The 72089-nt window shown below is 45.3% G+C and overlaps 2 protein-coding genes across 5 annotated transcripts; one reads left to right on the top strand and one right to left on the bottom strand.

Annotated features, from left to right (window-relative positions):
• Nucleotides 1-11657: 11657 nt before the first annotated feature.
• Nucleotides 11658-26049, top strand: ostf1 (osteoclast stimulating factor 1). Its single transcript, XM_037531666.1, has 10 exons — nt 11658-11852; nt 12743-12789; nt 16738-16788; nt 16872-16935; nt 18673-18726; nt 19051-19158; nt 20109-20158; nt 25026-25104; nt 25528-25626; nt 25878-26049. The coding sequence occupies exons 1-10, from the start codon at nt 11819-11821 to the stop codon at nt 25934-25936; spliced, it is 645 nt and encodes a 214-aa protein (XP_037387563.1). The 5' UTR covers nt 11658-11818; the 3' UTR covers nt 25937-26049.
• A 5889-nt stretch (nt 26050-31938) lies between these two features.
• On the bottom strand, nt 31939-35896 carry LOC108415914 (gastrula zinc finger protein XlCGF49.1-like). 4 transcript variants are annotated; one of them, XR_005129221.1, is made up of 3 exons: nt 35707-35896; nt 32342-33714; nt 31939-32174 (listed from the first exon to the last, which is right to left on the bottom strand). XR_005129221.1 is itself a non-coding variant. In XM_037531664.1 (2 exons), exon 2 carries the CDS (start codon nt 33602-33604, stop codon nt 32906-32908), a length of 699 nt encoding a protein of 232 aa, XP_037387561.1. In that variant the 5' UTR covers nt 33605-33714; nt 35707-35896; the 3' UTR covers nt 31939-32905. The 4 variants fall into 4 exon arrangements, 3 of the variants coding, with proteins under 3 accessions (XP_037387561.1, XP_037387562.1, XP_017544452.1); XM_037531664.1 differs by having other exon boundaries at nt 31939-33714; XM_037531665.1 differs by having other exon boundaries at nt 31939-33714; nt 35780-35894.
• Nucleotides 35897-72089: the final 36193 nt, after the last annotated feature.

Raw genomic sequence — 72089 nt, 5'->3', positions numbered from 1 at the left:
CACTCTGGAACTCTGGAAACGTGGAGTTCTCCTTTAAAGTTAAGGTATAGTGTCACTTCAGTGGTACAGAATCAATAGTGTGTAAGTGTGTGTGAGGGTGTGTGTGAGCTGTACTTACTCAGGTAGATCAGAGAGCGGAACAGGACCATCTCACGGCTGAATCTCTCACACTCACACACACTGAACACCACACCTGCACCTTTTATACACCTGCCCGCCTCCTCGGAGGCCAAGTGGGGGGAGTGAGCCAGCTGGAGTGAGATAATGATTAACCCCTGCGTGCTCAGAGCTCATTACAGCTGTTTAATGACTCAGTACCTCCACACTCGGCCCATAAAGTGCTCTGAGCCGTGGAGCAGCTCAGCTCTTGCTCTGCATTCACTAAACCCTCAGCGGACACCTGCACACAGCGCTCAGGCTCAGATACATACCACAACCTGCTCACTTCCTGCTTCACACCAGACGCAGGACTGTCAAACTCCAGGGGGCACCAGACACACTCCTCAGTGGAACTCAACGGCTGAAACATTAAAGTATGTAAACAGGAACTTCATTTCAGAAATGAGTGAAAATCAAAGAGAGCATCTCTTCTAGTTCTACAGCAAACAGGTTAGCATTACTGCTACTGCTGTATGACAGTGTACAGTATTACTGTAGTGCTGCTCATAGTGAAGACAGGCTGACTATTACAGAGAACAGTGTTACTGTAGCGCTGCTCATAGTGAACACAGTCTGACTATTAGAGTGAACAGCGTTACTGTAGCGCTGCTCATAGTGAACACAGTCTGACTATTACAGAGAACAGCGTTACTGTAGCGCTGCTCATAGTGAAGACAGTCTGACTGTATTAGAGTGAACAGCGTTACTGTAGCGCTGCTCATAGTGAACACAGTCTGACTATTACAGAGAACAGCATTACTGTAGCGCTGCTCATAGTGAAGACAGTCTGACTGTATTAGAGTGAACAGCGTTACTGTAGCGCTGCTCATAGTGAACACAGTCTGACTATTACAGAGAACAGCGTTACTGTAGCGCTGCTCATAGTGAAGACAGGCTGACTATTACAGAGAACAGTGTTACTGTAGCGCTGCTCATAGTGAAGACAGTCTAACTGTATTACAGAGAACAGCGTTACTGTAGCGCTGCTCATAGTGAAGACAGTCTGACTGTATTACAGAGAACAGTGTTACTGTAGCGCTGCTCATAGTGAACACAGTCTGACTGTATTACAGTGAACATTACTGTAGCACTGCTCATAGTGAACACAGTCTGACTGTATTACAGTGAACAGCGTTACTGTAGCGCTGCTCATAGTGAACACAGTCTGACTGTATTAGAGTGAACAGCATTACTGTCGCGCTACTCATAGTGAACACAGTCTGACTGTATTAGCGTGAACAGCGTTACTGTAGCGCTGCTCATAGTGAACACAGTCTAACTGTATTACAGTGAACAGCGTTACTGTAGCGCTGCTCATAGTGAAGACAGTCTGACTGTATTAGAGTGAACAGCGTTACTGTAGCGCTGCTCATAGTGAAGACAGGCTGACTATTACAGAGAACAGTGTTACTGTAGCGCTGCTCATAGTGAAGACAGTCTAACTGTATTACAGAGAACAGCGTTACTGTAGCGCTGCTCATAGTGAAGACAGTCTGACTGTATTACAGAGAACAGTGTTACTGTAGCGCTGCTCATAGTGAACACAGTCCTGACTGTATTACAGTGAACATTACTGTAGCACTGCTCATAGTGAACACAGTCTGACTGTATTACAGTGAACAGCGTTACTGTAGCGCTGCTCATAGTGAACACAGTCTGACTGTATTAGAGTGAACAGCATTACTGTAGCGCTACTCATAGTGAACACAGTCTGACTGTATTAGCGTGAACAGCGTTACTGTAGCGCTGCTCATAGTGAACACAGTCTAACTGTATTACAGTGAACAGCGTTACTGTAGCGCTGCTCATAGTGAACACAGTCTGACTGTATTAGAGTGAACAGCGTTACTGTAGCGCTGCTCATAGTGAAGACAGGCTGACTATTACAGAGAACAGTGTTACTGTAGCGCTGCTCATAGTGAAGACAGTCTAACTGTATTACAGAGAACAGCGTTACTGTAGCGCTGCTCATAGTGAAGACAGTCTGACTGTATTACAGAGAACAGTGTTACTGTAGCGCTGCTCATAGTGAACACAGTCTGACTGTATTAGAGTGAACAGCGTTACTGTAGCACTGCTCATAGTGAACACAGTGTGACTGTATTACAGTGAATAGCATTACTGTAGCGCTGCTCATAGTGAACACAGTCTGACTGTATTACAGTGAACATTACTGTAGCACTGCTCATAGTGAAGACAGTCTGACTGTATTACAGTGAACAGCGTTACTGTAGCGCTGCTCATAGTGAACACAGTCTGACTGTATTAGAGTGAACAGCATTACTGTAGCGCTACTCATAGTGAACACAGTCTGACTGTATTAGCGTGAACAGCGTTACTGTAGCGCTGCTCATAGTGAACACAGTCTAACTGTATTACAGTGAACAGCGTTACTGTAGCGCTGCTCATAGTGAACACAGTCTGACTGTATTAGAGTGAACAGCGTTACTGTAGCACTGCTCATAGTGAACACAGTCTAACTGTATTACAGTGAACAGCGTTACTGTAGCGCTGCTCATAGTGAACACAGTCTAACTGTATTACAGTGAACAGCATTACTGTAGCGCTACTCATAGTGAAGACAGTCTGACTGTATTACAGTGAACCGTATTACTGTAGTGCTGCTCATAGTGAAGACAGGCTGACTATTACAGAGAACAGTGTTACTGTAGCGCTGCTCATAGTGAAGACAGGCTGACTATTACAGAGAACAGTGTTACTGTAGCGCTGCTCATAGTGAAGACAGTCTGACTGTATTAGAGTGAACAGCGTTACTGTAGCGCTGCTCATAGTGAAGACAGTCTGACTGTATTACAGTGAACAGCGTTACTGTAGCGCTGCTCATAGTGAACACAGTCTGACTGTATTACAGAGAACAGCGTTACTGTAGCGCTGCTCATAGTGAAGACAGTCTGACTGTATTACAGTGAACAGCGTTACTGTAGCACTGCTCATAGTGAACACAGTCTGACTGTATTAGAGTGAACAGCGTTACTGTAGCGCTGCTCATAGTGAACACAGTCTGACTGTATTACAGTGAACAGCGTTACTGTAGCGCTGCTCATAGTGAACACAGTCTGACTGTATTAGCGTGAACAGCGTTACTGTAGCGCTGCTCTTAGTGAACACAGTCTAACTGTATTACAGTGAACAGCGTTACTGTAGCGCTGCTCATAGTGAACACAGTCTGACTGTATTAGCGTGAACAGTGTTACTGTAGCGCTGCTCATAGTGAACACAGTCTGGCTGTATTACAGTGAATAGCATTACTGTAGCACTGCTCATAGTGAACACAGTCTGACTGTATTACAGTAAACAGCATTACTGTAGCGCTGCTCATAGTGAACACAGTCTGACTGTATTACAGTGAACATTACTGTAGCACTGCTCATAGTGAACACAGTCTGACTGTATTACAGTGAACAGCGTTACTGTAGCGCTGCTCATAGTGAACACAGTCTGACTGTATTAGAGTGAACAGCGTTACTGTAGCGCTGCTCATAGTGAACACAGTCTGACTGTATTACAGTGAACAGCGTTACTGTAGCGCTGCTCATAGTGAACACAGTCTAACTGTATTACAGTGAACAGCGTTACTGTAGCACTGCTCATAGTGAAGACAGTCTGACTGTATTAGAGTGAACAGCGTTACTGTAGCGCTGCTCATAGTGAACACAGTCTGACTATTACAGTGAACAGCGTTACTGTAGCGCTGCTCATAGTGAACACAGTCTGACTATTAGAGTGAACAGTGTTACTGTAGCGCTGCTCATAGTGAACACAGTCTGACTGTATTAGCGTGAACAGCATTACTGTAGCGCTGCTCATAGTGAACACAGTCTGACTGTATTACAGTGAACAGCATTACTGTAGCACTGCTCATAGTGAACACAGTCTGACTGTATTACAGTGAACAGCGTTACTGTAGCGCTGCTCATAGTGAAGACAGGCTGACTGTATTACAGTGAACAGCGTTACTGTAGCACTGCTCATAGTGAACACAGTGTGACTGTATTAGCGTGAACAGCGTTACTGTAGCGCTGCTCATAGTGAACACAGTCTGACTGTATTACAGTGAACAGCGTTACTGTAGCGCTGCTCATAGTGAACACAGTCTGACTGTATTAGAGTGAACAGCGTTACTGTAGCACTGCTCATAGTGAAGACAGTCTGACTGTATTACAGTGAACAGCGTTACTTTAGCGCTGCTCATAGTGAAGACAGTCTGACTGTATTAGAGTGAACAGCGTTACTGTAGCGCTGCTCATAGTGAACACAGTCTGACTGTATTACAGTGAACAGCGTTACTGTAGCGCTGCTCATAGTGAACACAGTCTGACTGTATTACAGTGAACAGCGTTACTGTAGCGCTGCTCATAGTGAACACAGTCTGACTGTATTACAGAGAACAGCGTTACTGTAGCACTGCTCATAGTGAAGACAGTCTGACTTTATTACAGTGAACAGCGTTACTGTAGCACTGCTCATAGTGAACACAGTCTGACTGTATTACAGTGAACAGCGTTACTGTAGCGCTGCTCATAGTGAAGACAGTCTGACTGTATTAGAGTGAACAGCATTACTGTAGCGCTGCTCATAGTGAACACAGTCTGACTGTATTAGAGTGAACAGTGTTACTGTAGCGCTGCTCATTGTGAAGACAGTCTGACTGTATTAGAGTGAACAGCGTTACTGTAGCGCTGCTCATAGTGAAGACAGGCTGACTATTACAGAGAACAGTGTTACTGTAGCGCTGCTCATAGTGAACACAGTGTGACTATATTACAGTGAACAGCGTTACTGTAGCGCTGCTCATCATGAACACAGTCTGACTGTATTACAGCGAGTAATGTTAACACAGACACTCTGTGAGTTTCAGAATTTCTGGATGATCTTCACAGAGTCACTGCACTTCGACATATTCTGAAGATACGGAGAGAAACGTCACGTCTGACTGAGAGAATGAAAACTATGATATTTCTGAAGAATGTGAGAGAGATTACCAGGGAACTCAAAACACACACACACACACACACACACACACTGAGACCATCACATAGACACTCACACACACACACACACACACACTGAGACACACAGACATATACACACACACTGAGACCCTCACACAGACACACACACACACACACACAGTGAACATGGTCCTAAATGAGCTGCCAAAACTTGAAACATTATTCTATTTTCACGATAGTTCAGAGTGCAGTCAATAATAATAATAATAACAATAAAAATAATAATAATTAACAACAAATCATATTGAAGCACAACACATATAAGACAGATAGTCTGTGTGATTGTGCTAATCTGTTTAATTCTTTAAAAAGCAAAATCATGTTTAAAATGAAGATGATGATGATGATGATGATAGTGATGATGGTGATGATAATGATGGTGGTGATGATGACTGATGATGGTGGTGGTGGTGGTGGTGATGATGATTGTGATGATGGTGGTGGTGATGATGACAGTGATGATTGTGGTGATGATGATGGTTATGATGGTGGTGATGATGATTGTGATGGTGATGATGGTGGTGATGATGATAGTGTTGATTGTCGTGATGGTGATGATGATGAATGTAATGATGGTGTGGTGGTGATGATGATTATAATTTCTCTCCAGCAGTAAAGAACGTTCATCACAGAAATCATGTCATTTATCTAACTACATATTTTTGCTCTTTTACATCACACGATGTTGATATGTGAGGTTGCAGGTTCTGCTGTTTCCTGATCAACCTGAGAGTCTATAGTTTATAGAGTCTGTAACTTTCCACACCAGCAGTTTCCTCTCAGAGACGTAATAAACAGTCAGACAGGCACTTAACTATGGCTCATTAGGCTTAACTACAGGACAATGAGGAGAGAGAGAGAGACAGAGAGGGAGTGAGGGGGAGAGAGAGAGACAGAGAGAGAGAGTGAGAGAGAGATAGAAAGACAGAGCGAGAAACAGAGAGAGAGAGAGAGTGAGAGAGATAGAAAGACAGAGAGAGTGAGAGAGAGAGAGAGATAGAAAGAATGAGAGAGAAACAGAGAGAGAGAGAGGGAGACAGAGAGAGATAGAAAGACAGAGAGAGGGAGACAGAGAGAGACAGAAAGACAGAGAGAGAGAGTGAGAGAGGGAGAGAGATAGAGGGAGAGAGAGACTCTGCTGTACTGAGCTGTGTATGCGTGATCATGCTTCGTTCTCTCACTGTTTGAACTCAGACTGATATGTAGGTGTCTTTACTTGCTAATGCTAAACACTGTACTTGCTAATGACACATGCTCTGCATGCTAATCAGTGTCCTGAGAGGAGGAGAACTAATGATCCTGAACACAAACCTTCCATAAATAATCTCCAACCACAGAAATGAATAAACAACACAAACAAATCCCAACATTACAGATCGGCCGGCTAACCGGCCACGCTGACTCCAGCTCTACGGCCGTTCCTGACGAGACAGAGCGGAGAGATCCTCCAGATCGGCCGGCTAACCGGCCACGCTGACGTCAGCTCTACAGCTCTAAACCGACCTGTAATATCATTAATGTAGAAGGAAGCTTTGTATTTTATTTTGCTCTTCATTTCCACTTCTTATTCTTCTTCTTTCGGCTGCTCCCTTTAGGGGTCGCCACAGCGGATCATCTGCCTCCATCTTGCCCTATCCATTGCCTCCTCTACTTTTACACCAACCATCTCCATGTCCACCTTCAGTACATCCATAAACCTTCTCTGAGGTCTACCTCTTCTCCTTCTACCCGGCAGCTCCAACATTCTTTGACCAATATATCCACTATTCCTCCAAACCATCTCAACCTGGCCTCTCTTGCTTTATCTCCAAACAGCTCCACCTTCACTGTCCCTCCCTCTGATCTGCTCATTTCTAATCTTGTCCATCCTGGTCACTCCCAAAGAAAATCTCAGCATCTTCATCTCCGCCACCTCCAGCTCAGCCTCCTGTCTTTTAGACAGAGCCACAGTCTCCAAACCACACATCATAGCAGGACGCACTACTGTCTTGTAAACCTTCCCTTTCACTCTTGCTGCTATACTTCTGTCACACATCAGCCCTGAGTTCCGCCTCCACCCACTCCATCCAGCCTGCACCCTCTTCTTCACCTCTTTTCTACACTGTCCATTGCTCTGGATGGTTGACCCAAGATATTTGAAGTCATCCACCTTTACGACCTCTACTCCTTGCATCTTCACCTTTCCACCTGCCTCCCTCTCATTCACACACATGTATTCTGTCTTGTCTCTACTGACCTTCATTCCTCTCCTCTCCAGTGCAAACCTCCACCTCTCCAGATTCTCTTCCACCTGCTCTCTACTCTCACCACAGATTACAATGTCATCTGCAAACATCATGGTCCATGGAGCCTCCTGCCTGACCTCATGTGTCAACCTGTCCATCACCATTGCAAACAAGAAGGGGCTCAAAGCTGATCCCTGATGTAACCCCACCTTCACCTTGAAACCATTTGTCACTCCAACTGCACACCTCACCACTGTCTCACTATCCTCATACATGTCCTGCACCACCCTAACATACTTTTCAGCTACACCTGACTCCTCATACAGTACCACAGTTCCTCTCTTGGCACCCTATCATCTGCCTTCTCTAGATCCACAAAGACACAATGCAGCTCCTTCCTACCTTCTCTGTACTTCTCTACCAACACTCTCAATGCAAACATTGCATCTGTGGTGCTCTTTCTGGGCATGAAACCAAACTGCTGCTCACTGATCTGAACCTCTCGCCTTAGCCTTGCTTCAACAACTCTTTCCCATACCTTCATGGTGTGGCTCATCAACTTTATACCTCTGTAGTTACTGCAGCTCTGCACATCACCCTTGTTCTTAAAAATGGGGACCAGTGCACTGCTTCTCCACTCATCAGGCATCCTCTCACTCTCCAGGATTTTGTTAAACAACCTGGTTAAAAAGTCAACTGCCTTCTCTAAACATCTCCATACCTCCACAGGTCTGTCATCTGGACCAACTGCCTTTCCATTCTTCATCCTTTTTAAAGCTGCCCTCACTTCCACCTTACTAATTCTCTGCACTTCCTGATCCACTATCTCTCTCCCCGTTGTCCTCCTCTCTCTCTTGTTTTCCTCATTCATTAGTTCTTCAAAGTCCTCCTTCCATCTACTCATCACTCTCTGTTCACTCACTAGTACATTTCCCTCTCTATCCTTTATCAGCCTAACCTGCTGTACATACTTCTTTACTGTCCAGCCTCTCATACAGCTCATCATAGGCCTGAGCCTTTGCCTTTGCCACCATTCTCTTCGCTATGCGACTAGCCTCACAGAACTCCTGCCTACTTCCTTCATCTCTCTGGTTATCCCACCTTTTCTTAGCTGCCTTCTTCTTCTGAATACTCTCCTGGACTTCCTCATTCCACCACCAACTTTCCTTGTCTTCTTTCCTCTGACCAGACGAAACACCCAACACATTCTTGCCAGTTTCTCTCACCACCTTAGCTGTAGTTTCCCCGTCCTCAGGTAGCTCCTCACTGCCCCCAAGGGCCTGATGCAATTTTTCCCTGAACTGCCTGCAACCATCCTCCTCCTTCAGCTTCCACCATCTAATCTTTGGCTCTGTCTTCACTCTCTTCCTCTTCTTTGTTTCTAATCTCATTCTACAGACAACCACCCTATGCTGCCTTGCTACACTTTCCCCTGGCACCACTTTACAATCTCCAATCTCCTTTAGGTGGCATCTCCTGCTAAGGATATAATCCACCTGTGTGCACCTCCCTCCACTCTTGTATGTCACCCTGTGTTCTTCCCTCCTCTGAAAATACGTGTTTGTTCTTCATTTCCACTGAATGTTTGAAATTTTAATGACCAAATCTGCCTAATTAATTTCTATACAAACCTTTTCCAGCCTTTCTTCTCCTCTTTTTTCTGCAACTTTAAGAATTGTAGATGTAAATGAGCTGTGATAGGCCCTTTTCATGGTTCTGCAAGTTTTCTGTTGGAAGTGCTCATTGCAGCTCACGCTGTTTCTGCTAGAGCAGCAGCAGCAGTGGTGCTGAGCAGCGGGGGCTCAGCACACTCCAGCTGAGCTGGAACACCGCCTCCTCTGGACGCTGAACACCTGAGAACCAGGCTCAGTGCTGCTAGTTAAACTCCACTTTATTATTCTTGGTTTATTTTGAACTGGATGATTCTTCTCTTTAAACTCTACTGACTTAATGAGGCCTCAATCACGCTTTTCATTTATTTCCTCCTTTAAGTTGTTATCTTTGTGCTTCATCATTTGTGAGGCTGTTCGACTGACTGCAGTGAGTATAAATAAACTGCCCCGCCTTGTCTCAGTTTCAGTGGTTTGTCAGCTGAGGACGAGCAGAGAAGAGCAGGTTTGTGAGCTGATGAAGGAATAAGCTTTAATAAGCCGTCTGTGTCAGTGTTTCAGCACTGCTGACGTTACGCTGAGTGCAGTCTGTGGTTTAAAGTTGCTGCTACAGGCGCTTTCATTTCTCCCTCAAAGCCTTCAGCGAGCAAGAGCTCAGCAGGCGGACGGTCTTCTCTGGAGCCGGCGCTTGTGTGGAACATCTACAGTGGCTCTACAGACAGAACGCCTGTAGAGAGGAGAATTCCCGCTCTGCAGTGTCTTCTGGGTTTCTCAGACGCTAGGGGGCGCTCCCGAGTGAGTCCAGAGTGAATGGGTTGATATGGAGTATCTGAGTAAAATCACAGTTTATAAACGCTGAAACATTTTAATGTAAAAGAATTCCTTCATTCCCTGAGCAGCTTAAAACACTTTAACACTGCTGTTAAATGTAAGGGCTTTTAAACTCGAGTTATGGGAGTTTAAAACGGGGCCTCGTGTACGTTCATGACGTCAGAGAGCGCGAACAGCCAGTGAGCTGCTGCGCTCGCCCGTCAATCATCCCGCTGTAGCAGTAAAGCCCGCCCCCTGCTGGCCGAACCCGTTTACTGTAGAATGAAGGAAACCCAGCGGTGAGGTTTCTCTGCTGTTTTACTGAAGCTCCTCCTCCTGCTGTCTGAGAATAAAGGAAAGTTCTGGTTCTGTGATTTGAGGCCATTTTAACTTCTAGATTTTAGCCGTTGAGCTCCATTCACTCCCATTCATTGAGGACTGGCTCGTGGGCGCCCTCTGCTGTTCAGCAGCCCTGTTTTTGATATAACGAGGGAAATCGGAAGCGGCCAGACTCCTCATAAACCCTAACGACCCAGCACCCCCTGATGACGTGTGCGTGTTTAGCTTCCTGCCAACTGGTTCATCGTCAGCGAGCCGTTTCAGCATCTCCAGCTAACGTGGCTAATCCAGCGGTTTGGTCTTAGCTATTTTACTCTCCACCGATTTATCGCTCTGGAACCACCAGCTGATGTTACGGTGCTCTGACAGCAAGCAGACCAGGAAGAAACACTCCTTATAACTTCAGCACTAATGGGCGGGGCTAACCTGCTGTAGGCCACACTGATACATGTGTGTAACCATATGTTGTGTATTAGTGTTGTTTTTGTTATTAAACTATAAGCATTATACATACGATTAACGATAATAACGCCAATAATTAAAATAAAATTCACAAAAAATAAATAATAAATGTTTAAGTTTAAATAAGAGTTTATCTAGGACGTCGTCATTTGTTTTAGTTTATTTATTTGCTCGTGTTTACAAACCAGTGTGGTATGAATATTTATATTATTTAAATTAGAATCTGGAGAGGTGGAGGTTTGCACTGGAGAGGAGAGGAATGAAGGTCAGTAGAGACAAGACGGAATACATGTGTGTGAATGAAAGGGAGGCAGGTGGAAAGGTGAAGATGCAAGGAGTAGAGGTCGTAAAGGTGGATGACTTCAAATATCTTGGGTCAACCATCCAGAGCAATGGATAGTGCAGAAAAGAGGTGAAGAAGAGGGTGCAGGCTGGATGGAGTGGGTGGAGACGGGTGTCAGGGCTGATGTGTGACAGAAGGACAGCAGCAAGAGTGAAAGGGAAGGTCTACAAGACAGTAGTGCGTCCTGCTATGATGTTTGGTTTGGAGACTGTGGCTCGGTCTAAAAGACAGGAGGCTGAGCTGGAGGTGGCGGAGATGAAGATGCTGAGATTTTCGTTGGGAGTGACCAGGATGGACAAGATTAGAAATGAGCAGGTCAGAGGGACGGTGAAGGTGGAGCAGTTTGGAGATAAAGCAAGAGAGGCCAGGTTGAGATGGTTTGGACATGTGTTGAGGAGGAATAGTGGATATATTGGGCAAAGAATGTTGGAGATGGAGCTGCCGGGTAGAAGGAGAAGAGGTAGACCTCAGAGAAGGTTTATGGGTGTAGTGAAGGTGGACATGGAGATGGTTGGTGTGAAAGTAGAGGAGGCAGTGGACAGGGCAAGATGGAGGCAGATGATCCGCTGTGGCGACCCCTAAAGGGAGCAGCCGAAAGAAGAAGAAGAAGAAGAAGAAGATATAAATACATAAAGGCAGTGCTCACGCCGTGGATCCTCCTGCGCGCATGCGCACTGCCGCTCTTCCGTGTTTCCGCCCCACTTCCTTCTCCGAGTATCGACGAACTTCTTATTTTCAGCTTTTCAGCTTTTCTCAGCGGCTGTTTGTGGTTAATCGCAGCTCGTCGGCGGGCAGAGAGCGTTTTGTGTCGCTGCTGTGAGTTTCGGAAGGTGTGAAATGTCTAAGCCGCCGCCTAAACCAGCCAAACCAGGTAAAACAGCTGAAACTCGACTAAACTCCGTTTTAAGGCTTAAAGTTCAGGAGACCCGCGCAGCTCGCTGGGGTCCCGGCTCTGCTCCGACGGCCTGAGCTCATAAAGCTCAACACTGCTGGCGATGTGCTGAAATTAGCCTCATATTTGGAATTTTCCGTTCCACCTTAAATGGCACAGTAGTTACAATGCGGCGCCCTAGGCGCATTGCTGTGACTCCTGTACCATTTAAGGTGGAACGGAAAATTCCAACGAGAGGCTGGTGAATACACACCCAAAATCACACTAGAGTTAACAGAACAGCCGCTGTTGGTGTTTTAGAAGTATATTTGCAGTAATGATCACCAAAATGAAACAAAGAAAGTTGTTATAGTAGAACTGTAAGGTTTATTTAGTGCTGTAATGACCTCTAAGGACTGTGTGATGTTCCTGTAGTGCCCCTCTTAGAGTTACATGTCTTATGTTATAGTATGTCTGTCTTGTCTCTGTAGTGCTTGTTCAGTGTTTTCAGTGTCCACCCTTCACTCTCCACTGCATGCCCATTTTCGGAGTGTGAGTGTGAGTGTCGGCTCTACTTCCCCAATTACAGCACTAAACCGTCGGCTCAGGCTGACTGTAGACCTGCTGGCTTGGGTGGGCATGGAGGCTCTGAGCCTGTGGTAGTGTGGTGTGTTTTGCCTGTAAAGGAGGGGTTGTTTAGGGACTGTAGAGTGGCAGGTGGGGGTATAGGTGGGGTTGAGGAGGGGTTGGCTGAGGATAGAGCAGGTTTGGGCATGTTTAAAGAACTTTCTCTCTCACAGACGTGCAGCGAGTCAATAACTTCACCCATTCAGGCCTTTCACTGTGTGTGTGTGTGTGTGTGTGTGTGTGTGCACGCTCTGCTCTAACAGGTCAGGTGAAAGTGTTCAGGGCTTTATTCACGTTTGACCCACGGACGGTGAGTTACCTGTTTGAACCTCCATATCTGACTGATTTACAGCCTAACTGAGGCTAGCTGAGCATAACTGACCTTAAATGACCTCCAACTGAAATTACATTTAATTTGTTCTAACTGACCATTACAAACCGTAAATGACCCTAACTGACCATAGTGGACCGTATCAGACACTAACTGATGTTAAATTACTTTTAACTGATCATAATTGACCTTAAATTATCTTTAAGCTGAGTTCATGTTTGAGTGACTGAAGTATGGTGTACAGGGATGGTGATACAGTATACGGTGCCGGTGATACGACGTACAGAGATGGTGATATGGTGTACAGTGATACGGAGTACAGGGATGGTGATACGGTATATGGTGACGGTGATATGACACAGTGATGGTGATGCGGAGTACAGTGATACGGAGTACAGGGATGGTAATACGGTATATGGTGACGGTGATATGACACAGTGATGGTGATGCGGAGTACAGTGATACGGAGTACAGGGATGGTAATACGGAGTACAGTGATACGGAGTACAGGGACGGTGATACGGTATATGGTGACGGTGATATGACACAGTGACGGTGATATGACACAGTGACAGTGATACGACGTACAGGGATGGTGATACGACGTACAGGGATGGTGATACGACGTACAGGGACGGTGATACGGAGTACAGGGACGGTGATACGGTATATGGTGATGGTGATATGACACAGTGACGGTGATGTGACGGTGATACAACGTACGGGGATGGTGATACGGAGTACAGTGATACGGAGTACAGTGATACGGAGTACAGGGATGGTGATACGGAGTACAGTGATACGGAGTACAGTGATACGGCGTACAGGGATGGTGATATGGCGTACAGGGATGGTGATATGGCGTACAGGGATGGTGATACGGAGTACAGGGATGGTGATACGGTGTACAGTGATACGGAGTACAGGGATGGTGATACGGTATATGGTGACGGTGATATGACACAGTGACGGTGATGTGACGGTGATACAACGTACAGGGATGGTGATACGGAGTACAGTGATACGGAGTACAGGGATGGTGATACGGAGTACAGTGATACGGAGTACAGTGATACGGAGTACAGTGACACGGAGTACAGGGATGGTGATACGGAGTACAGTGATACGGAGTACAGTGATACGGAGTACAGTGACACGGAGTACAGGGATGGTGATACGGAGTACAGTGATACGGAGTACAGTGATACGGAGTACAGGGATGGTGATATGGAGTACAGGGATGGTGATATGGAGTACAGGGATGGTGATACGGTGTACAGTGATACGGAGTACAGGGACGGTGATACGGTATGTGGTGACGGTGATATGACACAGTGACGGTGATGTGACGGTGATACAACGTACAGGGATGGTGATACGGAGTACAGTGATACGGAGTACAGTGATACGGAGTACAGTGACACGGAGTACAGGGATGGTGATACGGAGTACAGTGATACGGAGTACAGGGATGGTGATACGGAGTACAGTGATACGGAGTACAGTGACGGTGATACGGAGTACAGTGACACGGAGTACAGTGACACGGAGTACAGGGATGGTGATACGGAGTACAGTGATACGGAGTACAGTGATATGGAGTACAGGGATGGTGATATGGAGTACAGGGATGGTGATATGGAGTACAGGGATGGTGATACGGTGTACAGTGATACGGATTACAGGGACGGTGATACGGTATATGGTGACGGTGATATGACACAGTGACGGTGATGTGACGGTGATACAACGTACAGGGATGGTGATACGGAGTACAGTGACACGGAGTACAGTGACACGGAGTACAGGGATGGTGATACGGAGTACAGTGATACGGAGTACAGTGATATGGAGTACAGGGATGGTGATATGGAGTACAGGGATGGTGATATGGAGTACAGGGATGGTGATACGGTGTACAGTGATACGGATTACAGGGACGGTGATACGGTATATGGTGACGGTGATATGACACAGTGACGGTGATGTGACGGTGATACAACGTACAGGGATGGTGATACGGAGTACAGTGATACGGAGTACAGTGACACGGAGTACAGGGATGGTGATACGGAGTACAGTGATACGGAGTACAGGGATGGTGATACGGAGTACAGGGATGGTGATACGGAGTACAGGGGTGGTGATACGGTGTACAGGGATGGTGATACGGAGTACAGGGATGGTGATACGGTGTACAGTGATACGGAGTACAGGGATGGTGATACGGTGTACAGTAAGACGACGTACAGGGATGGTGATACGGTGTACAGTGATACGGCGTACAGGGATGGTGATACGGCGTACAGGGATGGTGATACGGTGTACAGGGATGGTGATACGGCGTACAAGGATGGTGATACGGTGTACAGTGATACGGCGTACAGGGATGGTGATACGGTGTACAGTGATACGGCGTACAAGGATGGTGATACGGAGTACAGGGATGGTGATACGGTGTACAGTGATACGGAGTACAAGGATGGTGATACGACGTAAAGGGATGGTGATACGGCGTACAGGGATAGTGATACTACGTACAGGGATGGTGATACAGCGTACAGGAATGGTGATACAGTGTACAGTGATATGGAGTACAGGGATGGTGATACGGAGTACAGGGATACGGCGTTCAGGGATGGTGATACGGCGTACAGGGATGGTGATATGGAGTACAGGGATGGTGATGCGGAGTACAGGGATAGTGATATGGTGGATGGTGATACGGAGTAAAGGAATGGTGATACGGAGTACAGGGATGGTGATATGGAGTACAGGGGTGGTGATGCGGAGTACAGGGATAGTGATATGGTGGATGGTGATGCGGAGTACAGGGATGGTGATACGGAGTACAGGGGTGGTGATATGGTGGATGGTGATGCGGAGTACAGGGATAGTGATATGGTGGATGGTGATACGGAGTACAGGGATGGTGATACGGTGTACAGTGATACGGAGTACAAGGATGGTGATACGACGTACAGGGATGGTGATACGACGTACAGGGATGGTGATACAGCGTACAGGGATGGTGATACAGTGTACAGTGATATGGAGTACAGGGATGGTGATACGGAGTACAGGGATATGGAGTACAGGGATGGTGATATGGAGTACAGGGATGGTGATATGGAGTACACGGATGGTGATATGGAGTACACGGATGGTGATATGGAGTACACGGATGGTGATATGGAGTACAGGGATGGTGATGCGGAGTACAGGGATGGTGATGCGGAGTACAGGGATAGTGATACGGAGTACAGGGGTGGTGATATGGTGGATGGTGATGCGGAGTACAGGTATAGTGATATGGTGGATGGTGATGTGGAGTACAGGGATGGTGATACGGAGTACAGGGATGGTGATACGGAGTACAGGGATGGTGATATATAGTACAGGGATGGTGATGCGGAGTACAGGGATAGTGATATGGTGGATGGTGATGCAGAGTACAGGGATAGTGATATGGTGGATGGTGATGCAGAGTACAGGGATAGTGATATGGTGGATGGTGATGCAGAGTACAGGGATAGTGATATGGTGGATGGTGATGCAGAGTACAGGGATAGTGATATGGTGGATGGTGATGCAGAGTACAGGGATAGTGATATGGTGGATGGTGATGCGGTGTACAGGGGTGGTGATGCGGTGTACAGGGGTGGTGATACGGAGTACAGGGGTGGTGATACGGAGTACAGGGGTGGTGATATGGGGGGGCGACGACCCCATCTCACTCTAAATGACTGACTATAACTACCTTATTTGACCTTCCCTGATCTTAACTGACCCTTCTGATTAAAACTGACCTTAACTACCTTAACTGACCCTTCCTGACCTTAACTGATCCTAACTGACTTTAATGTACTGTTGCTGACAATCTGACCATCACCAGTTTAATGACTTTAACTGCTAAATGTGTTTCAGCCCGATGAGCTTTACTTTGAGGAGGGAGACATATTATACATCTCAGACACAGTGAGTGCACCCCCCCTCTCTGTCTATTACATGTCTATAACTGTGCAATGTGTGTTTGACTGTACTGTGTTTGTTGCTTATAGAGTGACAGTAACTGGTGGAAGGGAACCTGCAGAGGAAGAACTGGCCTCATTCCTAGTAACTACGGTCAGTCACTTTCTCCAGTTCTACACAGACTCACAGTACTGAGGGGTGGGTTACTGTATTGAAGGGTGTGTTACAATATTCAAGAGTGTGTTATGGTACTGACAGGTGTGTTATGATATTGAAGTATATGTAACAGTACTGAAGTACACTGCTCAAAAAAATAAAGGGAACACTCCAATAACTCATCCTAGATCTGAATGAATGAAATATTCTCATTGAATACTTTGTTCTGTACAAAGTTGAATGTGCTGACAACAAAATCACAAAAATCATCAATGGAGATCAAATTTATTAACCAGTGGAGGCCTGGATTTGGAGTCACACACAAAATTAAAGTGGAAAAACACACGACAGGCTGATCCAACTTTGATGTGATGTCCTTAAAACAAGTCAAAATGAGGCTCAGTGTTGTGTGTGGCCTCCACGTGCCTGTATGACCTCCCTACAACGCCTGGGCATGATGAGGTGGCGGCTGGTCTCCTGAGGGATCTCCTCCCAGACCTGGACTAAAGCATCCGCCAACTCCTGGACAGTCTGTGGTGCAACGTGGCGTTGGTGGATGGAGCGAGACATGATGTCCCAGATGTGCTCAATCGGATTCAGGTCTGGGGAACGGGCCGGCCGGTCCATAGCTTCAATGCCTTCATCTTGCAGGAACTGCTGACACACTCCAGCCACATGAGGTCTAGCATTGTCCTGCATTAGGAGGAACCCAGGGCCAACCGCACCAGCATATGGTCTCACAAGGGGTCTGAGGATCTCATCTCGGTACCTAATGGCAGTCAGGCTACCTGCACGGTGTTGGGCTGTGAGCACAACCCCCATCTGTGGACGTCGGGCCCTCATACCATCCTCATGGAGTCGGTTTCTAACCGTTTGTGCAGACACATGCACATTTGTGGCCTGCTGGAGGTCATTCTGCAGGGCTCTGGCAGTGCTCCTCCTGTTCCTCCTTGCACAAAGGTGGAGGTAGCGGTCCTGCTGCTGGGTTGTTGCCCTCCTACAGCCTCCTCCACGTCTCCTGGTGTACTGGCCTGTCTCCTGGTAGGGCCTCCAGCCTCTGGACACTACGCTTACAGACACAGCAAACCTTCTTGCCACAGCTCGCACTGATGTGCCATCCTGGATGAGCTGCACTACCTGAGCCACTTGTGTGGGTTGTAGAGTCCGTCTCCTGCTACCACGAGTGTGAAAGACCACCAACATTCAAAAGTGACCAAAACATCAGCCAGAAAGCAGAAAGGTGCTGAGAAGTGGTCTGTGGTCCCACCTGCAGAACCACTCCTTTATTGAGTGTGTCTTGCTAATCGCCAGTAATTTCCACCTGTTGTCTGTTCCATTTGCACAACAGCTGTGAAACTGATGGTCAGTGTTGCTTCCTAAGTGGACAGTTTGATTTCACAGAAGTTTGATTTACTTGGAGTTATATTGTGTTGTTTAAGTGTTCCCTTTATTTTTTTGAGCAGTGTATGTATTATGGTACTGAAGTATGTGTTGCAGTACTGGAATGTATGCTACAGTACCGAAGTGTAACAGTGCTGAAGTGTGTTATGGTACTGAATTGAGTGTAATTGAAGTGTGTATGACAGTTGTGAGTGTTATGGTACTGAAGGGTGTGTCCCAATACTGACGTGTGTTACAGTACTGAAGAGTGCGGGTACTATGTTATGGTGTCTGATTGGGTCTATTCTTTCTCTGGTTTACTGCGAGTGATTGAACCTCTCCTCTTTCCCACAGTGGCAGAGCAGGCTGAGTCCATTGATAACCCCATGCACGAGGCAGCCAAGAGAGGTGCTCCACACTGTATATATGAATACACAGTGCTTTATTATTTAAATCTCATATGTGCTTAAAAGTAACAGTTAAAGCTGTTTTAACTGAAATGTTACTTGCAGATTTTTACTCAGACATTCCGCTAAAAAATAGTTTTAATAACGTTAAATGTTCACAGATCCGTTCAGCAGTGTAAGTATTTTAAGAAGCAGAATATTCCTCACTATGATATAACAATAATGAAAAACAAATTACTGTTAGTGTTCCATGTCTTTAGCACTTTACTAAAACTGCGTGTGTGTGTGCGTGTGTGTGTGTGTGTGTGTGTGTGTGTGTGTGTAGGTAATCTAAGCTGGTTGAGAGAGTGTTTGGATAACCGGGTTGGCATTAACGGGTTGGATAAAGCAGGAAATACAGCGCTGTACTGGAGCTGCCATGGAGGACACCGTGGTAACTCACTCATAACATACTCATAGACACTCATATGTACAGTTATATATGTTTATTTACAGTCACATACAGTAAATAAAGGTATATTTACATTTATGTGCTCATATACTCAAACATTCAGAATCAGAATTCTTTATTGATCCCAGAGGGAAATTGCAGTTGTTACAGTTGAATAAACATTTTAATAATTTAAAACAAAGATAAAGAGAAATTTGCATTATGTACACAAGATTTAAGTTGATATGAATACAACAGGTAAGAATGACCTCCTGTGGCGCTCTGTGGTCATTTCAGTAGAATGAGTCTTGAGCTGAATGAGCTCTTCTGTCTCATCACCGTGTCGTAGAGTGGGTGGGAGCCACTGTCCATAACGGCCTGCAGCTTAGACAGCGTCCTCCTCTCCGACACGGCCGTCAGCGAGTCCAGCTCCACACCCACAACATCGCCGGCCTCGCGGATCAGTCTGTTGAGTCTGTTGGCGTCTGCCACCCTCAGCCTGCTTCCCCAGCATGCAACAGCATAGAGGACAGCACTCGGCACCACAGACTCACAGAAGATCCTGAGCATAGTCCGGCAGATGTTGAAGGACCTCAGGCGCCTCAGAAAATAGAGACGACCTTGGCCCTTCCTGTAGAGGGCGTCAGTGTTCTTAGCCCAGTCCAGTTTGTCAATATATACACCCAGATATTTGTAATCATCCACAGTGTCCACACTGACCCCGCTGATGGACACAGGGGTCACCAGTGCCTTGTCCCTTCTCCGGTCCACCACCGGAGGCATTTATACACATATGCATGTGTAATTACACACACAACCAAACACTTCCATATTCAGCGTTGTGCAGAAGTCTTAGACACACACTTAGTAAAGCTCTTAATCTGAATGGATGTGTGTGTGTGTGTGTGTGTGTGTGTGTGTGTGTGTGTGTGTGTGTGTGTGTGTGTGTGTAGATGTGGTGGAGCTGTTGCTCAGCCAGCCGAACTGTGAGCTCAATCAGCAGGTGGGTCATTTCCCCTCTAACTCTGAACTGATAGTTAAAAAAAGTTCATTTTATTTATTGCTTAAGTACTGTGATGTGATTAGATTTAAGAGACCCTTATTAGACCCACAACAGGGAAATTCCACCTTTGCATTTAACCCATCTGTGAAGTGAAACACCACATACACACTAGGGGGCAGTGAGCACACTTGCCCAGAGCAATGGGCAGCCCAATCCACGGCGCCCGGGGAGCAGTTGGGGGTTAGGTGTCTTGCTCAAGGGCACCTCAGTCATGGACTGTTGGCTCTGGGGATTGAACCAGCAATGTTCCGGTCACAGGGCCAGTTCCTAAACCTTCAGCCCCAAGACTCTGATTAGATGCTATAGTGTGTACAGTGATGTAATTACATGTTGCCGTGTGTATGATTTGTTTAGATTTTATAGTTTGTACGTTGATGTGGTTAGAGGTTACAGTGTGTACAGTGATATGGCTAGTTGTTAGTGTGTATAGTGATTAGATGTTACAGTATGTACAGTGGGGTGATTAGATGTCATAGTGTGTACATTGATGTGATTAGATGTTAGTGTGTACAGTGATTAGAGGTTATAGTGAGTACAGTGATGTGGTTAGAGGTTATAGTGTGTACAGTGACGTGATTAGATGTTATAGTGAGTCCAGTGGTGTGATTAGATGTTATAGTGAGTCCAGTGGTGTGATTAGATGTCATAGTGAGTACAGTGGTGTGATTAGATGTTATAGTGAGTCCAGTGGTGTGATTAGATGTTATAGTGTGTACAGTGGTGTGACTAGATGTCATAGTGTGTACAGTGGTGTGATTAGATGTCATAGTGAGTACAGTGGTGTGATTAGATATTATAGTGTGTACAGTGGTGTGATTAGATGTTATAGTGTGTACAGTCGTGTGATTAGATGTTATAGTGTGTACAGTGGTGTGATTAGATGTCATAGTGTGTACAGTGGTGTGATTAGATATCATAGTGAGTACAGTGGTGTGATTAGATGTTATAGTGAGTACAGTGGTGTGATTAGATGTCATAGTGAGTACAGTGGTGTGATTAGATGTTATAGTGTGTACAGTGGTGTGATTAGATGTTATAGTGTGTACAGTCGTGTGATTAGATGTTATAGTGTGTACAGTGGTGTGATTAGATGTCATAGTGTGTACAGTGGTGTGATTAGATATCATAGTGAGTACAGTGGTGTGATTAGATGTTATAGTGAGTACAGTGGTGTGATTAGATGTTATTGCGTGTACAGTGGTGTGATTAGATGTCAGTGTGTACAGTGGTGTGATTAGATATCATAGTGAGTACAGTGGTGTGATTAGATGTTATAGTGAGTACAGTGGTGTGATTAGATGTCATAGTGAGTACAGTGGTGTGATTAGATATTATAGTGTGTACAGTGGTGTGATTAGATGTTATAGTGTGTACAGTGGTGTGATTAGATGTTATAGTGTGTACAGTGGTGTGATTAGATGTCATAGTGTGTACAGTGGTGTGATTAGATATCATAGTGAGTACAGTGGTGTGATTAGATGTTATAGTGAGTACAGTGGTGTGATTAGATGTTATTGCGTGTACAGTGGTGTGATTAGATGTTATTGCGTGTACAGTGGTGTGATTAGATGTCATAGTGTGTACAGTGGTGTGATTAGATGTCATAGTGAGTACAGTGGTGTGATTAGATGTCATAGTGTGTACAGTGGTGTGATTAGATGTTATAGTGTGTACAGTGGTGTGATTAGATGTTATAGTGTGTACAGTGGTGTGATTAGATGTTATAGTGTGTACAGTGGTGTGATTAGATGTTATAGTGAGTACAGTGGTGTGATTAGATGTTATAGTGTGTACAGTGGTGTGATTAGATGTCATAGTGTGTACAGTCGTGTGATTAGATGTTATAGTGTGTACAGTGGTGTGATTAGATGTTATAGTGAGTCCAGTGGTGTGATTAGATGTCATAGTGTGTACAGTGGTGTGATTAGATGTCATAGTGAGTCCAGTGGTGTGATTAGATGTTATCGTGTGTACAGTGGTGTGATTAGATGTTATCGTGTGTACAGTGGTGTGATTAGATGTCATAGTGAGTACAGTGGTGTGATTAGATGTCATAGTGTGTACAGTGGTGTGATTAGATGTCATAGTGTGTACAGTGGTGTGATTAGATGTCATAGTGAGTCCAGTGGTGTGATTAGATGTCATAGTGTGTACAGTGGTGTGATTAGATGTCATAGTGTGTACAGTGGTGTGATTAGATGTTATAGTGAGTCCAGTGGTGTGATTAGATGTTATAGTGTGTACAGTGGTGTGATTAGATGTTATAGTGTGTACAGTGATGTGATTAGATTTTATAGTGAGTCCAGTGGTGTGATTAGGTGTTATAGTGAGTCCAGTGGTGTGATTAGATTTTATAGTGAGTCCAGTGGTGTGATTAGATGTCATAGTGTGTACAGTGGTGTGATTAGATGTTATAGTGAGTCCAGTGGTGTGATTAGATGTTATAGTGTGTACAGTGGTGTGATTAGATGTCATAGTGTGTACAGTGGTGTGATTAGATGTCATAGTGTGTACAGTGGTGTGATTAGATGTTATAGTGTGTACAGTCGTGTGATTAGATGTTATAGTGTGTACAGTGGTGTGATTAGATTTTATAGTGAGTCCAGTGGTGTGATTAGATGTCATAGTGTGTACAGTGGTGTGATTAGATATCATAGTGAGTACAGTGGTGTGATTAGATGTTATAGTGAGTACAGTGGTGTGATTAGATGTTATTGCGTGTACAGTGGTGTGATTAGATGTCAGTGTGTACAGTGGTGTGATTAGATATCATAGTGAGTACAGTGGTGTGATTAGATATTATAGTGTGTACAGTGGTGTGATTAGATGTTATAGTGTGTACAGTCGTGTGATTAGATGTTATAGTGTGTACAGTGGTGTGATTAGATGTCATAGTGTGTACAGTGGTGTGATTAGATATCATAGTGTGTACAGTGGTGTGATTAGATGTTATAGTGAGTCCAGTGGTGTGATTAGATGTCATAGTGTGTACAGTGGTGTGATTAGATATCATAGTGAGTACAGTGGTGTGATTAGATGTTATAGTGAGTACAGTGGTGTGATTAGATGTTATTGCGTGTACAGTGGTGTGATTAGATGTCAGTGTGTACAGTGGTGTGATTAGATATCATAGTGAGTACAGTGGTGTGATTAGATATTATAGTGTGTACAGTGGTGTGATTAGATGTTATAGTGTGTACAGTCGTGTGATTAGATGTTATAGTGTGTACAGTGGTGTGATTAGATGTCATAGTGTGTACAGTGGTGTGATTAGATATCATAGTGAGTACAGTGGTGTGATTAGATGTTATAGTGAGTACAGTGGTGTGATTAGATGTTATTGCGTGTACAGTGGTGTGATTAGATGTTATTGCGTGTACAGTGGTGTGATTAGATGTCATAGTGTGTACAGTGGTGTGATTAGATGTTATAGTGAGTACAGTGGTGTGATTAGATGTTATAGTGTGTACAGTGGTGTGATTAGATGTCATAGTGTGTACAGTCGTGTGATTAGATGTTATAGTGTGTACAGTGGTGTGATTAGATGTTATAGTGAGTCCAGTGGTGTGATTAGATGTCATAGTGTGTACAGTGGTGTGATTAGATGTCATAGTGAGTCCAGTGGTGTGATTAGATGTTATCGTGTGTACAGTGGTGTGATTAGATGTTATCGTGTGTACAGTGGTGTGATTAGATGTCATAGTGAGTACAGTGGTGTGATTAGATGTCATAGTGTGTACAGTGGTGTGATTAGATGTCATAGTGAGTCCAGTGGTGTGATTAGATGTCATAGTGTGTACAGTGGTGTGATTAGATGTCATAGTGTGTACAGTGGTGTGATTAGATGTTATAGTGAGTCCAGTGGTGTGATTAGATGTTATAGTGTGTACAGTGGTGTGATTAGATGTTATAGTGTGTACAGTGGTGTGATTAGATGTTATAGTGTGTACAGTGATGTGATTAGATTTTATAGTGAGTCCAGTGGTGTGATTAGGTGTTATAGTGAGTCCAGTGGTGTGATTAGATTTTATAGTGAGTCCAGTGGTGTGATTAGATGTCATAGTGTGTACAGTGGTGTGATTAGATGTTATAGTGAGTCCAGTGGTGTGATTAGATGTTATAGTGTGTACAGTGGTGTGATTAGATGTCATAGTGTGTACAGTGGTGTGATTAGATGTCATAGTGTGTACAGTGGTGTGATTAGATGTTATAGTGTGTACAGTCGTGTGATTAGATGTTATAGTGTGTACAGTGGTGTGATTAGATTTTATAGTGAGTCCAGTGGTGTGATTAGATGTTATAGTGTGTACAGTGATGTGATTAGATGTCATAGTGTGTACAGTGGTGTGATTAGATGTCATAGTGAGTACAGTGGTGTGATTAGATGTTATAGTGTGTACAGTGATGTGATTAGATGTTATAGTGTGTACAGTGGTGTGATTAGATGTCATAGTGAGTACAGTGGTGTGATTAGATGTTATAGTGTGTACAGTGGTGTGATTAGATTTTATAGTGAGTCCAGTGGTGTGATTAGATGTTATAGTGAGTACAGTGATGTGATTAGAGGTTATAGTGAGTACAGAGGTGTGATTAGAGGTTATAGTGTGTACAGTGATGTGATTAGATGTTATAGTGTGTACAGTGATGTGATTAGATGTTATAGTGTGTACAGTGGTGTGATTAGATGTTATAGTGTGTACAGTCGTGTGATTAGATGTTATAGTGTGTACAGTGGTGTGATTAGATGTCATAGTGTGTACAGTCGTGTGATTAGATGTTATGGAAAATGACCGTGATTGTTCTGCAGAATAAACTGGGAGACACAGCTCTTCATGCAGCTGCCTGGAAGGGTTACGCAGACATTGTGGAGATGCTTCTCAATCGCAGTATGTAACAAACCAAACTCATCATCCCTCCGTCCTCTCATTCATCATCCCTCTGTCCTCATCCCTCCATCTTCTCATTCCATCATCATCCCTCCGTCTTCTCATTCCATCATCATTCCTCCGTCCTCTCATTCATTATCCGTCTCATTCATCATCCCTCTGTCCTCTCTCTGATACTTCATCCCTCCACCCTCTCATTCAATCATCATCCCTCTGTCCTCTCATTCATCATGCCTCCATTCTCTCTGTGATACTTCTTCCCTCCATCCTCTCATTCATCTTCCCTCCATCTTCCTTCATTCATGCCTCCAACCCTCTCTTTCATCATCTTTTCTGATTCTTCATCGCTCCATCCTCTCATTCACTCACCATCCCTCCATTCTGTATCCTTCTGTGTGTGTGTGTCTGTGTGTGTGTGTGTAGACGCCAGGACTGATGTTCTGAATAATGAGAAGAAGACGGCGCTGGAGATGGCCACTAATGCTCAGTGTGCATCTTTGCTGAAGAGGAAGCAGAGCAGCGGTGAGGCCACAACACAACAAAAACATGCAAATATTTATTTCCTTATCTTTAATCACTGTAACATCATTAAGACCTGTACAAAAAAAATACAAAACCCCATAAACCCTATTAATCCCACAGTAAAATCCATTAACCTCTAACTTCAGTCTCCTCATGAACACCTTTTACAGATTTTTTACTTGTTCATATTTTGTACAGAACTATTTATCTGTGTATTTGTGTGCGAGTTCACTATGTTTGTGTGTTTGCAGTGATAATGCGCACTCACAGTAATGCTGATGAGTATCTGGATGACGAAGATTCAGACTGAGATGAAGACGAGATGTCTAGAACATTCCATCACCACACTCTCTCACGCTCACACAGTGTGTGAATCAGCCTGTATGTAGTAATAGACAACTGATAGAGGACGGGGGGACGGGATGAGGGGTGGGGGGTGGGGGGTGGTGGGTGGGGTCTAGTTACCTGCTTTCTCGAGTGTTTTAATTTAAGCCTTAAAGTCGTTTCACTGAAAAGCCTCTACTTTAGAATCAGCACACTGCCCCCTGCTGGAGAAGTCATGCAGTAACACAAAGCTCAGTAGAGTGTGAGCGCTCCTCAGTGCTCCTCAGCACTCCTCTGGGCTCTTCAGTAGAAACAGATCCTCATTCTCTACTTTGCGGTGATGAGGTGCTGATTTGGTCTCTTTGAGCCGGGCCAGTGATTCACTTGGTCTACAAAATTGTATCGAAGTTGTGTCCTTCAAAATTAGATGAGACTAAATAAAAACCTGAGAGTTTTGTTGTCAGAGCTGGAGCACCCCCTGGGGGCTGTGTTTATGGGTGAAAAGATCATTCTGTACTCTCTGAAAACAGCACATGGCTTCTGTGCTGCATGTATTATTTGATTTTCAAACAGGAAACTATGCAAATAAACCAGTTTATATTCAACGTGATTTAATTTGCTTTCATGTTTGTTACATTGAGCGTGTTTGATCATCTCTACTGACAATCTTTACATAATCTAGCAAATCTTCTGTTTTAGGAAGAAGAATAATGCAGGAAGCACACAGGTGGTCAGGATTTGATTCAGTGGCATCAGATTCTTTGGTCCAGTCTGTTAATAAAAATGGTAAATACTCTGTATCCTAATCAAACACAACACGCTGCAGTGTGATCCTCACCTCTGTGGTGTCTAGCTGTGGCTGAAGATAGCATGGCCAAAAGAAACACGTGTGGTTTTATTTAAAAATGTACATTTTTAAATGAATCTGAGCTGCTGCATGAACTGCACTCTGTTTCTGGAGTGACAGGCAGGCTAGTGTAGGTCAGGGGTGTCGAATCTTATTCACAGAGTGTGGCTGCAGGTTTTTATTGATTCCACTTGTTTGATCAGCTGCTCATTTTCTAACAGCCTGTAAAATGTAGCAAGTAGCATGAAAACCTGCACCACACCAGAGTCGTGTCGATCTGGGTTGATCTCGGTTGGCCTGTGTTGATCTGAGTTTATCTGGGTTGGCCTGTGTTGATCTGGGTTGACCTGTGTTAATCTCTGTTGATCTCGGTCGATCTCGGTCGGCCTGTGTTGATCTCGGTCGATCTCTGTCGGCCTGTGTTGATCTCGGTCGATCTCTGTCGGCCTGTGTTGATCTCGGTCGATCTCTGTCGGCCTGTGTTGATCTCGGTCGATCTCGGTCGGCCTGTGTTGATCTCGGTCGATCTCGGTCGGCCTGTGTTGATCTCGGTCGATCTCGGTCGGCCTGTGTTGATCTCGGTCGATCTCGGTCGGCCTGTGTTGATCTCGGTCGATCTCGGTCGGCCTGTGTTGATCTCGGTCGATCTCTGTCGGCCTGTGTTGATCTTGGTTGATCTCTGTCGGCATGTGTTGATCTCGGTTGATCTCTGTCGGCATGTGTTGATCTCGGTTGATCTCTGTCAGCCTGTGTTGATCTCTATTGATCTTTGTTCATCTGGGTTGGCCTGTGTTGATCTGGGTTGGCCTGTGTTGATCTCGGTCAATGTCTGCCAGCCTGTTTTGATCTCGGTCAATCTCTGTCGGCCTGTGTTGATCTCGGTCAATCTCTGTCGGCCTGTGTTGATCTCGGTCGATCTCTGTCGGTCTGCGTTGATCTCGGTCGATCTCTGTCGGCCTGCGTTGATCTCGGTCGATCTCTGTCTGCGTGCGTTGATCTCGGTCGATCTCTGTCGGCCTGCGTTGATCTCGCTCGATCTCTGTCGGCCTGCGTTGATCTCGCTCGATCTCTGTCGGCCTGCGTTGATCTCGCTCGATCTCTGTCGGCCTGCGTTGATCTTGGTTGATCTCTGTCGGCCTGTGTTGATCTCTATCGATTTTTGTTCATCTGTGTTGGCCTGTGTTGATCTGGGTTGGTCTCGGTTGGCCTGGGTTAATCTTGGTTGGCCTGTGTTGATCTGGGTTGGCCTGTGTTGACCTCTGTTGGCCTGTGTTGATCTTGGTTGATCTCTGTCAGCCTGTGTTGATCTCTATTGATCTTTGTTCATCTGGGTTGGCCTGTGTTGATCTTGGTTGATGTCTTTCGGCCCGTGTTGATCTCGGTCAATGTCTGTGTTGATCTCTATCGATTTTTGTTCATCTGTGTTGGCCTGTGTTGATCTGGGTTGGTCTTCCTTGGCCTGTTAACAGACAAGAAAAGAATGGAAATCAATTTAATGGAAAGATTTATCACATAAATAATATGAGCTACATCACAAATGCTAGTCTACACCACATTTACGTGGTAAAAATCTGTAAAACTGTAACTTAATGACTAAAGTAACGTTTAAAGATGGTTATATACTCTAACTCATTCTGCCTGACCAGCCAGGTATAAATATTCATTTAGTGTGACTCATTCATTCATGTAACATGTTTGTTACAGTTTTTATTCAAAATAGGCCATTTTTTCTCCTCTTTCAGCTTGTTCACTGCAGGGCTGCAGAGCCTAGAATAGTATTTGAGGTTGTATTTTTAGTCCGGTATCAGTGATTAAAGCCCAAGAAAGGTTGGAAGTCCCACTTTTCTCTGAATGTTTGGTAATTATGTGAATGTTGTGCTGTAAAAAATAAAAGGACAGCTCTTATAATTGAAGGATTCTGTTCTGAAACTCGTTCAGGAGTGTTCTTTTCTCATTATATACGTTGTTGAAATGAAAGAGTGACGGTGCTCGACTGACCTGTCTACAGTCCAGAACTGTCTCCCGTGAAAATGTGTGTCTTATGAAGCTCAGAATGCGACAGTGAGCTAGAGCCAGTCTGAGCAGTCACTGGATGGAAGGCAGGAAACACCCTGGAAAGCTCGCCATTCCATCACAGGCCATGAATGAGTGCGTATTTGCGAAAAAAAAAACTTAATGTTCAACAATGAAAAGATCGTATATTGTGTTTTGTACTGTTTTGAATTTAATACAGATCAAACGGAATGTATGAATCACTGCTTTATGCTTTTATCAGCATATCACTGTCAACTTTTTTGGAACAGGGTTTGTAAAAGAGGGATGTAAAGTTTGACGCGTATTCAAACCCAGATTAAAAACATCTGTTTTCATGTCATCACATCTTCCACAGTTGGTGATTGTGCTGTTATTTCATTTTAACAGTGATGTTTCCAGTCTGTGTTTGTCTTCCAGTGTAGAGCAGATAGAGCCTGTATAACTAATGAAAGATGCTGCGGTAATGAACTTTTACTGCGTCTCAGCCAAACAGGTTCCAGAACATTCAGCTCTTTACTCCTCAGCATCAGTGGACGATCCATAGGCCAGGTATGTGTTCCTGTGCTCTCTGGAGGTCAGTGTGGAATTAAAGTCTTCATCCAGAGGCCTCGCTGGTTTCACCAGTTTTGCATTGTAAAACATTAATATTTATATTTGATTATTTCTTCATTCACATCAGAGCTTTAATATCTTGTTCTCTACTGTACAACAGTTTGTGTGTGTAAAGAAAATATTAGACTCGTTGAGCTGGAGAGTCTAAAACTGGGTGTGAATCCCTGAGCAGAGCTGTGGCTCCTGAGGGGCCAGAATTCCAGAGTGAATTCTTTACAGGAAACAGGAACTAAAAGGTCATGGCCTGGAGAGATTATCAGCAAATTATTCATAATTATGTTCTCGTTAATGTCAACTAGGTCTTCTGAAGGTGTGCTAGAAGAAAGACTTTTCTTTCACTCAACCACAAAGGCAAGCACCTGGAATTCTCTACATGTCCCTGGAACAGGGGTAGGATCGGTGATGCTTTAGAGCTGTTTTCCCTCCAAAGGCCCTGAGAACCTTTTGAAAGTACATGGTATCACACAGCATCTGCCTGTGCCACAACAGCTAAACCTAAAAGCTAAAACTGAGTCCATGAGGATAGTAGTGAAAAGGTTAAACCCACACAAAATTGGTTCAGTGACCATAGAATCAAGCTTTTGATATGGTTGTGCTAGTCAGCTGAGCTCCATCCCACTGAAAACCTGTGAAGAGAGTCCAGCAGCCAAGAGCCTGAGGGTTTCTTGCTCTGTAATCTCCAGACTTGGAAGACTCACTGCTGTTATGGTGGCAAAGGGAGGCTGCACAAAGTACTCAATGCACGAGTGCCAATACTTATGACAGGTATCGTTCTGTTCAAAGGCTTTTATTTTCTTAGACTAAATTTACCCATCCTGAAACAATGAACTCAAATATAAGCAACATAAAACAGATTTATTAATAATTCATAAAAACCCAAAACCCTTAAAACTGAAAAAAAGAAGAAAAAGCAAAGGGACTGTGTGATTCACCTCTGACCCTCTCTTCTATATAGTCAACTCCAAATTTCATACAGAGTGCTCTCCTGACTCCTTTGCCGTCTTTGAATATTATGTAGAAACATTTTGACTCATCTTCTTTATATTCTTAGCATCATCCATCCATCCATTTTCTAAGCCGCCTCTCCGTCAGGGTCGCGGGGGGATGCTGGAGCCTATCCCAGCAGTACCATCATACAAAACACACAAAATATTCATAATAATGGAAAAAAAATCATTAATAATAACAGAAAAAGTCCAGAGATCTGCACCACAACTCGGCAAAGTCATCTTAACACTTCATATCTTTCATTTTCTAATCGCTGCAAAATAAGTTGAATATCGGCAGTTTTAATTCAGATCACGGATCTGACGTCACAGTTGAGTTCTCGGTGAATCTGCTGGGTGGTGCGACTGGCCTTATGTGTGTTTAAATCTAGCTCAGACTAAACAGATGATCAAGGCAGCTGGAGACCAGGACAAAGACGCTCACTGTGAACACCTGGACACAAGACCTTGACGGTAAAGGTAAACGTGAGGCCTCCATATCTTATTGTTCCATTTCAGATCATTTGGGAATTCTTCAAGTGCTCCAAAATAACTGGAGTTCCTTCACTCACTTCTCTTTATGACCAACAGGTGTTAGAAGGTTTTGTTTGTGCCGCAGGATTTAAATCGCTGCTGAATGTCCACCTTCGTACCAACTTCTATGATGTAATGTCAGTTAACAGCAGAGGGGAACCTAATGCCTAACGGTTTCCAGGAATTCAGTTTTAAACATGCATGTCTGTTAGTCCCCGCGACCCTGAGGAGGAAGCGGCCGAGAGAATGCATGGATGGATGTTTGTTAGTTTTTTGTACCTTTAATTCAACAGAATCACGACTGCATTTAAACTAAAGCATTATACTGAATATTAGCAGAGGAATCGATCACATTGTAAGCTGCTGTGGAGGAGAGCATGAGCAAAAACATCATTCTGCCTCGATATCGAGTCCTAGATATGCAAATCCCTGTGAATAAGAACAGCGGCATAAACGGGCAGGAGCTCCGTCTCAGAGCTCTCTGCTGATTTAAACGTGTGTAATTAATTCAATCAAAAATGACATCACCACTCAGACTCAACATAATTTACAACGGGTATTTATTTATTTATTTACCTACAGCAAACCCAGGCATAACCTTATTTAAATAGAAATGTGAAGAGATGGTGGTGTGTTAGTGTGTGTTGTGCTGGTCTGAGTGGATCAGACACAGCAGCGCTGCTGGAGTTTTTAAACACCTCAGTGTCGCTTCTGGACTGAGAATCATCCACCAACCAAAAATATCCAGCCAGCAGTGTCCTGTGGGCGGCGTCCTGTGACCGCTGATGAAGGACTAGAGGATGACCAGCATAAACTGTGCAGCAGCAGATGAGCTGTCGTCTCTGACTTTAGATCTACAAGGTAGGAGTGTCTAATAGAGTGGACAGTGAGTGGACAGCACTGCTGTGTCTGATTCACTCAGACCAGCACAACACACACTAACACACCACCACCACATCAGTGTTACTGCAGTGCTGAGAATGACGCACCACCCACTACCCAACTACAGAGAGCAGCTATACGGTCAGTGGAGCTGATAAATTGGACAGTGAGCGCAGAAACGAGGAGGTGGTCAGAATGTTCTGCCTGATCAGTGTATGCGTTTAGGGTGACAGTGACGGCCCTCTCCGAGCAAATAGCAGTCTGCAGTTTTTCCATGTAACCTTTTCATATTGGCTCAGCTCGCGTGGAGTACCTGGTACCAGATTTGCCTAGAGAACCAAAAAGTAGAGTTGCTTTAAGCCGCTACAATGTAGTACAAATCAATACACAATACGCCTCTACGGCCAATTTAGAGCTTTAAAATATGACCACAAACAATTATAACATGTAAATCAAGTTCTGCGTCGGTTGCAGACGTGTTGGTAGAAACTCTCACCACATGCTGATATCTGTTGCTCATATTTGGGTTTTGAGTCGAAGAACATTCCCAAGATCTTTGTATGAGATTTCAGGACATCCAATCTAGTGCATTTAAAGGGTGCTGACTGGTATTCAGGGATCCAGCATGTTCCAAGAAAGCATCACCAGCCTTAACTGGTAATGTAATGCAGTTTGGGTCCAAAGATTCATGCTGCCTATGCCAAATTCTAACACTTTCTAACATCTGCACGTCATAGCAGAAATCAAATTTCCCAGATTTTTCCAGTCTGCAGCTGTCCAGTTTGCCTCAGGCTCCTGTTCTTGGCTGACTGGAGTGGAACACACTGTGGTCTTCTTCTGTTGTAGCACAACTAGCCTAAGGTAAAATGTGCTACTCGTCTTGTTCAGAGATGCTTTTCTGAACAACTCTGTCCGTTCTTCTGTGACCTCTCATCATCTGCTGCTCACTGGACGTTTTTGTGTACCATCCTGTGTAAACTCTAGAGGCTGTTGTGTGTGAAAACGTTGTCCTTGGAGTTGAGGGACTGAACTAACCCTAACCCTAAACTCCTGACGCTCCTCATCCTTCCAGGCAGTAATGTGGTTTCTCTCCTGTGTGGATGCGCTGATGTTTTTGGAGGCCGCTCAGTTGACGGAAATTCTTCCTACACAGCGAGCAGTAATACGGCTTCTCGCCGGTGTGGATGCGCATGTGTTTGTTGAGATTGCACCTGTCCGTAAAGCTCTGCCCACACTCCGAGCACCGATACGGCCTCTCTCCTGTGTGGATGCGCTGGTGTGTTCTGAGGTTACCTTTGTCACTAAAGCTCCTCCCACACTCTGAGCACTGATACGGTCTCTCGCCTGTGTGGATGCGCTGGTGTCTCTGGAGAGTGCCTTGTATAGTAAAACTCTTCCCACACTCAGTGCACTGGTAGGGCTTCTCCCCTGTGTGGATGCGCTGGTGGTTTCGGAGATGACTCTTTTGATAAAAACTCTTCCCGCACTCCGAACAGTAGAACGGCTTCTCTCCTGTGTGGATGCGCTGGTGTGTTTGCAGGTTACTCCGCTGATAGAAACTCTGTCCGCAGTCTGAGCACCGATACGGCTTCTCTCCCGTGTGAACGCGCTGGTGTATTTTGAGATGACTCTGCTTTTTAAAACTCTTCCCGCACGCTAAGCAGATGTGAGGTCTCTCTTTGCCTGCACTGAGAGCTGTGCTGCTGTAAACAGTACCAGAAGATGTTTGCTGAGAGCCAGAGCTTCTGCTGGAAGCCATTTTCTCCCATTTAATCTCTTCTGATCGCAGCAGTTTGACGTTCTTCTCTTGGAGGCTTGAGCGGAAAGCGAAGAGCAGATCAAGGACTTGCAACAGGAAGTCAGTCCTCCCTGGAAGAGAAAAAGGAAAAGAAAATAGATTCAAATCTCAAAAGCAACCAAAGTGTGAAAATCATGATGCGTACTGTTCCTACAGGAGACAACGTTCAGACACAAGTTATAATTTTAAAAATCATAATTAAATATAAAACGATTCAAGCTTATATATCCTAAACCGCAAAGCGTTCCCAATCATTCTGCTGCGGCTAGCGCTGTCCACTCCAAACAGGACGGCTACATGGACTCATGAATTGAAATATAATGCCGAAGAAGCAGGTCGTCTGAGCAGACAACTCTCCCCACTCATCGGCATTCTGATGCGCCTCAGGAGGACGCTGGACTCACCAACACTGAACCCAAATGGGATTTACCCATTTGTGCCACACCTGCTCGCTTTCTCTTTTCAAAGGGTGACCATGAAAGAGGACACTGAGGGCAAGAGGATGGCACAGGGCAAATCCACATGCCAGACATTTTAGGCAATTTGGGGCATTTTCACAATAAGGTTATTTTTCCAGACTCAGAGCAGCTTGACCTGCAAGTTCGGCCCCCACCCATTTCTCAGAATTCTCTGCATAATTAACTGTAAAGATGTAAAGTAGTTGGTTAGTGTAGTGGGTAACACCCCTGCTTTCTTCGCTGTAGACTGGGGTTCAGTCCCCCACCTGGGTCAGCACCCTACACTATACCGATAAGAGTCCTTGGGCAAGACTCCTAACACCACCTTCACCTACTACGCTGTAGACTGGGGTTCAGTCCCCCACCTGGGTCAGCACCCTACACTATACCGATAAGAGTCCTTGGGCAAGACTCCTAACACCACCTTCACCTCCCTGTGTAAACTGATCAAACTGTAAGCCACTCTGGATAAGAGCATCAGCCAAGTGCCGTGAATGTAAACAGAGTGATTTGGTGTGAAACTTACTGATTCTGAACTGCTCACAGTGGTGGTGATAGGAACCAGACGTCCCCCTCTAAAAGCTCCTCACAGTGGTGGTGATGGGAACCAGGCGTCCCCCTCTAAAAGCTCCTCACAGTGGTGGTGATAGGAACCAGACGTCCCCCTCTAAAAGCTCCTCACAGTGGTGGTGATGGGAACCAGACGTCCTTCTAAAAGCTCCTCACAGTGGTGGTGATGGGAACCAGACGTCCCTCTAAAAGCTCCTCACAGTGGTGGTGATGGGAACCAGACGTCCCTCTAAAAGCTCCTACAGAAAGTTCCTACATGAGCTGGTTCTGAATTCACTGCCTGATGACTGAGACGCTGTTTTATGAGAGTTTAGAGAACTTCAACTCCATTCATGGTGGAGGGAGACATGCAGGGCGCTGTGCGGCAAAATAGTCCCCAAAGAAAACTCATTATTCCAGATTTTCCACTATTTCCCATCATCAGCATTCCATATAAGCTCAGAAGACTCGTGTAGGTTCTCTGGTGGTTCTGGATGGTAAATAAAGTGTCTATATCTGTGTTGTAGTCATGGCGACGCCTGGTTCCCATCAGCACCACTGTAAAGACGTCTGACCCGTTTCACTCCAAACCCTCTGAACCTCTGATTACACCTGAAACACTGAGAGGCTTTAGGGTGGTGCAGCAGGAAGATGGAGCTTCAGTATTAAAGGTGGGACAGAAATGTGGAGAACATGAAGTTAATTCCAGCCTCGTGTTCTTCCCCGTAGTCTTGTAAGTAAGACAGGACCACTCAGCGCTGGATAAGAGCGCGAATTACTGCCATAATTAACTGGTCGGTGGACGTTTTGAGTATTTATCGCGTAAACTCGAAATAAAGTATCGATAAATGTTCCAGAGTTGGCTCGGATTTTCAGTTCCGTCTTAAATGGTGCGGCAGTTCTTATTCTAACCCGTATGTAAGTGCTGTGGTATTTAAGGTGGAACGGGAAATCGGGATGAGAAGCTGGCGAGCAGGAAGCTCCTCCGCGTCGTGTTTATAAGGCGTAATAAACCCTTATTAAGCCGTTATTAAACCGTATTAAAACGTTTATTACCGCCGCTCCGCAGTCAGTAAAGCCCCGAGCAGAGCGAGAGACCGGGCGCTGCGGAGCTGCTGCAGCCGCTGACCTGCTGGCCCCGCTGTGCTGGTCCGGGAGCGGCTCTCCGCTCAGAGTCCTGGGGGTCTGCGATGCTGGGGGTCCGATTAACTGACTCTGGATCAGCTCTCCTGCTGCCCAGCTTCTTCTTCTCCTTCTCCGCTTTACTGGCGTTGGAGAACCGCAGGTGTGGAATTAGCGCCCCCAGCTGGACTACAGGAGGAACATCACTCTAGAACCACATGATCGCCCACACGTATTCCGACAAAACCCGCACCCTGCAGCTCGACTAGACCGGAGAACCCGAGGAGAGGAGAATTCCCGCTCTGCAGCGTCTCCTGGCTTTCTGAAGCTCCTGAGTGAGTCCAAGGCTGCGTTCACACTGCAGGTGAAACTGGATCGAGTAATCCGACTTCACAGTCTGAACACATCCGCCCCCAAACCGACCCGCATGCGCACGAGGGAAATTCTTCATGCGGACACTCTGACCTCTCTCTATATACACAGTCACACACCCACACACTGACCTCTCTCTATATACACAGTCACACACCCACACACTGACCTCTCTCTCTATACACAGTCACACACCCACACCCTGACCTTTCTCTCTATACACAGTCACACACCCACACCCTGACCTCTCTCTCTATACACAGTCACACACCCACACACTGACCTCTCTCTCTATACACAGTCACACACCCACACCCTGACCTCTCTCACTATACACAGTCACACACCCACACCCTGACCTCTCTCTCTATACACGGTCACACACCCACACACTGACCTCTCTCTCTATACACAGTCACACACCCACACACTGACCTCTCTCTCTATACAGTCACACACCCACACCCTGACCTCTCTATACACAGTCACACACCCACACACTGACCTCTCTCTCTATACAGTCACACACCCACACCCTGACCTCTCTATACACAGTCACACACCCACACACTGACCTCTCTCTCTATACACGGTCACACACCCACACCCTGAACTCTCTCTCTATACACAGTCACACACCCACACACTGACCTCTCTCTCTATACACGGTCACACACCCACACACTGACCTCTCTCTCTATACACGGTCACACACCCACACCCTGAACTCTCTCTCTATACACGGTCACACACCCACACACTGACCTCTCTCTCTATACACAGTCACACACCCACACACTGACCTCTCTCTCTATACAGTCACACACCCACACCCTGACCTCTCTATACACAGTCACACACCCACACACTGACCTCTCTCTCTATACAGTCACACACACACACCCTGCCCTCTCTATACACAGTCACACACCCACACACTGACCTCTCTCTCTATACACAGTCACACACCCACACACTGACCTCTCTCTCTATACACAGTCACACACCCACACCATGACCTCTCTCTCTATACACAGTCACACACCCACACCATGACCTCTCTCTCTATACAGTCACACACCCACACACTGACCTCTCTCTCTATACACAGTCACACACCCACACACTGACCTCTCTCTCTATACACAGTCACACACCCACACCATGACCTCTCTCTCTATACACAGTCACACACCCACACCATGACCTCTCTCTCTATACAGTCACACACCCACACCCTGACCTCTCTCTCTATACACAGTCACACACTCACACCCTGACCTCTCTCTCTATACAGTCACACACCCACACACTGACCTCTCTCTCTATACACAGTCACACACCCACACCATGACCTCTCTCTCTATACACAGTCACACACCCACACCATGACCTCTCTCTCTATACACAGTCACACACCCACACCATGACCTCTCTCTCTATACACAGTCACACACCCACACACTGACCTCTCTCTCTATACAGTCACACACCCACACACTGACCTCTCTCTCTATACACAGTCACACACCCACACCATGACCTCTCTCTCTATACACAGTCACACACCCACACACTGACCTCTCTCTCTATACACAGTCACACACCCACACCATGACCTCTCTCTCTATACACAGTCACACACTCACACCCTGACCTCTCTCTCTATACAGTCACACACCCACACACTGACCTCTCTCTCTATACACAGTCACACACCCACACCATGACCTCTCTCTCTATACACAGTCACACACCCACACCATGACCTCTCTCTCTATACAGTCACACACCCACACCCTGACCTCTCTCTCTATACACAGTCACACACCCACACCCTGACCTCTCTCTATACACAGTCACACACCCACACACTGACCTCTCTCTCTATAGACAGTCACACACTCACACCCTGACCTCTCTCTCTATACAGTCACACACCCACACCCTGACCTCTCTCTCTATACACAGTCACAGACCCACACCCTGACCTCTCTCTCTATACACAGTCACACACCCACACCCTGACCTCTCTCTCTATATAGTCACACACCCACACACTGACCTCTCTCTCTATACACAGTCACACACCCACACCCTGACCTCTCTCTCTTTACACAGTCACACACCCACACACTGACCTCTCTCTCTATACACAGTCACAGACCCACACCCTGACCTCTCTCTCTATACACAGTCACACACCCACACACTGACCTCTCTCTCTATACACAGTCACAAACCCACACCCTGACCTCTCTCTCTATACACAGTCACACACCCACACACTGACCTCTCTCTCTATACACAGTCACACACCCACACCCTGACGTCTCTCTCTATACAGTCACACACCCACACCCTGAACTCTCTCTATACACAGTCACACACCCACATCCTGACCTCTCTCTCTATACACAGTCACACACTCACACCCTGACCTCTCTCTCTATACAGTCACACACCCACACACTGACCTCTCTCTCTATACACAGTCACACACCCACACACTGACCTCTCTCTCTATACACGGTCACACACCCACACACTGACCTCTCTCTCTATACACGGTCACACACCCACACCATGACCTCTCTCTCTATACACGGTCACACACCCACACACTGACCTCTCTCTCTATACACAGTCACACACCCACACACTGACCTCTCTCTCTATACACAGTCACACACCCACACACTGACCTCTCTCTCTATACACAGTCACACACCCACACACTGACCTCTCTCTCTATACACAGTCACACACCCACACCATGACCTCTCTCTCTATACACAGTCACACACCCACACCCTGACCTCTCTCTCTATACACAGTCACACACCCACACACTGACCTCTCTCTCTATACACAGTCGCACACCCACACCCTGAACTCTCTCTCTATACACGGTCACACACCCACACACTGACCTCTCTCTCTATACACAATCACACACCCACACACTGACCTCTCTCTCTATACAGTCACACACCCACACCCTGACCTCTCTATACACAGTCACACACCCACACACTGACCTCTCTCTCTATACAGTCACACACCCACACCCTGACCTCTCTATACACAGTCACACACCCACACACTGACCTCTCTCTCTATACACGGTCACACACCCACACCCTGAACTCTCTCTCTATACACGGTCACACACCCACACACTGACCTCTCTCTCTATACACGGTCACACACCCACACCCTGAACTCTCTCTCTATACACGGTCACACACCCACACACTGACCTCTCTCTCTATACACAGTCACACACCCACACACTGACCTCTCTCTCTATACAGTCACACACCCACACCCTGACCTCTCTATACACAGTCACACACCCACACACTGACCTCTCTCTCTATACAGTCACACACCCACACCCTGCCCTCTCTATACACAGTCACACACCCACACACTGACCTCTCTCTCTATACACAGTCACACACCCACACACTGACCTCTCTCTCTATACACAGTCACACACCCACACCCTGACCTCTCTCTCTATACACAGTCACACACCCACACCCTGACCTCTCTCTCTATACACAGTCACACACCCACACACTGACCTCTCTCTCTATACACAGTCGCACACCCACACCCTGAACTCTCTCTCTATACACGGTCACACACCCACACACTGACCTCTCTCTCTATACACAATCACACACCCACACACTGACCTCTCTCTCTATACAGTCACACACCCACACCCTGACCTCTCTATACACAGTCACACACCCACACACTGACCTCTCTCTCTATACAGTCACACACCCACACCCTGACCTCTCTATACACAGTCACACACCCACACACTGACCTCTCTCTCTATACACGGTCACACACCCACACCCTGAACTCTCTCTCTATACACGGTCACACACCCACACACTGACCTCTCTCTCTATACACGGTCACACACCCACACACTGAACTCTCTCTCTATACACGGTCACACACCCACACACTGACCTCTCTCTCTATACACAGTCACACACACACACACTGACCTCTCTCTCTATACAGTCACACACCCACACCCTGACCTCTCTATACACAGTCACACACCCACACACTGACCTCTCTCTCTATACAGTCACACACCCACACCCTGCCCTCTCTATACACAGTCACACACCCACACACTGACCTCTCTCTCTATACACAGTCACACACCCACACCATGACCTCTCTCTCTATACACAGTCACACACCCACACACTGACCTCTCTCTCTATACAGTCACACACCCACACACTGACCTCTCTCTCTATACACAGTCACACACCCACACCATGACCTCTCTCTCTATACAGTCACACACCCACACACTGACCTCTCTCTCTATACAGTCACACACCCACACCATGACCTCTCTCTCTATACACAGTCACACACTCACACCCTGACCTCTCTCTCTATACAGTCACACACCCACACACTGACCTCTCTCTCTATACACAGTCACACACCCACACCATGACCTCTCTCTCTATACACAGTCACACACCCACACCCTGACCTCTCTCTCTATACACAGTCACACACCCACACCCTGACCTCTCTCTCTATACAGTCACACACCCACACACTGACCTCTCTCTCTATACACAGTCACACACCCACACCATGACCTCTCTCTCTATACACAGTCACACACCCACACCATGACCTCTCTCTCTATACAGTCACACACCCACACCCTGACCTCTCTCTCTATACACAGTCACACAGCCACACCCTGACCTCTCTCTATACACAGTCACACACCCACACACTGATCTCTCTCTCTATAGACAGTCACACACTCACACCCTGACCTCTCTCTCTATACAGTCACACACCCACACCATGACCTCTCTCTCTATACACAGTCACAGACCCACACCCTGACCTCTCTCTCTATACACAGTCACACACCCACACCCTGACCTCTCTCTCTATATAGTCACACACCCACACACTGACCTCTCTCTCTATACACAGTCACACACCCACACACTGACCTCTCTCTCTATACACAGTCACACACCCACACCCTGACCTCTCTCTCTATTCACAGTCACACACCCACACACTGACCTCTCTCTCTATACACAGTCACAAACCCACACCCTGACCTCTCTCTCTATACACAGTCACACACCCACACACTGACCTCTCTCTCTATACACAGTCACACACCCACACCCTGACGTCTCTCTCTATACAGTCACACACCCACACCCTGAACTCTCTCTATACACAGTCACACACCCACACACTGACCTCTCTCTCTATACACAGTCACACACCCACACCCTGACCTCTCTCTCTATACACAGTCACAGACCCACACCCTGACCTCTCTCTCTATACAGTCACACACCCACACACTGACCTCTCTCTCTATACACAGTCACACACCCACACACTGACCTCTCTCTCTATACACGGTCACACACCCACACACTGACCTCTCTCTCTATACACGGTCACACACCCACACCATGACCTCTCTCTCTATACACAGTCACACACCCACACACTGACCTCTCTCTCTATACACAGTCACACACCCACACCCTGACCTCTCTCTATACACAGTCACACACCCACACACTGACCTCTCTCTCTATACACAGTCACACACCCACACCCTGACCTCTCTCTCTATACACAGTCACACACCCACACACTGACCTCTCTCTCTATACACAGTCACACACCCACACACTGACCTCTCTCTCTATACACAGTAACACACCCACACCCTGACCTCTCTCCTCTAGACCTTACCAGGGAGGCTGAGGAGTGTGATTCCCCTGTAGTTGGAACCTCCTTCCTGACCTAATCTGTCAACCTGTCCATCACCATTGCAAACAAGAAGGGGCTCAAAGCTGATCGCTGATGTAGCCCCACCATCACCTTGAAACCATTTGTCACTCCAACTGCACACCTCACCACTGTCTCACTATCCTCATACATGTCCTGCACCACCCTAACATACTTTTCAGCTACACCTGACTTCCTCATACAGTACCGCAGTTCCTCTCTTGGCACCCTATCATATGAGCCTGAGCCTTTGCCTTTGCCACCATTCTTTTCGCTATGCGACTAGCCTCACAGCACTCCTGCCTACTTCCTTCATCTCTCTGGTTATCCCACTTTTTCTTAGCTGCCTTCTTCTTCTGAATACTCTCCTGGACTTCCTCATTCCACCACCAACTTTCCTTGTCTTCTTTCCTCTGACCAGACGAAACACCCAACACATTCTTGCCAGTTTCTCTCACCACCTTAGCTGTAGTTTCCCCGTCCTCAGGTAGCTCCTCACTGCCCCCAAGGGCCTGTTGCAATTTTTCCCTGAACTGCCTGCAACCATCCTCCTCCTTCAGCTTCCACCATCTAATCTTTGGCTCTGTCTTCACTCTCTTCCTCTTTGTTTCTAATCTCATTCTACAGACAACCACCCTATGCTGCCTTGCGACACTTTCCCCTGGTACCGCTTTACAATCTCCAATCTCCTTTAGGTGGCATCTCCTCCTAAGGATATAATCCACCTGTGTGCACCTCCCTCCACTCTTGTATGTCACCTTGTGTTCTTCCCTCTTCTGAAAATATGTGTTCACCACAGCCATTTCCATTCTCTCTGCAAAATCTACAACCATCTGACCTTCCGCATTTCTGTCTTTCACACCATACATACCCAGCACCTCTTCATCCCCTCTGTTCCCTTCACCAACATGTCCATTGAAGTCTGCACCAATCACCAATCCCTCTCTAGGGACACCATCTACCACTTCATCCATCTTACTCCAAAATTCCTCTTTCTCCTCTAACCGACAACCAACCTGTGGTGCATATGAACTGACCACATTCAAAATCACACCATCAACCTCCAACTTCAGGCTCATGATCCTGTCTGACACTCTCTTTACATCCAGAACACTTTTCCCAAGCTGCTCCTTTAGGATTATCCCTACTCCATTTCTCTTCCTCTCTACACCATGATAGAACATTTTGAATCCACCTCCAATGTTCCTGGCCTTGCCATCTTTCCATCTGGTCTCCTGGGCACACAGAATATCTACCTTCCTTCTCTCCATTATGTCTGCAAGCTCTCTGCCTTTACCAGTCATTGTCCCTATGTTCAGAGTCCCTACTCTAACCTCCACACTCCTGCCTTTCCTTCTCTCTCGCTGCCTTCTAACTCGCCTTCCTCCTCTCCTCTCTGATGGTCTTCGACCTACAGTAGTCCAATTTCCACCGGCACCCTGCTGGTCAACAGCACCGGAGGCGGTCATTGTTAACCCGGGCCTCGACCGATCCGGTATGGCGATCATATCTGTGATCCACATGATAGTTTTGGCACGCCGGATGCCGTTCCTGACGCAACCCTCACCATTTATCCGGGCTTGGGACCGGCACCAGAAGTACACAAAGTACAACCCTAATGGCTGGTTTTAGTCATTTCTGTTATGATAAATGAAATTGATATAGCCAGTCACACTACCTGTATCCTCATGAAGGATGTTTTTTTTTGGGTGAGAAGATCATGCAATTTGCTCTCTTCAGGGTGTGCTGAATGTAAACAGAATCAACTGAAGGAGGTGATATTCCAGTTATCTTTGAAGCTTTACTAAAAATACCTGGATACCTGTACTTTCATGCCTCTCTGTAATAGATGATATGACAACACTCTTGGTAATGGACACATAAAATGTATGTGCTTGTTTGGACCTGCATTGAGAAATGGAAGAAACTGAAAATTCCTAACTAATGACTCAAACTTCCTGCATAGGAACCGATCCACCTTTCATTCCCAATGTGAAACTGAAAGTGCTCCGTCCACGCTATATAAAACACTCTCATGCTCCAGCAGGACTATAAAGGCTGAAATCTCAGCACAGGTAAGATTTCATCTGTTCATCTGGAACTGTTTCATTTAGTCAGAGCTTTATAACAATGTTTTTTAGCAGTTGTGCTCAACACTTTTAAAGAGCTGAACTCAGCAGGGTGGCTTTTACTGTAGAACAAATAAACTTTATAAACTCTGCAGTGTCAGTAAAGGCTGGGCAGGCAGCCTGACCTCCAGATTTCAGGTCTGTATAACTGCAACAGTTAAAAAATAATAACAAAAGAATAAAGTTTATAGTGAAGAACTGCTAATTCTAGTTCATACTAGCTATTACATTGCATTAACTTTTGCTCATATTAAAACTATATGTGCAATACTTGTGGTGTTTTAAAATACACATGCTAAATATATGCTTTGCTATTTTTGAATATTTAAACATATGGCAATATATACACTTCTGTAGATGAAACAGAAATTGTAACATTTTCATATATGTAAAACAAATATTTTAAAACATGTATTTTTAAAAATGGCATGCATCTAATAATAATTTATGTAATTATGCAGAATTATGTAGAATGTAGAACGCATGCATTTTATATCTTAAATGTGTATTTTTCAAACCTACAGTAGTCGTGAGCTGTTTAAGTTAATGCTGCACTTTCATTATTACTCTTGGCTGCTTTTGTGCTTGTGTCTCTAAAACAAATATTTTTAGCGGCCCAACAGTGTTTTAAAATGTAAGGAAATCGTGTGATAACGTTCCATGTTTTAAAACACATGATTTTTTTGACCTTCATATCTCTTGCTCAGTGTGTGTTTGTTGGATCTGGTCCATGGTCCACTGGGTCCATTTAAGAGCTTCTCCATGTTTAGTCTTCACCTTCAGCAGGGCTGACCGACCAGTTCCTAATGATCTGAGGGTTCTGCTCGGTTCTTTTCGCAGCAGCAGGTCAGATAAATATGCTGCTCCTGCACCACTAAGACATTTATAGAGCAACAACAGCTCCTTAAAGTCTATTCTGGAACAGACTGGGAGCCCGTGTAAGGATTTGAGAATAGGAGGGGGTTGAGGTTCTTTTACTCTTAGCGAGACTCTGGCAGCTACGTTCTGAACCAGCTGAAGCTGCTTGATTTTCTTTTTTGGGAGTCTAGTTAAGTGACCATTACACAAGGGTACCATAGTTCTTTGGGGTGTAGATCTGAGTATCATCTGCATAGTTGTGGTAAGATTCCTCACAGTCTTGTAATATTTGGCCAAGAGTGGCCTGAGAATTGAACCCTGGAGGTCACAACAGGTCACTGGCACTCTCTTAGAAATATTATTTTCATTATATTCACTTTCCACAAAGTCGTACTTTCCTTCCAGGTATGAACCAAACCACTTTAGGGCGGTTTCTGAGAGCCCAGCCCAGTTCTCAAGTCTGTCCATGAGAATTTTATGGTCAATGGTTTCAAAGTGAGGGCTGATCGTGAGAAGTAGTAAAACATTTTTCTAGAGTCAGTATTGAAACTAATATCATTAATAACATTGATTATGCCTGTTTCAGTACTATGAAAAGGCTGAAATCCTGATAAAAGTTTGACTAGATAGCTATTTAAAGACAGACAGCCAGTAAGTTGCTTTTTTTTTCCAATGAAAGGCAGATTTGATATCGGTCTGTAATAACTTAATAGAGTTGTTTCTAGATTTGCCTTTTTGCAGAGAATCTTCACAACTGCAGTTTTTAATTTGTCAGGAAAATCAGCTGACAGCAGGGATGTGTTTACTGTCTGAAGTATTTCTGCTGCTATTGAATGAAACACGTTCTTTAAAAAGTTGGTTGGTATTATGTCAAGATCTACAGGTGGAGGATTTGAAATGATTCACTGCTTTGATTAAAAGTTAATTACTTAGAGCACACTAAACTGGACATTTTACCCAGGATATCTTTATGTGGGGATGGACATGGGCTCTTTGGCAGATATAGATGTGGTAATGGCTTGTCTGATGCTCTTGATTTTAGTGTTAAAGTGCAAACTCATTACATTCCTCAGGTGATACTAATCCAGGGTCCATATATGTAGGTGACTTATCGACCATGGTGAAGAGTATTCTGCTGTTGTTAATATTATTGTTGATTATGTTAGAGAAAAATAACTGTCTAGCTCTGCACATTATTGTGTTATCATGGATCTGAAGTTGTTTTTACGTCATTTTTTGTAGAACTTTGTAACAATTCTGATAGAACACACTTTCTGAAACCTGAAGAGTCTATAGCAATACTACAAAAAAAGAACCATCCTAAACACAACCCCAATTCCAGTGAAGTTGGTACGTTGTGTAAAACATGAATAAAAACAGAATATGATGATTTGCAAATCCTCTACAACCTATATTCATATGAATACACTACAAAGACAAGATAAGTAATGTTCAAACGGATAAACTTTATTGTTATTGCAAATATTCACTCATTTTGAATTTGATGCCTGCAACATGTTCCAAATAAGTTGGGACAGGGGCAACAAAAGACTTGGAAAGTTGAGGAATGCTCAAAAACACCCAATTTCATTGGAATTGGGGTTGTATATCAAGAGCTCTAACACTGTAGCTTAAAAAAAGATCATAAACTTCTGAAAATAAAGAAAAGACAGAAGAAAGATAGAAGAGCTAAGCAGAGAAGGAAATTTATAGGTTGGTATAGGTAAGTTGAACGGGTGCATGTGCATATGTGGGTATAGGTGGATTGGTGGGTATAAGGTTGTAGGTGGTGTCGTATCTCGACACTTGTTTAACCATCAAGCCTAAGTTCTATCTACGGTTTGTAAAATAAGACGAATTCAATTTGTTGAAAGAATTGAACAAACTATAAAATACGAGAAGTACGAGAAGACTCTTCAGAATTCAGAAGTGCAGGTCCTTTATTTCTTGAGCATGGAGAATGTTTTCCAAAGGCCGTTGGACGACACACCCAAAAAGACAGAATTTGTACACATGTTTTATACCCTCGGTGAAGGTGGGGTGACATCGCCCCACCTCTTTTTTGTCATCTCCTGGTTTCACAAAACCACCATTATATTCAAATTGACCTTCATATATCTATCAAATAGGGTCTTGTGTGAACCATTACCTCCAAGTCTTGTCCGAATTCTTTAAAAAAAAAACATTGTGCCCAGCACATGCTGGTACTTTTCCATCTCGGCTTTTTGGCCTTGAAAGGTTCACAAGTTCACTCGCTCCTTATATAGTATCTGTTTCCTCTCTTGCACCCTACTGAGGTTATTTTAGGGCACTTATTCCAATGTGCTTAGGCCTTATTTATGATCTATCCTGTATAATACATGGCATTTTAATTTTGAGGATTTTAAATTTACATCAGTGGGATGGGAATCACTGGGTATGGGTGATTAGGTGGCTTTTGGAGTGGTAGGTAGAATAGATATTGGTGTGTTGGGTAGATATAAGTAAGTATAGATGGGTGTAGGTGGAAATTCATGGATAGGTGGATAGGTGGTTAAAGGTGAGTAGGTATGTCTGGATAAGTGGGTATAGGTTGGTGCATGAGTATATTGTACTTGTGATATCTTTATGTGGTGATGGAGTGGAAACAAGCTCTTTGGTGGGTATGTGAGGGTATGAGGTATGTGAATATTGGTAAATAGTGTGAAGGTAGGTGCATAGGTGTGTATATATGGGTAGGTATGGGTGGGAATAGGCAGGCTTATGTATGTAGGTGGATAAGGGTGGGTAGATGGAGAGACATAGGTGTGGTATGTGGAATGGTTATAGGCATGTAAAGATTGGTATAGATAGACATAGTTGGGTTAAAATCTCCGTCTCTATCCCTGTCCCACACCCTGACCTCTCTCTCTATACACAGTCACACACCCACACACTGACCTCTCTCTCTATACACAGTCACACACCCACACACTGACCTCTCTCTCTATACACAGTCACACACCCACACACTGACCTCTCTCTCTATACACAGTCACACACCCACACCCTGACCTCTCTCTCTATACACAGTCACACACCCACACCCTGACCTCTCTCTCTATACACAGTCACACACCCACACACTGACCTCTCTCTCTATACACAGTCACACACCCACACCCTGAACTCTCTCTCTATACACGGTCACACACCCACACCCTGACCTCTCTCTCTATACACAGTCACACACCCACACCCTGAACTCTCTCTCTATACACGGTCACACACCCACACACTGACCTCTCTCTCTATACACAGTCACACACCCACACCCTGACCTCTCTCTCTATACACAGTCACACACCCACACACTGACCTCTCTCTCTATACACAGTCACACACCCACACACTGACCTCTCTCTCTATACACAGTCGCACACCCACACCCTGAACTCTCTCTCTATACACGGTCACACACCCACACACTGACCTCTCTCTCTATACACAGTCACACACCCACACACTGACCTCTCTCTCTATACAGTCACACACCCACACCCTGACCTCTCTATACACAGTCACACACCCACACACTGACCTCTCTCTCTATACAGTCACACACCCACACCCTGACCTCTCTATACACAGTCACACACCCACACACTGACCTCTCTCTCTATACACGGTCACACACCCACACCCTGACCTCTCTCTCTATAGACGGTCACACACCCACACACTGACCTCTCTCTCTATACACGGTCACACACCCACACCCTGAACTCTCTCTCTATACACGGTCACACACCCACACACTGACCTCTCTCTCTATACACGGTCACACACCCACACCCTGAACTCTCTCTCTATACACGGTCACACACCCACACACTGACCTCTCTCTCTATACACAGTCACACACCCACACACTGACCTCTCTCTCTATACAGTCACACACCCACACCCTGACCTCTCTATACACAGTCACACACCCACACACTGACCTCTCTCTCTATACAGTCACACACCCACACCCTGCCCTCTCTATACACAGTCACACACCCACACACTGACCTCTCTCTCTATACACAGTCACACACCCACACCCTGACCTCTCTCTCTATACACAGTCACACACCCACACACTGACCTCTCTCTCTATACACAGTCACACACCCACACCATGACCTCTCTCTCTATACACAGTCACACACCCACACACTGACCTCTCTCTATACACAGTCACACACCCACACACTGACCTCTCTCTCTATACACAGTCACACACCCACACACTGACCTCTCTCTCTATACACAGTCACACACTCACACCCTGACCTCTCTCTCTATACACAGTCACACACACACACCCTGACCTCTCTCTCTATACAGTCACACACCCACACACTGACCTCTCTCTCTATACACAGTCACACACCCACACCATGACCTCTCTCTCTATACACAGTCACACACCCACACCATGACCTCTCTCTCTATACACAGTCACACACTCACACCCTGACCTCTCTCTCTATACAGTCACACACCCACACCATGACCTCTCTCTCTATACACAGTCACACACTCACACCCTGACCTCTCTCTCTATACAGTCACACACCCACACACTGACCTCTCTCTCTATACACAGTCACACACCCACACCATGACCTCTCTCTCTATACACAGTCACACACCCACACCATGACCTCTCTCTCTATACACAGTCACACACCCACACCCTGACCTCTCTCTCTATACAGTCACACACCCACACCCTGACCTCTCTCTCTATACACAGTCACACAGCCACACCCTGACCTCTCTCTATACACAGTCACACACCCACACACTGACCTCTCTCTCTATAGACAGTCACACACACACACCCTGACCTCTCTCTCTATACAGTCACACACCCACACCCTGACCTCTCTCTCTATACACAGTCACAGACCCACACCCTGACCTCTCTCTCTATACACAGTCACACACCCACACCCTGACCTCTCTCTCTATATAGTCACACACCCACACACTGACCTCTCTCTCTATACACAGTCACACACCCACACCCTGACCTCTCTCTCTTTACACAGTCACACACCCACACACTGACCTCTCTCTCTATACACAGTCACACACCCACACCCTGACCTCTCTCTCTATACACGGTCACACACCCACACACTGACCTCTCTCTCTATACACGGTCACAAACCCACACCCTGACCTCTCTCTCTATACACAGTCACACACCCACACACTGACCTCTCTCTCTATACACAGTCACACACCCACACCCTGACGTCTCTCTCTATACAGTCACACACCCACACCCTGAACTCTCTCTATACACAGTCACACACCCACATCCTGACCTCTCTCTCTATACACAGTCACACACCCACACCCTGACCTCTCTCTCTATACAGTCACACACCCACACACTGACCTCTCTCTCTATACACAGTCACACACCCACACACTGACCTCTCTCTCTATACACAGTCACACACCCACACACTGACCTCTCTCTCTATACACGGTCACACACCCACACCATGACCTCTCTCTCTATACACAGTCACACACCCACACACTGACCTCTCTCTCTATACACAGTCACACACCCACACCCTGACCTCTCTCTCTATACACAGTCACACCCCCACACACTGACCTCTCTCTCTATACACAGTCACACACCCACACCCTGACCTCTCTCTCTATACAGTCACACACCCACACCCTGACCTTTCTCTCTATACACAGTCACACACCCACACCCTGACCTCTCTCTCTATACAGTCACACACCCACACACTGACCTCTCTCTCTATACACAGTCACACACCCACACACTGACCTCTCTCTCTATACACAGTAACACACCCACACCCTGACCTCTCTCCTCTAGACCTTACCAGGGAGGCTGAGGAGTGTGATTCCCCTGTAGTTGGAACCTCCTTCCTGACCTAATCTGTCAACCTGTCCATCACCATTGCAAACAAGAAGGGGCTCAAAGCTGATCGCTGATGTAGCCCCACCTTCACCTTGAAACCATTTGTCACTCCAACTGCACACCTCACCACTGTCTCACTATCCTCATACATGTCCTGCACCACCCTAACATACTTTTCAGCTACACCTGACTTCCTCATACAGTACCGCAGTTCCTCTCTTGGCACCCTATCATATGAGCCTGAGCCTTTGCCTTTGCCACCATTCTTTTCGCTATGCGACTAGCCTCACAGCACTCCTGCCTACTTCCTTCATCTCTCTGGTTATCCCACTTTTTCTTAGCTGCCTTCTTCTTCTGAATACTCTCCTGGACTTCCTCATTCCACCACCAACTTTCCTTGTCTTCTTTCCTCTGACCAGACGAAACACCCAACACATTCTTGCCAGTTTCTCTCACCACCTTAGCTGTAGTTTCCCCGTCCTCAGGTAGCTCCTCACTGCCCCCAAGGGCCTGTTGCAATTTTTCCCTGAACTGCCTGCAACCATCCTCCTCCTTCAGCTTCCACCATCTAATCTTTGGCTCTGTCTTCACTCTCTTCCTCTTTGTTTCTAATCTCATTCTACAGACAACCACCCTATGCTGCCTTGCGACACTTTCCCCTGGTACCGCTTTACAATCTCCAATCTCCTTTAGGTGGCATCTCCTCCTAAGGATATAATCCACCTGTGTGCACCTCCCTCCACTCTTGTATGTCACCTTGTGTTCTTCCCTCTTCTGAAAATATGTGTTCACCACAGCCATTTCCATTCTCTCTGCAAAATCTACAACCATCTGACCTTCCGCATTTCTGTCTTTCACACCATACATACCCAGCACCTCTTCATCCCCTCTGTTCCCTTCACCAACATGTCCATTGAAGTCTGCACCAATCACCAATCCCTCTCTAGGGACACCATCTACCACTTCATCCATCTTACTCCAAAATTCCTCTTTCTCCTCTAACCGACAACCAACCTGTGGTGCATATGAACTGACCACATTCAAAATCACACCATCAACCTCCAACTTCAGGCTCATGATCCTGTCTGACACTCTCTTTACATCCAGAACACTTTTCCCAAGCTGCTCCTTTAGGATTATCCCTACTCCATTTCTCTTCCTCTCTACACCATGATAGAACAGTTTGAATCCACCTCCAATGTTCCTGGCCTTGCCATCTTTCCATCTGGTCTCCTGGGCACACAGAATATCTACCTTCCTTCTCTCCATTATGTCTGCAAGCTCTCTGCCTTTACCAGTCATTGTCCCTATGTTCAGAGTCCCTACTCTAACCTCCACACTCCTGCCTTTCCTTCTCTCTCGCTGCCTTCTAACTCGCCTTCCTCCTCTCCTCTCTGATGGTCTTCGACCTACAGTAGTCCAATTTCCACCGGCACCCTGCTGGTCAACAGCACCGGAGGCGGTCATTGTTAACCCGGGCCTCGACCGATCCGGTATGGCGATCATATCTGTGATCCACATGATAGTTTTGGCACGCCGGATGCCGTTCCTGACGCAACCCTCACCATTTATCCGGGCTTGGGACCGGCACCAGAAGTACACAAAGTACAACCCTAATGGCTGGTTTTAGTCATTTCTGTTATGATAAATGAAATTGATATAGCCAGTCACACTACCTGTATCCTCATGAAGGATGTTTTTTTTTGGGTGAGAAGATCATGCAATTTGCTCTCTTCAGGGTGTGCTGAATGTAAACAGAATCAACTGAAGGAGGTGATATTCCAGTTATCTTTGAAGCTTTACTAAAAATACCTGGATACCTGTACTTTCATGCCTCTCTGTAATAGATGATATGACAACACTCTTGGTAATGGACACATAAAATGTATGTGCTTGTTTGGACCTGCATTGAGAAATGGAAGAAACTGAAAATTCCTAACTAATGACTCAAACTTCCTGCATAGGAACCGATCCACCTTTCATTCCCAATGTGAAACTGAAAGTGCTCCGTCCACGCTATATAAAACACTCTCATGCTCCAGCAGGACTATAAAGGCTGAAATCTCAGCACAGGTAAGATTTCATCTGTTCATCTGGAACTGTTTCATTTAGTCAGAGCTTTATAACAATGTTTTTTAGCAGTTGTGCTCAACACTTTTAAAGAGCTGAACTCAGCAGGGTGGCTTTTACTGTAGAACAAATAAACTTTATAAACTCTGCAGTGTCAGTAAAGGCTGGGCAGGCAGCCTGACCTCCAGATTTCAGGTCTGTATAACTGCAACAGTTAAAAAATAATAACAAAAGAATAAAGTTTATAGTGAAGAACTGCTAATTCTAGTTCATACTAGCTATTACATTGCATTAACTTTTGCTCATATTAAAACTATATGTGCAATACTTGTGGTGTTTTAAAATACACATGCTAAATATATGCTTTGCTATTTTTGAATATTTAAACATATGGCAATATATACACTTCTGTAGATGAAACAGAAATTGTAACATTTTCATATATGTAAAACAAATATTTTAAAACATGTATTTTTAAAAATGGCATGCATCTAATAATAATTTATGTAATTATGCAGAATTATGTAGAATGTAGAACGCATGCATTTTATATCTTAAATGTGTATTTTTCAAACCTACAGTAGTCGTGAGCTGTTTAAGTTAATGCTGCACTTTCATTATTACTCTTGGCTGCTTTTGTGCTTGTGTCTCTAAAACAAATATTTTTAGCGGCCCAACAGTGTTTTAAAATGTAAGGAAATCGTGTGATAACGTTCCATGTTTTAAAACACATGATTTTTTTGACCTTCATATCTCTTGCTCAGTGTGTGTTTGTTGGATCTGGTCCATGGTCCACTGGGTCCATTTAAGAGCTTCTCCATGTTTAGTCTTCACCTTCAGCAGGGCTGACCGACCAGTTCCTAATGATCTGAGGGTTCTGCTCGGTTCTTTTCGCAGCAGCAGGTCAGATAAATATGCTGCTCCTGCACCACTAAGACATTTATAGAGCAACAACAGCTCCTTAAAGTCTATTCTGGAACAGACTGGGAGCCCGTGTAAGGATTTGAGAATAGGAGGGGGTTGAGGTTCTTTTACTCTTAGCGAGACTCTGGCAGCTACGTTCTGAACCAGCTGAAGCTGCTTGATTTTCTTTTTTGGGAGTCTAGTTAAGTGACCATTACACAAGGGTACCATAGTTCTTTGGGGTGTAGATCTGAGTATCATCTGCATAGTTGTGGTAAGATTCCTCACAGTCTTGTAATATTTGGCCAAGAGTGGCCTGAGAATTGAACCCTGGAGGTCACAACAGGTCACTGGCACTCTCTTAGAAATATTATTTTCATTATATTCACTTTCCACAAAGTCGTACTTTCCTTCCAGGTATGAACCAAACCACTTTAGGGCGGTTTCTGAGAGCCCAGCCCAGTTCTCAAGTCTGTCCATGAGAATTTTATGGTCAATGGTTTCAAAGTGAGGGCTGATCGTGAGAAGTAGTAAAACATTTTTCTAGAGTCAGTATTGAAACTAATATCATTAATAACATTGATTATGCCTGTTTCAGTACTATGAAAAGGCTGAAATCCTGATAAAAGTTTGACTAGATAGCTATTTAAAGACAGACAGCCAGTAAGTTGCTTTTTTTTTCCAATGAAAGGCAGATTTGATATCGGTCTGTAATAACTTAATAGAGTTGTTTCTAGATTTGCCTTTTTGCAGAGAATCTTCACAACTGCAGTTTTTAATTTGTCAGGAAAATCAGCTGACAGCAGGGATGTGTTTACTGTCTGAAGTATTTCTGCTGCTATTGAATGAAACACGTTCTTTAAAAAGTTGGTTGGTATTATGTCAAGATCTACAGGTGGAGGATTTGAAATGATTCACTGCTTTGATTAAAAGTTAATTACTTAGAGCACACTAAACTGGACATTTTACCCAGGATATCTTTATGTGGGGATGGACATGGGCTCTTTGGCAGATATAGATGTGGTAATGGCTTGTCTGATGCTCTTGATTTTAGTGTTAAAGTGCAAACTCATTACATTCCTCAGGTGATACTAATCCAGGGTCCATATATGTAGGTGACTTATCGACCATGGTGAAGAGTATTCTGCTGTTGTTAATATTATTGTTGATTATGTTAGAGAAAAATAACTGTCTAGCTCTGCACATTATTGTGTTATCATGGATCTGAAGTTGTTTTTACGTCATTTTTTGTAGAACTTTGTAACAATTCTGATAGAACACACTTTCTGAAACCTGAAGAGTCTATAGCAATACTACAAAAAAAGAACCATCCTAAACACAACCCCAATTCCAGTGAAGTTGGTACGTTGTGTAAAACATGAATAAAAACAGAATATGATGATTTGCAAATCCTCTACAACCTATATTCATATGAATACACTACAAAGACAAGATAAGTAATGTTCAAACGGATAAACTTTATTGTTATTGCAAATATTCACTCATTTTGAATTTGATGCCTGCAACATGTTCCAAATAAGTTGGGACAGGGGCAACAAAAGACTTGGAAAGTTGAGGAATGCTCAAAAACACCCAATTTCATTGGAATTGGGGTTGTATATCAAGAGCTCTAACACTGTAGCTTAAAAAAAGATCATAAACTTCTGAAAATAAAGAAAAGACAGAAGAAAGATAGAAGAGCTAAGCAGAGAAGGAAATTTATAGGTTGGTATAGGTAAGTTGAACGGGTGCATGTGCATATGTGGGTATAGGTGGATTGGTGGGTATAAGGTTGTAGGTGGTGTCGTATCTCGACACTTGTTTAACCATCAAGCCTAAGTTCTATCTACGGTTTGTAAAATAAGACGAATTCAATTTGTTGAAAGAATTGAACAAACTATAAAATACGAGAAGTACGAGAAGACTCTTCAGAATTCAGAAGTGCAGGTCCTTTATTTCTTGAGCATGGAGAATGTTTTCCAAAGGCCGTTGGACGACACACCCAAAAAGACAGAATTTGTACACATGTTTTATACCCTCGGTGAAGGTGGGGTGACATCGCCCCACCTCTTTTTTGTCATCTCCTGGTTTCACAAAACCACCATTATATTCAAATTGACCTTCATATATCTATCAAATAGGGTCTTGTGTGAACCATTACCTCCAAGTCTTGTCCGAATTCTTTAAAAAAAAAACATTGTGCCCAGCACATGCTGGTACTTTTCCATCTCGGCTTTTTGGCCTTGAAAGGTTCACAAGTTCACTCGCTCCTTATATAGTATCTGTTTCCTCTCTTGCACCCTACTGAGGTTATTTTAGGGCACTTATTCCAATGTGCTTAGGCCTTATTTATGATCTATCCTGTATAATACATGGCATTTTAATTTTGAGGATTTTAAATTTACATCAGTGGGATGGGAATCACTGGGTATGGGTGATTAGGTGGCTTTTGGAGTGGTAGGTAGAATAGATATTGGTGTGTTGGGTAGATATAAGTAAGTATAGATGGGTGTAGGTGGAAATTCATGGATAGGTGGATAGGTGGTTAAAGGTGAGTAGGTATGTCTGGATAAGTGGGTATAGGTTGGTGCATGAGTATATTGTACTTGTGATATCTTTATGTGGTGATGGAGTGGAAACAAGCTCTTTGGTGGGTATGTGAGGGTATGAGGTATGTGAATATTGGTAAATAGTGTGAAGGTAGGTGCATAGGTGTGTATATATGGGTAGGTATGGGTGGGAATAGGCAGGCTTATGTATGTAGGTGGATAAGGGTGGGTAGATGGAGAGACATAGGTGTGGTATGTGGAATGGTTATAGGCATGTAAAGATTGGTATAGATAGACATAGTTGGGTTAAAATCTCCGTCTCTATCCCTGTCCCACACCCTGACCTCTCTCTCTATACACAGTCACACACCCACACCCTGACCTCTCTCTCTATGCACAGTCACACACCCACACCCTGACCTCTCTCTATACACAGTCACACACCCACACCCTGACCTCTCTCTCTATACACAGTCACACACCCACACACTGACCTCTCTCTCTATACACAGTCACACACCCACACACTGACCTCTCTCTCTATACACAGTCACACACCCACACCCTGACCTCTCTCTATACACAGTCACACACCCACACACTGACCTCTCTCTCTATACACAGTCGCACACCCACACACTGACCTCTCTCTCTATACACAGTCGCACACCCACACACTGACCTCTCTCTATACACAGTCGCACACCCACACCATGACCTCTCTCTATACACAGTCGCACACCCACACGCTGACCTCTCTCTCTATACACAGTCACACACCCACACGCTGACCTCTCTCTCTATACACAGTCACACACCCACACACTGACCTCTCTCTCTATACACAGTCACACACCCACACACTGACCTCTCTCTCTATACACAGTCGCACACCCACACCCTGACCTCTCTCTCTATACACAGTCACACACCCACACACTGACCTCTCTCTCTATACACAGTCACACACCCACACACTGACCTCTCTCTCTATACACAGTCACACACCCACACCCTGACCTCTCTCTATACACAGTCACACACCCACACACTGACCTCTCTCTCTATACACAGTCACACACCCACACACTGACCTCTCTCTCTATACACAGTCACACACCCACACACTGACCTCTCTCTCTATACACAGTCACACACCCACACCCTGAGCTCACTCTCTATACACACTCACACACACACACCCTGACCTCTCTCTCTATACACAGTCACACACCCACACACTGACCTCTCTCTCTATACACGGTCACAGACCCACACCCTGACCTCTCTCTCTATACACGGTCACAGACCCACACCCTGACCTCTCTCTCTATACACGGTCACACACCCACACACTGACCTCTCTCTCTATACACGGTCACACACCCACACCCTGACCTCTCTCTCTATACACGGTCACACACCCACACACTGACCTCTCTCTCTATACACGGTCACACACCCACACACTGACCTCTCTCTCTATACACGGTCACACACCCACACACTGACCTCTCTCTCTATACACGGTCACACACCCACACCCTGACCTCTCTCTATACACAGTCACACACCCACACACTGACCTCTCTCTCTATACACAGTCACACACCCACACACTGACCTCTCTCTCTATACACAGTCACACACCCACACACTGTCCTCTCTCTCTATACACAGTCACACACCCACACACTGACCTCTCTCTCTATACACAGTCACACACCCACACACTGACCTCTCTCTCTATACACAGTCACACACCCACACCCTGACCTCTCTCTCTATACACAGTCACACACCCACACACTGACCTCTCTCTCTATACACAGTCACACACCCACACACTGACCTCTCTCTCTATACACAGTCACACACCCACACACTGACCTCTCTCTCTATACACAGTCACACACCCACACACTGACCTCTCTCTCTATACACAGTCACACACCCACACACTGACCTCTCTCTCTTTACACAGTCACACACCCACACACTGACCTCTCTCTCTATACACAGTCACACACCCACACCCTGACCTCTCTCTATACACAGTCACACACCCACACACTGACCTCTCTCTCTATACACAGTCACACACCCACACACTGACCTCTCTCTCTATACACAGTCACACACCCACACACTGACCTCTCTCTCTATACACAGTCACACACCCACACCCTGAGCTCACTCTCTATACACACTCACACACACACACCCTGACCTCTCTCTCTATACACAGTCACACACCCACACACTGACCTCTCTCTCTATACACAGTCACAGACCCACACCCTGACCTCTCTCTCTATACACAGTCACACACCCACACACTGACCTCTCTCTCTATACACGGTCACACACCCACACCCTGACCTCTCTCTCTATACACAGTCACACACCCACACACTGACCTCTCTCTCTATACACGGTCACACACCCACACACTGACCTCTCTCTCTATACAGTCACACACCCACACCCTGACCTCTCTCTCTATACACAGTCACACACCCACACACTGACCTCTCTCTCTATACACAGTCACACACCCACACACTGACCTCTCTCTCTATACACAGTCACACACCCACACACTGACCTCTCTCTCTATACACAGTCACACACCCACACCCTGACCTCTCTCTCTATACACAGTCACACACCCACACACAGACCTCTCTCTCTATACACAGACACACACCCACACACTGACCTCTCTCTCTATACACAGTCACACACCCACACACTGACCTCTCTCTCTATACACAGTCACACACCCACACACTGACCTCTCTCTCTTTACACAGTCACACACCCACACACTGACCTCTCTCTCTATACACAGTCACACACCCACACCCTGACCTCTCTCTATACACACTCACACACCCACACACTGACCTCTCTCTCTATACACAGTCACACACCCACACACTGACCTCTCTCTCTATACACAGTCACACACCCACACCCTGAGCTCACTCTCTATACACACTCACACACACACACCCTGACCTCTCTCTCTATACACAGTCACACACCCACACACTGACCTCTCTCTCTATACACAGTCACACACCCACACCCTGACCTCTCTCTCTATACACAGTCACACACCCACACACTGACCTCTCTCTCTATACACGGTCACACACCCACACCCTGACCTCTCTCTCTATACACGGTCACACACCCACACACTGACCTCTCTCTCTATACACTGTCACACACCCACACACTGACCTCTCTCTCTATACAGTCACACACCCACACCCTGACCTCTCTCTCTATACACAGTCACACACCCACACCCTGACCTCTCTCTCTATCCCTGTCCCACACCCTGACCTCTCTCTCTATACACAGTCACACACCCACACCCTGACCTCTCTCTCTATACACAGTCACACACCCACACACTGACCTCTCTCTCTATACACAGTCACACACCCACACACTGACCTCTCTCTCTATACACAGTCACACACCCACACACTGACCTCTCTCTCTATACACAGTCACACACCCACACACTGACCTCTCTCTCTATACACAGTCACACACCCACACCCTGACCTCTCTCTCTATACACAGTCACACACCCACACACTGACCTCTCTCTCTATACACAGTCACACACCCACACACTGACCTCTCTCTCTATACACAGTCACACACCCACACACTGACCTCTCTCTCTATACACAATCACACACCCACACACTGACCTCTCTCTCTATACACAGTCACACACCCACACCCTGACCTCAGTCTCTATACAGTCACACACCCACACCCTGACCTCACTCTCTATACACACTCACACACACACACCCTGACCTCTCTCTCTATACACAGTCACACACCCACACACTGACCTCTCTCTCTATACACAGTCACACACCCACACCCTGACCTCTCTCTCTATACACAGTCACACACCCAAACCCTGACCTCTGTCTCTATACACAGTCACACACCCAAACCCTGACCTCTGTCTCTATACACGGTCACAGACCCACACCCTGACCTCTCTCTCTATACACGGTCACACACCCACACCCTGACCTCTCACGCTATACACAGTCACACCCCCACACACTGACCTCTCTCTCTATACACAGTCACACGCTCACACCCTGACCTCTCTCTCTATACACAGTCACACACCCACACCATGACCTCTCTCTCTGTACACAGTCACACACTCACACCCTGACCTCTCTCACTATATAGTCACACACCCACACCCTGACCTCTCTCTCTATACACAGTCACACACCCACACCCTGAACTCTCTCTCTATACACAGTCACACACCCACACCCTGACCTCTCTCTCTATACACAGTCACACACCCACACCATGACCTCTCTCTCTGTACACAGTCACACACTCACACCCTGACCTCTCTCACTATATAGTCACACACCCACACCCTGAACTCTCTCTCTATAGACAGTCACACACTCACACCCTGACCTCTCTCTCTATACACAATCACACCCCCACACACTGACCTCTCTCTCTATACACAGTCACAGACCCACACCCTGACCTCTCTCTCTATACAGTCACACACTCACACCCTGACCTCTCTCTCTATACACAGTCACACACCCACACCCTGACCTCTCTCTCTATACAGTCACACACCCACACCATGACCTCTCTCTATACACAGCCACACACCCACACCCTGACCTCTCTCTCTATACACATTCACACACCCACACACTGACCTCTCTCTCTATACAGTCACACACCCACACCATGACCTCTCTCTCTATACACAGCCACACACCCACACCCTGACCTTTCTCTCTATAAAGTCACACACCCACACCCTGACCTCTCTCTATATACACAGTCACACACCCACACCCTGACCTCTCTCTCTATACACACACACACACACACACACACACACACACACACACACACACACACACACTTATGGACATCCTTGTGTTCAAACATGGTGTTTGTGATGGACAAACTGTGGTTTGCACAGAAGTCCAAAAACTGAACACCACTCAGGTTCAGATCAGAGAGTCCATTCCTCCCAATCACACCCCTCCAGGTCTCACTGTCATTGCCCACGTGAGCGTTAAAGTCCCCCAGTAGGACAATAGTGTCTCCAGGAGGAGCACTTTCAAGCACCCTTCCCAAGGACTCTAGGAAGGCTGGGTCCTCTGAACTGCTGTTCGATGCATAAGCACAGACAACAGTCAGGACCTGTTCCCCAACCCGAAGGCGTAGGGAAGCTACCCTCTCGTACACCGGAGACAACCCCAACATAAAGGCGCTGAGTCGATGGGCTATGACAAAGCCCACACCTGCCCGCCGCCTCTCACCAGTGAGGTAATGTTCCAAGTTCCAAAAGCCATTTTAAGCAACTGAGGATCAGAACTCCAAGGCCCAAGCCGTTCGGCCCACGCCCGATCCACAATGCACCGAACCCCTACTACTGCCCCTCCCATTGGTGGTGGGTCGATGGGAGGGGGGACTCATGTAACTCCTTCGGGCTGGGCCCGGCCGGGCACCATGAGTAACCAGACGCTCGCTGGCGAGCCCCTCCCCCAGGCCTGGCTCCAGAGTGGGGCCCTGGTAACCCTGATCTGGGCAGGGTACAGAAGTCCTGTTTTTTTCTTATTTTTTTATAAGGGTATTCTTGGATCACACTTTGTCTGACCTGTCACCTAGGACCAGTTTCCCTTGGGAGCTTTTGCTCCAGACAACATAGCTCCTAGGATCATTCAAGCATGCAAACCCCTCCACCACGAGAAGGTGGTGATCCATGGAGAGGGTTCTCTCACTCTATACACTGTAAAACCCACAAGCTGATGAAACAACATGCACTATATTTCCAAAAGTATTCAGTCATCCATCTAAATCATTGAATTCAGGTGTTCCAGTCACTTCCATGGCCACAGGTGTGTGCAGACTGCTTCTACAGACATTAGTGAAAGAATGGGTCGCTCTCAGGGGCTCAGTGAATTCCAGCGTGGTACCGTGATCGGACGCCACCTGTGCAGCAAGTCCAGTCGTGAAATTTCCTCACCACTAAATATTCCACAGTCCACTGTCGGTGGGATTATAACAAAGTGGAAGCGATTGGGAACGACAGCAACTCAGCCATGAAGTGGTCGGCCACGTAAAATGACAGAGCGGTCAGTGGATGCTGAGGGGCATAGTGCACAGAGGTCACCGACTTTCTGCAGAGTCAATCACTACAGACCTCCAAACTTCATGTGGCCTTCAGATCAGCTCAAGAACAGCGTAGAGAGCTTCATGGAATGGGTTTCCATGGCCGAGCAGCTGCATCCAAGCCTTACAACACCAAGCGCAATGCAGAGTGTACCCCTAGCCTCAAGCCTCTTCATCTTAACTGCATTTTCTTGCCTGAGGCGAGGACACAATTTATCTTGTCTTTTTAGGACAGCTTCTCTATGCTTGGAGGCATTACAGGAATCAAAATGTCAAAACAGTTGGTCAAGATAGCACTTCTGAGATGTTTTCTAAAATGTGCAAAGTCCCCTTCCTTTTTTTCTCCTTTGAGTCGTTCTCCTGCTGACAGATATAAACTAAACATGGAGTAATCACATTTCAAATGTCAGACCGTTATACACAATTATTCTAAGGGTAGACATTGAAATGTTAAACACAGATTTGCATTTTTCCATCACAGGAACCAATGATGGCTGCAGCTCAGGGACGTCCAATTATCCTGTGGGCGGCACTCTTGCTCTTCTTCATCAGCTCATCAACTGAATTTGGTAAGATTTCACAGCCATCAGTTGAGCTAGTAAAGAGAACCCATGAACATTAGTCAGTTTTTCATTTATTCATTAAAGTGCTGTAAAAGTATTGAGGCTCTTAATAAAAATATTAAGATTGATGATAAAAACATGCTGAAGCTGTTAGTTTGTTGACATTGCTTATGCAGGTGACACGCAAATTTACATTATTTGCTAAACTAAACAAGACTCTGAATCTAAATAAACTTTTAAAATGTGTTAAAAATATCAAAAGCTGGATGAACAACATTTTCCTTCTTCTTAATCCTAACAAAACTGAGGTCCTACTACTTGGCCCCAAAACAGAGAGATCTCAACTCTCCAAATTTGGACTAAATTCACAGGCCATATGGTCAGTCCAGGCGCCATGGTATAAAATCTAGCGTCATCTTTGACTCCAGTCTTCCTTTGATACATGTTTGCAGCATTGTTAGAAATGCATTCTTTTAGTTGTGTTACGGGTACGGCAGGCTACGGCAGGCTACAGAGACTACGGCAGGCCTTCTTTCTGTTGTTTCCACTGGTATCCTCAGCCAATAACCTCCAATGTTTGAACCATCATCAGAATCAGTATCCAGACTGTCTTCTAAACCTGTTGGTTCTGGCGGCTTCTTGGTTCTGGTTTGACCTTTCTGTTGCTGTGTTTTTCTCTTAGGGACATGTTCTTTTGGATGTGGGGAAGCCTCAACTGGCAGGTCATTAACCAACAATAAAAGCTTGCGGTGGAGCGTTCTTGTTTTTTGTTTATCTCCAGCTTCAGGATACACTACATACACTGGGTTATTTGCAAACTGTTCTTTTACAATATAAATGGCCTTCTCCCAGTATGGCCTCAGTTTTCCTGGTCCTCCACGTTCACTAAGGTTCCTGACCAGAACTCTATCCCCAGGTTGTAATGTCACCCCTCTCACTTTTGTGTCATAGAGTAACTTTCCTCTGGCGCTGGACTTTTTGCTATTCTCACTGGCAATTTGATAAGCCTCCCGCATCCGTCTAGCCCACTTTCTTGCATACCCTTTCATTAAATCTGGTTCTGTTTCTTCCACCAACCCAAACACCAGGTCCACTGGCAACCGCGGATGGCGACCAAAAAGAAGAAAATGAGGTGAAAAACCAGTCGACTCATGCCTAGTACAATTATAGGCATGTACGACTTGGGGGAGATGATCCTTCCACCTCTCCTTTTCCCGGTCCGTTAAAGTTCTTAGCATCTGGAGTATTGTTCGATTAACCCTTTCAGCTGGATTGCCCTGTGGATGGTAGGGTGATGTTCTTGAATGGCGGATACCAGACAGCTGTTGAAGAGTGTGAAATAATTTGTTCTCAAACTCACGCCCTTGGTCGTGATGTATCTTTGATGGATACCCAAAGCGGGGTATAAAATAGCGGGGTAGGATACGTCTGCACAAACCTGGTGAAATGGTCAATCACCATTAATATGTACTCATAACCACCTTTACTGGTCTCTAGATGTAAATAGTCAATGCACACTAGCTCGAGAGGAAAATTTGATGTGATGCTGCCCATGAGAGCTCGGACGTGAGCCACTGGCTTCTTTGACTTCATACATGGACATCTCTTAGTGATGTAGTCCTCGATCTCTCTTGCCATGAAGGGCCAGTAAAACCTTTCCCTTGCTAGATGCAGTACCTTTTCTGTGCCAACATGAGACATTTCATTATGAAGTTGTTTTAAAACGAAGTCCCTGTATTTGGCTGGGAGTACTAGCTGCTTCCTTTCATTCACTCGCCAGTAGAGAAGTCCATTCTCCAGGCAAAGTTTGCGCCATTCATGGAATAGTTTCTTTGTTGTTCCCCTGGCTGCTCTGCGCATCCCCTCAGTCAGTGGTGTGTCTGTTTCTTTTAGCTTTATCACCTCACTAATAGCCTCATCTGCTCGTTGTGCTCCTACAAGCTCATCATAGCTAATCAGAGACAAATGGTCACAAGATGGGAGAGGGGCGTCTTGGGAGGAAATATTGAGGGCTGCAACCCAGGGTACATCTTTTTGCTTCGCCACTCTGCTTCCATCCCAAACAGCATGTACCACATCCTTAGAAATCTCATTGGTGCAGGACTTGGCATAGTTTTCAATGTCTAATGGGACTCGTGACAACATATCAGCATCGATGTTAGACTTCCCTGGCCGATATTTTATCTCAAAACGGAAATCTGAGAGCTCCCCAACCCACCGATGACCCACCACATTTAGCTTACCAGTACTCATGACATACGTCAACGGATTGTTGTCTGTGTATACTGTAAAGTGCGGTGCATAGTACAAGTAATCCCTAAACTTTTCACACACAGCCCATTTTAAGGCAAGGAACTCTAGTTTCCCACTGTGCAGATGGTAGTTACGCTCGGCTGCTGTTAGTGTCCTAGACCCATATCCGATGACTCTCAATTTACCATCCTGTAGCTGATACAGAATGGCACCCAGACCCTGGTCTGAGGCATCTGTATGTAACACAAAGGGCGTGTTGAAATCAGGGTACGCTAATACAGGGGGATTCATTAAGAGAGCAGTAAGTTGTTCAAGGGCTTGCTGGTGCTCACTTCTCCAGTCTACTAGTGTTCTGGAAGGCAACTGTGGGCCTTGTTTTGCTAGCTAACAACTGCACTGCCTCCAGATCTTTGGGATCCACCCTTACTCCCTCAGCGGACACAAGGCGACCCACGTACCTGACTTCACGCTGAAACATTTCACATTTCTCGGGTCTTAGCTTCACCCCATGGCGTTGTAGGGCTTGCAGAACTTTCCGGACAGCTTCTACATGTTCATCAAACGTTTTTGCATAGCAAAGAACATCGTCGAGATACGGGATGCAGCAATCATCTCTCAACTGCCCCAGCATTTCCTCCATACTCCGCTGGAATGCTGCAGGAGCATTTGAAAGTCCAAAAGGGATACGGACACACTCATACAGACCCCATGGAGTAATGAAGGCAGTAAGATGTTGGGATCCTTTGGCGATGAAGCCCTGATGGTAGGCTTTTCCCTGGTCCAGAATACTGAACCAGGAATAACCACCCAGCGTGTCAGTCAGGTCTTGTATCCTAGGCAGCGGATGTCGGTCAGGAATGGTCTTTTGGTTTAGGAGACGATAATCAATGCATAAACGAAGAGTCCCGTCTTTCTTACGAACACAAACCACTGGAGCAGAGAAGGATGACTTTGATTTTACAATCCAACCTTTCATTAACAGCTCCTGGATATACTCCTTTACTTCCTTAAACAATGGTTTAGGGACCGAGGAATATGCTCTCTGGACTGGAATATCGTCTTTGAGGGTGATCGACATCTGCAAACTAGGAATGCATCCGATATCATTAGTATCTCTAGCAAAAGCTGCCGATTCCTCCCACAGCATCTTCTTGGCTTTTACCTGTTGTTCATCACTAAGGTGGCCGAAGTCAACAGGAGGCTGCCACAAGGGTAGACTAGCTTCAGCTGACGATGACACTGCAGCACTGCTGACTCCTGATTTGACCTTTGATTTCTCAACTGTATCCATCTCAATGACTCTTGTTACTGTTTGGACAGTACCGAGGGCTGTCTTTCTTGGCAGAGTAATGGCATGTTTTGTACTATTTTTCACTGGTATAGCAACATTTGGTCTCTTTGAATTGTGTATTTGCAGCAGGCCCTCACCAACATCTAACTCTATGAGTTGTGCATTGTCTGCATCGGGCTCAAAAAGAATATAGGTGTCTGATGGATCAACACTCACTGGGACCTGACACTTGACCCAAGTTACTTGGCCTGCTGGGATAACAGTGTCATATGTACCAGTCCGCAAATGTCCATGCTGCATAGACGGCTTCCCTGCTTGGATAAAACTCACTAGCAGCTCTGCCTTCTCAGTCGGTATTGTGATTGCCTTAGAAAGGAGAGAAGTGAGGATCGGATCTGATTTTGCTGGATGGCTATGTATCACTTCCTCTAGCACATTAAATCCCAGTAGCGGCTGCTCAAGAGGAATACTACTAACGAGAAAGGGCACAATTATTGACTCTGAGAAACCCCTAACTTCCCCCAAGCTGACAGTGATGAGTATCCAGCCATCAAAGGGTAAAACATCTCCATTCACTGCATGAACCTCCAGTTCTTCCTTGTCATCAAATACTTCACTGAGTGGCCTAACAACAGTGCCTGGTAAATGCTTCTTCATCCAGCCCCTATCAATCATACTAACTTGAGCCCCTGTATCAAGTAGGGCCTTAACTGCTACACCATTTAAACTACATTGTGTGAGAGCCTTTTCCCCTATAAATTTGGCTAACCGCTCACCCCACCCCTATGGGTGGGTAAAGACAGAGAAGGTAGAGGGGATACCTGACTTTGCTGGTCATTCTTTGGTATGAACTTTCACTTACAGGCTTAGGCTTCATACTACTCAGGCACCTGATATGACTCTCAGAAGTATGGCATGAACACAGCTGGGACTGAGGGTGGAACCCAGTCACTGCTTGTCCCCCGGCAGAGACCGGCTCCAGTTTTCCTGACGCTTCGGCTTCTTCAGACATCCCATTGCTCTGTGGTCCACCACACCAGAAACAATGAGTGCAATCAGAACGGTTCTGCTCAACACATCTGGCACAGCTATATGACCTTCCTTTCCTTTGGTCCACTTTGTTTAAGCAATGCTGGCATGAGGATTCTGTTAGTTGGGTTTGTGGAGGTTTCTGCATCAGTTCTACTATGTTCATCAGCTTTTCAACCTTTTCTGTTAACTGCTGGAGCATGTGTACTTTGGGTTTTCTGTCTGAACTTTCTTTCTTTATGCTTTGTTCTTGTACAGCTGCGACTTCAACCCGTGTGTTATGCATGTTTGCTTGTCTCTGCCTCAGAACTGGTCCAAGCCGCCTCTGTCTCTCATTTTCATCATTTGTTATTCTCATCATTTGTTTTAAGATAGCTTCATCAGTCACATTGCAATCCAAGTGCAGTGGTTTAAGCTCCCGACGTATATCATCATGCTTATGCCCAAGATCCTGATATACTGTGTGCAGAAAGATATCTTGGACTGTGCTCGCACTGTATTTCACATCTGGGTCAGCATATTTGGAAGAGAACAAAATCTTCTGCTTAAGCCCTATTACACGGTACAAGAACTGTTGTGGTGTTTCACTATCATGTTGCTTAGTGCACATGAGCTCTTGGAATAGTTCCATATTACTCCGTCCGCCTAAGTGGGATTGCAAGAAACCGTTGAGCTCATCAACAGTTAAATTGTCCTTGTGCATCAACATGTCCTTGACATTTCCAGACCTGATAACTCTAAGTACACCTCTCACTATTTCAACATCACTGAACTGTTCCCTAATGCCTTCCTCAATCTGCCTACAAATGTTGTTGTAGCTTATATCTGAGCCCTGATCACCGATCTGTCCACCCTGAATCTTAAACTCTCTGCGCTGGAGCTATGCAAGATCACAAAGGGGAACTACTCTCTCATGTGTCCTGTGGGAATGTGGTTCAGCCAAACAACTACTATGGGCAGCATTGGATTGTGAAGTAGGCTGAGGTGGGGAAAGTGAGGGTAAGGTGTGTGTTGGGGTAGGAGTAGTCATGTACTGTAGAACCTTCTGACTAAGCTCAGCATAGCTGGAAAGCCTAACCCTCCTGTCCCACCTCAAGCACTGACAAGTCTTTCCCCGGCACTGGACCGACACCCTTTGCAAGCTGGAAAAGTTCCTCAGATGTGAGTGTGAGCAGACTCTTCTTGATTGTCCACACCAAGCTTTTCCTCTCGCCATGGCTTTCCCCTCTTTCACACTCAGTCACCAGTCCTGGAATCCTTATCACTCTTGGGTCTTGATCTCTCTTTCTGCATACAGTTCAAGCTTCCATTACTCACAAGTGCTCAGAACAGCGAAGACAGAGTCTCCTGGTCATGGTTGAAATCACCATTGCCATACTGCATGTAGCCCGACATCTCTTCTCCAGTAGCAGGTGAACAGGTGTTCTGGTATCATAGTCGAAGCAGCATATCTTCTTCCAGACTGCAAATTGAACAGCAGCACCCGATCACAAATGGTCTCCTCACTCAGCAAAATGTGGTCTAGCTCCTCGCCTGAGCATGTAGTGCTGATCCCCGCACGGGCCACCAAAAATCTGTTAGGGGTACCGTGCGACGGCACCACAATAACAGTTATGTTTCCTGAAAACAGGACAAAGGGATCAGACAAAGGCGTCAGCTTTCACTGCTTCGGAGTTCTCTGCAGCTATATTTATTGAAACATTTTTTTAAATCATGTGCATATGTCACTTTCTTTTAATTCACTTGATCTTTTCCATAGACTGTTTTTTTTCAAGTACAAAAATAATGCCGTTCCCAACATAATACATGAAATACATGACATTTTCCGTTTTAAACATTACCTTTCTTCCTTCCTCTTTTACATATTTTTTACTTATTTATAACACAGTGCATTTACTTGCTAATGGGCAATTCTTTTAACTACTCTTATGAATTGTACCATCCGTACTCAAACATAGTATGTACATATGTATAAGCTCAATTCAAACACTGCAGATACATCCAAAAGTAGTTTGAATAATATATACACAGAACACTCTGAATAAACTGTAAATGCTGTATAAAATATAACTATATATATATATATATATATATATATATATATATATATATATATATATATATATATATATAACTGCTAACAAACAACCATATTATTCCAAATCAGAGAGAGATTGTTTTTAGATGCCGTTAATAAAACAACAAGAAATATGTTAAATTTTAACGGGAGACGTGTGTGGTCTAGTTTACCAAGACATTTGCTGCTAGCTTTAACCAGTTACCCTCGGTGTTCTAACCTCAAAACAGGAGCTTACATCTCAATGTAACGATTATTTTATCAAACTTTATCACATAAAACCAGGTTGCCTTACACTTTGTGTGGGTTTTATGGGGTTTTTGAAGTGTTATTTCACATTACTAACCTGAAAACAGGACAAAGGGATCAGACAAAGGCGTCAGCTTTCACTGCTTCGGAGTTCTCTGCAGCTATGAGAGAACTTCAGCCGCGCAAGTAAACACAGTCGCCACGTAACACTGCCCCCTACTGTCGCTGAATAAGTACAACACGTAAAGCAAGGATCTGCAGCACGTAAGTGGTAAAAGTCCCTATGTAAATAATAAAAATATGATCACATTTTCTTTAAAATAAAAACACAATCTTCAACACATTTTAGAAAAATAAAGAAAATAAACAAAGTATATAAAACATAGGCAAACATTAACCAACAAAAATGTGACCACACTTTTGTGGGCGTCACACTTGCGTAACATTGTTAATATTCAGGCCGTAAACGATGCAGAAAAACTGGTACCTTATAACCTCCAGGCTAGACTACTTTAACACCATTTTAGCTGGAAGCTCCAACACACTAAATAAGATCCAACTGGTCCAGAATGTGGCTGCTAGTGTCCTTACTAGGACCAAAAAAATGTAACCATATCTCCCCAATCCTGTGGTCATTACACTGGCTACCCTTTTAATGTGGTGTAGAGCAAAGATCCTTCTCCTAACATATAAATCATTAAATGGCCCCGTGGTATCGTAGTCAATTAATCCAGTCATATGAACCCACACAATATAATGCCAGCATTTTGTATAATATAAATTAATATCATTTTGCTAATCTCAGTTGCTGCACTATTACTCACTAATATTTCTCCATAAACAGACCTGTCCTGTTAATCAGTCTGCGGATAGATTACTGAGGCTTTATTAAAAGGAACAAATCCAAAAGAGTGGTCAAAAACAGTCCAGTGTCGTGACATTAAACAAATAAACCAAACGCAAAACATACCAGAGAGATAAGACAGTCCAGGGTTGAAGCACGTGTGACACTCTCTCCCTATGTTTGAGCCCCTGAGTGAATCCACCTGAGTCGCCACATGGGAGCCACCAGAGCTGATAGTCACCAGAGCTCCGTCTCTGTTGGCTTATCTGTACCATTTTAACCAGGATTGAGTTTCATGCTGTACAACGCTGTCCAAACCTGCATGAACAGATTCTCCTGTTGCTGCTTAACTCAGACTATCTAATTAACTGTTGCTACAACTGTTTTCCCTCGTTTTGTATACTAATACTTTATACTAATGCTGTTTTTCTGTCCAGTGCTGACCAGAGGACGATAGGTTTGCCTTTTGAGTTTTGGTTCCTCTCAAGGTTCCTTCCTCATACCCTTTATCCTTACCACTGTCACCACTGGCGATGCTCATGGGGTCTCAGACCTGATTTTTTTTGGAAAGCTGCTTTGTGAGGACACAAGCTACAAAAAGAACAACATGACTAATCTTTGATTTGACTTGACTTATTTTTGACTCTGCAGAACTGGAAGAACGTGAGTTTGAGGAGTTGGGGGATGATGTGGTCTCTCTGCACAGACTGAAGGGAATGGCTAGTCGCTTCTCACACTTTACTACAACAGCCCAGAATGACTATCCTGATCTGAAGTATGTACAGTGATGAAACACCCAACATTACAAACAGAGTTTTAACTAATTGCAATTTTTACACACTCTGAATCAAACTGCGCTAAATTTTGTTTTATTACTGTGAGGTTTAAGAGTGAAGAATCAGAAGGTCATTTTGAAGCTTTGCAGCAGCACAGAGGACGGAGAGCAGTGGATGATCCTGATATCATCACCAACACCAGGTAAACACACCTATTCTTATGACACGTTTACATTTTAATCTTCATATTGCAACTTCTAATATTAAAAGACCCATTTCACACTCTCATATTCACAGTGGAAGTCATTTGTAGTAGGGAACACATTACTCAGTAACTATGGGAGGCAAATCCTGCCAAAAAGGAG

The sequence above is a fragment of the Pygocentrus nattereri genome, chromosome 20 (genome assembly GCF_015220715.1).
Source record: "Pygocentrus nattereri isolate fPygNat1 chromosome 20, fPygNat1.pri, whole genome shotgun sequence".
NCBI classification, from domain to species: domain Eukaryota; kingdom Metazoa; phylum Chordata; class Actinopteri; order Characiformes; family Serrasalmidae; genus Pygocentrus; species Pygocentrus nattereri.
Note: the sequence above shows the minus strand (reverse complement) of the source record. Positions and strands in the feature narration are given on the sequence as shown.

Excerpts from the sequence above, each read along its gene's own strand:
- ostf1 (XM_037531666.1), top strand. The coding sequence starts at position 11,819 with ATGTCTAAGCCGCCGCCTAAACCAGCCAAACCAG. Across the intron at positions 12,790-16,737 it reads TCACGTTTGACCCACGGACG|CCCGATGAGCTTTACTTTGA; the intron begins GTGAGTTACCTG and ends AATGTGTTTCAG. Across the intron at positions 20,159-25,025 it reads ACTGTGAGCTCAATCAGCAG|AATAAACTGGGAGACACAGC; the intron begins GTGGGTCATTTC and ends ATTGTTCTGCAG.
- LOC108415914 (XM_037531664.1), bottom strand. The coding sequence starts at position 33,604 with ATGGCTTCCAGCAGAAGCTCTGGCTCTCAGCAAACATCTTCTGGTACT.